We start from the raw sequence: 72,089 nt of genomic DNA on the forward strand, positions 1-72,089 counted from the left end.
GTAACCTAAGCTGCACTGAAACGGTGAGAGGCCCGTGGCTGACACTGGTAACGAATTGTGAGCGTACTCCCCCATAGAGAGTTGTTGGCTCCAGGAAGAAGGATTCTTGGAGACCAAACATCGCAACGTTCTCTCTAAATCTTGGATATAAAAGACGTGATCTAGGACAGTGACCGCTGTCTCCTTGGCTGTCGGTAATTTGGGCAAGGGAATGAAATGTGCCGCCTTCGAGAACCGGTCCACTACGGTCAAAACGACCATCATGTCATTAGAGGGCGGGAGGGCGGTAACAAAATCTAGTGCGATATGTGACCAGGGTCTCGAAGGGACAGACAGCGGTTGAAGAAGCCCATCAGGAGGCCAGTTAGACGACTTACCACTGGCGCAAACTGAGCAAGCCAAAACAAAATCGTGGACGTCACGAGCCATAAGTGGCCACCAGAATTGTTGTGTAACTAACCCCTTGGTTCGGCTTATCCCTGGATGACAAGCAACGTTAGAGCAGTGACCCCACTGAATAACTTCGGACTGTAACTCTTCCGGCACAAATAAACGATTCGGTGGGCGACCGGGCGGAGGCGTTACCCCTTCTAAGGCCGTCTTGACCTTCGATTCGACCTCCCAGTGCGGTGGGCGCAGTGGGAGAGGTGAGTTGATGAATCTGCTGGGTGAGCTCGGACACCTGTGTCACCAGCGCTTGGATCGCGCGTCCGGTGTTCACGATGCTCTCCTGCTGCTGATCCATGCGGTTGACGCTGTGGTGAATGAATTCAGACAGTGAAGTGGTGCTCGCTGCTTCCATGGTTGGTGAGAGCGTTCTGTAACGACTGGGTGAAGGAGTGGCAGGAAGCAAGTGCGAGATTAATGAGATTTAATGAAGACAATGAGACAATACAAAACTGAGACACAAATAAAGCTGGGAGGAATGCACAGTCCAAGATGGTGGTGAGGAATGACGAATCTGGAAGGCGGAGGTGAGTTGGCAGCAGGAGAGGGTGACACAGGAACTGCGGGGAAGCGAGCCGAAGGTAAGTGGTGTTGCTTGGTGGTGGGTTGCGTAGAGTGGACGGGGTTCCGGGGAGACATCCAATGCAGAAACACACAAGAAAGCAAGGCATAGGTTACAAACATGAAACAACGCTCTCACGAACACATGACACTAGACAAGCCAATATATAGGCATGAGTAATGAGTGACAGCTGTTGCTGATGACAATTAACGGAGACGCCCACAAACTAATCAGTGCTGACGCGTAACACACAGACTTCACCCACAAAGTGCAAAACCCAGAGATCACGGTATACCAACCGTGACATTAAGCTACAAACTCCATAATAATGCAAAATGTTTCCATCTAACATGTGTTTTGAGTGTTTTACTAGTAAATTTTTATTTGTAAATTGGGGAATTATTTGGGGAAGTTGTGGCCTAGTGGTTAGATAGTTTGACTCCTAACCTTAGGGTTGTGGGTTTGAATCTCGGGCCAGCAATGCCATGACTGAGGTGCCCTTGAGCAAGGCATCGAACCCCCAGCTGCTCCCCGGGCGCCGCAGCATTAATGGCTGCCCACTGCTCCGGAGTTGTGTTCACAGTGTGTGTGTGTGAGTGTGTGTGTGTGTTCACTGCTCTGTGTGTGTGCACTTCGGATGGGTTAAATGCAGAGCACGAATTCTGAGTAAGGGTCACCATACTTGGCTGAATGTCACGTCATTTTTACTTAAACAATGTTTTTTTCTCTCTCTTGCTTATTTAAGTTAGTCTTAAAACTAGCAAGCTAAGTCAGTATTAGGCTAAAGTACATCAGTACATGGCTGAAGGCATGAAACGCGGAGGAACAGACAAACCAATTCAATTCAAACTCAAACTCGAAAATTTACTTAATTCTGTTCAAGCTATTCCCAAACAAAAACCAGTTCAAAAGAGCCATTCATTTTAAAATTTTGACATCACTTGTAATGATTTAAAAAAGAAAAAAAAACACATAGTGATGGGCAAAACGGAGCTTTTCGAAACTTTAAAAGTGCGAATAGCTAATCATTTGATTGCGACCTCAGAGTGGGTTCGTGAATCATTTGATTTAGATTGGGTTTGCAAATCATTATTTAGATCGGGACAACGAAGAGCATGTCGTGAATCATTTATTTTCAATCAAAACATTGGAGCATGTTCGCGAATCATTATTCAGATCGGGACTTCGGAATAGGTTCGGGAATCATTTGATTCAGATCCTTACTCTGATTCAGATCAGATGATAAGATGATTCACTGTATCATCCAACACCATTAAATTTGATATGCATATGAACTACAATCTTAAATATTATAGCTACACTATGAGAATATGAGATATGAGAATGCACTCGTTTTTAAGAAATGTCAAAATATTATAATTTTTTTCTATTCTGCATTGTGCAGTTGGGTTGTTTTGATTAAATTATATTTACTAAAAAAAATTCAACTTACTAACACAAGAAAATAATAAAAAAAATGATAACACAATAAAAAAAAGATTTATGAAATTTTATAAAAACTGAGGTTTCTGTTTTTGCAAATGAACTCCCCATATATTATCATAATACAACAATATATTTGTGTTTATTGATCGTAATTTATTATGATTTTGCTCAAGTCGCCGGGTTGTTTTCCCACTCAAAATGATGTCATTTCCTTGAAGATGATGTCTTGATGAAGTAATTGGCTTGTCAGTTGAAAGGCTTTTACTAAAGACTAAACGGACTGATATACTGATGGCACAAAAAAATATTTTTACCAAAAAGTAGTAAATAAAATACTCACGTTGATAGGAACACATGATAATGGATTGTGTGGCTTTGCCTGGAAGAGGAATCAGAGGAGCATGTGGTCTTGAGATGCAGCAGGTGTGATGTTCAGAGAGATAGAGGTTCAGGACATGACATTAAAAGGGCTACTGAGCACACAAACAGAGCACAAACTAGAAATCTATTGGGTTTCTTAAGAGACACAAGGGATTTTAAGAGTAATTGGAGTATTGAGGAAGGTTAAAATTACTATTAGTTTTATTATATAGTAGAATAAGGATGAAGTGTGTGGATTTGTAAGCCTAGGTGAGAAGCTAGGAGGGAATTTGGTGAACTAGTCTGTAAACCTTTTATCAGATTCACACTCCGGAGCAGAAGGTGGCGGTAATGCACCAATAACGCTGGATGCCAACCGCCGTTAAACCTTAAAAAAAGGAGAAGACCAAAAAAATAGCGGTGGTTCTGGACGTGACCGCGTGTGGTCGCTGTCGGTCTCGTGCGTGGGCACAACCAGCGCGCGTGACGATAGAATGATAGAGAAGCTAAACGCGCTTCTGTACGGAGGGAATTATGAAATCACACCGTGTTCCGGCACTTTGTTAAGAAAACCAGTGTTCTCTTATCCCAATATATATTTTTGAAATAACCGAGTCAAAGGAAAAGACGCTTGAAATCAGCATCGAAAAATAAACAGGCCCCGGTTTGAATCAAATCCAGCGCAGCATGGACGGTAGATACAACTTTAATTTCGTTGTATTTCTCATGATTCAAGCAGGCATATAATGTGTTTGCCGTGCATTACGTTGCTTTGAAGTCAAACTGTTATTTGGGTAGCTGTTAGTGTCCTGCTTTGTCTGTGTATGTTGAATTTGATGATGTTGAATCAGAAACACGGTCCCACCTCTGTGTTATGATGCATGTGTAGATCATCATCAGATGTTTGCTGCTGCTGTGGGCAGATGTTTGGCACAGACTGCCGGACACAGTCCTGATCAACAGCTCTTCCTCAAATCCATGCAAACGTATTGGACACTTTTTATTTTCATGAAGATTTTATTAACTGTCTAAGTCTCTAGTCCTTCACAGGTGTGGTAGTTTATGACACATTTGGTGGTTGTGGCAACAGAGAGGGTTTTTTTCATGTGGTCTTCGTGTTGGACATACAGTCTGAATTTGTCTTCGGTTCCAGGAGATGGAGAGGGCCAGAGCCGTTGGTGTCTGTCCCAGGTCAAAGGAGCCGTAGATGATGATGTAGCTGAAGGTAAGACACATACCAGAGTTACTACTGTAAACTCAAATACCAGCTTTACTGCTGTAAATAAACACGAATACCAGAGTTACTGCTGTAAATAAACACGAATACCAGAGTTACTGCTGTAAATAAACACAAATACCAGAGTTACTGCTGTAAACACAAATACCAGAGTTACTACTGTAAATAAACACAAATACCAGAGTTACTACTGTAAATAAACGCAAATACCAGAGTTACTGCTGTAAATAAACGCAAATAGCAGAGTTACCGCTGTAAATAAACGCAAATAGCAGAGTTACCGCTGTAAATAAACGCAAATAGCAGAGTTACCGCTGTAAATAAACGCAAATAGCAGAGTTACCGCTGTAAATAAACGCAAATAGCAGAGTTACCGCTGTAAATAAACGCAAATAGCAGAGTTACCACTGTAAATAAACACAAATACCAGAGTTACTACTGTAAATAAACGCAAATACCAGAGTTACTGCTGTAAATAAACGCAAATAGCAGAGTTACCGCTGTAAATAAACGCAAATAGCAGAGTTACCGCTGTAAATAAACGCAAATACCAGTTACTGCTGTAAATAAATGCAAATAGCAGAGTTACCGCTGTAAATAAACGCAAATAGCAGAGTTACCGCTGTAAATAAACGCAAATAGCAGAGTTACCACTGTAAATAAACACAAATACCAGAGTTACTGCTGTAAATAAACACAAATACCAGAGTTACTGCTGTAAATAAACACAAATACCAGAGTTACTGCTGTAAATAAACACAAATACCAGAGTTAATACTGTAAACACAAATACCAGAGTTACTGCTGTAAGCACAAATACCAGAGTTACTGCTGTAAGCACAAATACCAGAGTTACTACTGTAAACACAAATACCAGAGTTACTACTGTAAATAAACACAAATACCAGAGTTAATACTGTAAACGCCAATAGCAGCGTTACTGCTGTAAACGCGAATACCAGAGTTACTGCTGTAAACGCCAATACCAGCGTTACTGCTGTAAACGCCAATACCAGCGTTACTCCTGTAAACGCCAATACCAGCGTTACTCCTGTAAACGCCAATACCAGCGTTACTCCTGTAAACGCCAATACCAGCGTTACTGCTGTAAACGCCAATATCAGCGTTACTGCTGTAAACGCCAATATCAGCGTTACTGCTGTAAACGCAAATAGCAGAGTTACTGCTGTAAACGCCAATACCAGCGTTACTGCTGTAAACGCCAATACCAGCGTTACTGCTGTAAACGCCAATACCAGCGTTACTGCTGTAAACGCCAATACCAGCGTTACTGCTGTAAACGCCAATACCAGCGTTACTGCTGTAAACGCCAATACCAGCGTTACTGCTGTAAACGCCAATACCAGCGTTACTGCTGTAAACGCCAATACCAGCGTTACTGCTGTAAACGCCAATACCAGCGTTACTGCTGTAAACGCCAATACCAGCGTTACTGCTGTAAACGCCAATACCAGCGTTACTGCTGTAAACGCCAATACCAGCGTTACTGCTGTAAACGCCAATACCAGCGTTACCGCTGTAAACGCCAATACCAGCGTTACCGCTGTAAACGCCAATACCAGCGTTACCGCTGTAAACGCCAATACCAGCGTTACCGCTGTAAACGCCAATACCAGCGTTACCGCTGTAAACGCCAATACCAGCGTTACCGCTGTAAACGCCAATACCAGCGTTACCGCTGTAAACGCCAATACCAGCGTTACCGCTGTAAACGCCAATACCAGCGTTACCGCTGTAAATAAACGCAAATAGCAGAGTTACCACTGTAAATAAACGCAAATAGCAGAGTTACCGCTGTAAATAAACGCAAATAGCAGAGTTACCGCTGTAAATAAACGCAAATACCAGAGTTAGTGCTGTAAATAAACACAAATATCAGAGTTGCAACTGTAAACGCAAATGCCAGTGTTCCTACAGTAAAACCATAAGAAGTTCCATCATAATGATCTTCAAAGTGTGTGAAATATTTGTCTTTTTTTTTTGTTTGTTTGTTTTGTAATTTATTTGTTTATAATCATATATACATTATTTAATGTAGTTTATAAAATATCTTAGTTACTACCGTAAAACTATTATAAATTGATAAAGGTTCTTCAAAATGTATAAAATCTGTAGTCATTTTAGCATCATTTTTTCCTGATTATTACTTATTTGTAACAAGTTAGTTATTATTTTTGCTTGTTTTTGGCTGCCATGTTTTCCACTTATCCGCTACTGTCTTTGCTCCTGAAGTTTATGATTTGGTTCTTCTTGCATGTAACGCAGGGCTGCACGATTACGATAAAAAACGTAATTGTTGATTATTCCTGTGAAATTGCATTTGTGATTATTATGATTATTACAATTTACATTGTTTATACCATTGTTTGATGCAACTGCATGCCATATTTTTATATGAAAATAAACAAGCTGAAAACATTCTTAACTGAAAAACCTTTATTGCGTTTCTATAGTATTATGCCTCAAATGTCAAATATACATCAGATTGGTTTCTTCTTTAAAATAAATAAATTAATGGTATTATAATGTTATACTAAAATTAAAATAATTGAAAAACCCTTAAGGTAACGTGTAGAAATTAAAAAATGCATCTTAAAGGGTTAGTTCACCCAATAATCAAAATTATGTCATTAATAACTTACCCTCATGTCGTTCCAAACCTGTGAGACCTCCGTTCATCTTCGGAACACAGTTTAAGATATTTTAGATTTAGTCCGAGAGCTCTCAGTCCCTCCATTGAAGCTGTGTGTACGGTATACTGTCCATGTCCAGAAAGGTAAGAAAAACATCATTAAAGTAGTCCATGTGACATCAGAGGGTCAGTTAGAATTTTTTGAAGCATTGAATATACATTTTGGTCCAAAAATAGCATCATAACTCAGAGGGAGTGTCAGCCACATTAAAAAAGTTAACAGCTTAAGTCATTTGTGAATTAATGGGATTGGAGACACGAACCATTTTTAACGATTCAGTTTGATTTGGTGAACTGGTTCAAGAAGATCCGGTTACATCGAATGATTCGTTCGCGAACCGGATATCACTACACTGCAGTGTTTTGAACTCTCTCACAACAGACACTGAAGAGAAGAAAATGCTAAATAAAGTCGTAGTTTTTGCTATTTTTGGACCAAAATGTATTTTCGATGCTTCAAAAAATTCTAACTGACCCTCTGATGTCACATGGACTACTTTGAAGATGTTTTTCTTACCTTTCTGGACATGGACAGTATACCGTACACACAGCTTCAATGGAGGGACTGAGAGCTCTCGGACTAAATCTAAAATATCTTAAACTGTGTTCTGAAGATAAAAGGAGGTCTCACGGGTTTGGAACGACATGAGGGTGAGTTATTAATGACATAATTGTGATTATTGGGTGAACTAACCCTTTAAGCACTCATAATAACACTTTAAATGATTAATTGTCGCTTTGAACAATACGTAATTGTGGCGTCCATGATTGTAATCGCGATCAGAAATTAGATTAATTGTGCAGCCCTAATGTATCAGTCATGGAAACATATATTAGCGAATTTAAAAATTGTGATTTACATTCCTGGAATATTTCTGAAAATTATAATTAAATTTTAAAATATTTATTGTTCTATAGTGAATTCGTATATGCTATTATATTGTTTGTGTATAATTTATCATAAAATGTTCTATCTGCTATAAAGTTCGCTTTTGAGTGCTATATTTATAAAACAATTTAGAAAGTATGCCTCATTTATATATACTGTATGTCTCTATGAGGTTAAATTTGCATGTGTTGTAAACATAAAGGATTTGTTTTCTGGCTTGAGTCAGAGCGTGGCACAGCCCAGCACCACGCTGCCGCCCGTCACAATAATACAACAGACAGAAAGAAAGAGAGAGATTGTTATTGTTAGGAAAGGCAGGGACGGGGGGGTTGTTGGCCGATACTGTGTGTGCAGATGCCCGAGATGCTTTTAATGCCAGGCTCCGCATGTTCCCACCCACATGCCCTCAAACACAAGCAGTCTCTTATCGTCTCAGAAGCTTTCATAGAAACAATATGCTCTCATAGTTGCTCTTTTCAATAATTCATTCTTGTGTGTGTTGCAGCTGACATCATCTCTGCGGTGGAGTTCAATCATTCCGGCGAGCTTTTGGCCACAGGAGATCGAGGTGGAAGAATCGTGATCTTCCAGCAAGAACAAGAGGTGAGGTGGATCAATGATGAAAGGCTGGAGTATAAATAAGCTTTGGGGCTTGAAATTGTTATTCGAAATGCAAAAGGATGCCATAAATACATACTGCACATATTCAAACCTAGCACCTCAAGGCGAAATGTTATTGGTTCCCACGTGTCATGTGATTGATTACAAAACACCAGGTTTGAATAGACAAATCTGAGAACATATTTTATGATTTCATACATCTTGCATGGGAATCCAAACGGACGTTTGGCAAAATGTAAATTTGTGATTTATAGTCCTGGAATATTTTTGGAAGACAGCAAAAACTTAAAATATTTAATTTTCTATGATGAAAATAATCAACATGGGCTTTTCTTTGCTTGAAATGGAGACCATAAACAAATATTCCAAATATTCAACGTTTGCACTTCAAGACATGTTATGCAAAACGTATTGGTTCTCATCTGTCTTTTGATCAATTACAACACGCTGGATTTAAATGCACATTTGAGAGCATTTTGTGTAGACTATTCTTTTAATAATACACATTCCAATGATGTTTTAGTATTATTATATTATTTTTATTAATATTATGAATTAGGTTTGATTACGATATGTTTAAATAGTTTACGTTTTAATAATTTTGTTATGTGCTTTTGTCATTTTCTATATGTTTTTTCTTTTTAATATTACTGTTTTTAGCTTTATTTGTATTTCAGTTTGTTATTTTTGTGCTTCAGCTTATTTCTGACTTAATTGCAAAAGCAACATTTCATTTAAGTTTATCATCTAACATTTAGATTTAATTTCAGCTTTGTATCAGTTAACAACATTGACAGATTGCCAGCATCATTGTAATGCAGGATGTTTAAAGGATCATGTGGCATCTCTGTGTCCTATCAGAGTAAGAGCCTGCCGCAGGGCCGCGCCGAGTATAACGTCTACAGCACGTTCCAGAGTCACGAGCCGGAGTTCGACTATCTGAAGAGTCTGGAAATAGAGGAAAAGATCAACAAGATCCGCTGGCTTCCTCAGAAAAATGCTGCACATTTCCTGTTGTCGACAAACGGTGAGCTAACAGATGAAATGCACAGATTAGTGTCAATTTAATATGATTTCTATATTATTAATATTTTGAATTAGCTTTCATTTGAATTTAAGTTTTATGCATCATTCAATTTTATCAGTTCCTTTTATATATATTTAGTAAGTTTCATACTTAAGCTTAAACGTATTTATATTTCTTTCCACAAGACAACATTTCACATTTTGATTACTTAATGATTTTTAGTAGTTTAGTTAATAAAAGCAACACTGGCACTGACTGTCATATTCACACATTTATACGTGTAGGTTGCTCTGTAATCAAATATGTTAATTATTCAATGCTCCGTTGTTTTCTTGCATGCAGATAAAACCATCAAGCTCTGGAAAATCAGTGAACGAGACAAGCGACCAGAGGGTTATAACCTCAAAGAAGAGGATGGCCGCTACAGGCATCCGTCATCCCTCACAACACTACGGGTGTGAACACACTCACACAAACATAATGAATTCTGTGAATGCATTAATAAGTCTGTAGGAGTAACAGGCTTTGCTCGGCGCAGGTTCCAGTGTTCCAGCCGATGGATCTGATGGTGGAGGCGAGTCCACGGCGGGTTTACGCCAACGCTCACACCTACCACATCAACTCCATCTCCGTCAACAGCGACAACGAGACGTATCTGTCTGCCGATGACCTCCGGATCAATCTGTGGCACCTGGACTTCACCGACCGAAGCTTCAGTATCCTGTTTGTCCATTTGTGTTTAGTCAAATACTGCTGTTCAAAAAGTTCAGGGTCCAAAGGATTTTGCTCACCAAGGCTGCATGTAGATTACAAAACATTCTGTGACTGTTTTCTATTTGAAAATTAATTTATTCCTATGATGCAAAGCTGAATTTTTGTTTAGCACCCAGTCTTCACCATCACATGATCCTTCAGAAATCATTCATATTTTCAGTGAAATAAGTCGCATCAGTGCATAGGTCACACTTTATTATTACATTCAGAAATGACATAAAATGTCAGTAAATAAAATGTTATAAATACTATAAACATGTATTTTAGGTTCCCCCCACTCAACAAATATTTTAATTTAACGATAGCATTAATAATATTTAAGAAATCTTTACATTTAACAGAACAGGGATGAAAAATAAGTATAATTTAAAATTAGAGTGTCATTCATTATATACAGCAAGTGTAAACAAATGTATTTAAAGTGAAACTCAGCATGTGGGAAATGTTTCAGATGATAAAAAATGCAACTTATAGAAAATAAACTACATGTACAAGGTTGTGCTGCTATATATTTTTATGAGAACCAGGATTTACACGTTTTTTTATTTTATTTCAAATCGAACTCTTTTGCAATAATACAAATGTCTTTAATGTCACTTAATGCATGCTTAATTTCTTAAATTAAAATCTTACCGACCCCAGTTTTTTGCAGTTATATTATATAACACGTGAATGTTTCATAGTGGTTAATAAAGCAATTGCTGGACTTCCTTTTAATTATATTCTTTTCTTTTTCCTCATAATGCACACTGGATCACAGTCTTGTAGTGTAACTGAAGTTTGCCCTTAACCGCTGACTCAGACATTGTTGATATCAAGCCGGTGAACATGGAGGAGCTGACGGAGGTGATCACGGCTTCAGAGTTTCACCCGCTCCAGTGCAACACGTTTGTGTACGGCAGCAGCAAGGGCTCTGTGCGTCTGTGTGACATGAGGGCGTCTGCACTGTGTGACCAGCACTCCAAATGTATGTTTCTGAAGTTTCACTGCTCGTTAGACACACACGATGACACAGGTTTCGGTTGATCTCAGCTGTAAACCTCTCAGGAAGACTTTTGTTGTCGTATAACTCATTTATCATATGTTTCTGTGTAGTGTTTGAGGAACCCGAGGACCCCAGCACACGCTCCTTCTTCTCTGAAATCATCTCATCCATCTCAGACGTCAAGTTCAGTCACAGCGGCCGATACATGATGACCAGAGATTATCTGACCCTGAAGATCTGGGACCTGCACATGGAGAGTCGACCGGTGGAAACCTACCAGGTGCTGTTTCGGTCTCTGAGGCAGAAAATATAGTAATCCATCTGGCCTCGGTGTGCCAAAGCTAAACATTTTTAAAGGATTAGTTCACCTAAAAATGAAAACTGTCATGATTTACTCAGCCTCTTTGTTGCTCTAATTTGTGTGACTGACTTCTGGGACACAAAAGGAGAAATGATGAATATTCTGGTTGTTTTACCCATGCAATTACAGTTAATCTAGACTGAGGCTTATAAAAAGTGCTTGTGATTCGATAGGTTGATCCAGTCAGAGTTGATTCATTCGCGAATCATGCTGATCTGGGTTTCAACTTCAGCTCACTGCAGCGGTGAACACCTTTCTGGAGAGGAAGTTTGTCTATAACTGAAATTGAAGCTATTTTATGAATTCAGTCATTTTCAGAAAAACTGCGATTTTCCTTGTCCTTGTTGGTAACCTTTAACACTCTTTCCCCTGGTTTCACAGACCAGGCTTAAACCTAGTCCCAGACTAAAATTTAAGTTTGGGCTGTTTCAACTGAAAGAAACTTGCACTGATTGATCTTAAAATATGTCAGTGCCCTTGTTTTGTGTCAAGATGCACACCAGTACTGTTTTTTCTAAGGCACGTTATAAAAATTACTTAAGTGTCCTTATTGATCTATGGCAGGGGTTGGCAACCTACGGCACGCGTGCCAACAGTGGCACGCAGAGGGATAATCGCTGGCACGCAAGCAATAAGGAAAACTGTATAATGACGAACAGTTTGATGTAATAACTTCTCATAGTCACACAGCCTGTTAGGAGCTACAAATACTATTAAAGTGTGAGAATTAACTTGCATGGATGCACGTGCAAACACTGCACATACTCAGTGGTATCCAACGTGGTGCCCGCGGGCACCTGGTAGCCCGCGTGGAGTCTCTGAGTCGCCCGCCGAGCACGTTCTATAAATAGCCTGAATTGTAAACTTTTTAATTTTTTTTATGATAATGGCATAAAATGAGAAAATAACTATTGGTGACATTTCATATACCATTAAAACATAATAAAATAATTCAATAATTCAAAAAAAAAATAGAATCGGCACGTCTCTCTATCTCTCTCTTTCTGCGTCTCGTGCGCGCACCTCTCTCTCTCTCTCTCGCTCTTCATCTCGCGCGCGCGGCGCGCACCTCTCTGTCTCTCTCTCTCGCTCTGCGTCTCGTGCGCGCACCTCTCTTGTTCTCTCTGCGTATCGCGCGGCAGAGGAGCAGCGTTTTAATTTAGTTAAACACAGATATTATGTTGCTTTTCTAATTTTACATGCAAGTATGTAAAGTATATCATTCAGTCACTATTTCATATTTATGCCGTTGTTCTTTCTCCCTTTCCCCCCGTGATTTTGTCTATATCGCGAATATAAGACGACCCCCCATTTTTTAGGACAAAAAAAGCCTATTTTTTAGGACAGAAAAACTACGGTAATTATATATTCAATAGTCATATTTAACAATAATAGTAATATTGTTAAATATGACTATTGAATATATAATTACCGTAGTTTTTTTGTCCTAAAAATATAGGCTTTTTGTTGTTATACAACAACAAACTGTAATATTATATTACAGTTTGTTGTTGTATTTTTCAAAACTTGAAACTGTGTGTGCGTGTGTGTGTGCCTATATCAAACAAGTAGCCCTCAAGACTATTTTATCCCTTCAGGGAGCCCTCACTCACAAAAAGGTTGGAGACCCCTGTACTAGGTGCTTCAGATCAAAGCCTCGGTCTAACAGCACTCGTCAATGTCAAAATGACTGAGATGGCCAATCAGATCAAAGTAGGCGGGGTTTACTGTTCACAGAAGCAGAGCGCGAAGCGTCAGTTTAACGTTAAAGAGAGTGAGGTAAGATGAAGCTGCAAATCAATTAACATTAGTCAACTTTTAATAATACGTTTTACCATAGAAATGTTAAATGACCTAAAGCTATATCCAGTGATGAAAATTTTTCTGAAATATGGCCATTTTGAGAGAAAGAAAGTGGGGGGGGGGGGGTAAATTGTCTCTCTCTGCAGACAATGAAGCGATTTTGCCCCTTTGTTGTTGAGAAATATAATGTAGCGATTCAGTATCGATTAATAAAAGTAGCGTGACAACACTCATAGGTTTATGAGCTTCTGAATGCTACTTTTTGCACAGCACGATCTCAGATCTCTGTGTGCGAGTGGTGTGTGTTGTGTGTGTGTCTGTGTGTGCACGTTCATCAATTAAAGCAGTGCATTAACGTTGATTAAACGTTAAAAAACTTTTTTTATCGTATAATAAAAAATTGTGTATGTACCGTTTAAATACAGAATTATATCGGGGTGTGGGGGGGGGCTGTGCACATTTGGCACAGTGGTTAACCATAAAAATAAAAAATGGCACGTCATGCCGAAAAGGTTGCTGATCCCTGATCTATGGTTTAATCCTTGTTTAGTTTAAGCTCTGTCTGTGAAACCAGGCCTTTATAACTTGTAGTTATGTGAAAGAAACATCCAGAAGATTCTTTAAAGTTTCTCTCTTCCCTTTGAAGAAAGTAAGTCAAAGAGTTTTGGAACAACAGGAGGGTTAAAGAAATGATCATTTTCATTTTGTGTGAACCAATCCTATGAACCAGGGGTCTCCAAACTCGCCTAAACCCATCAACACACCTTCCTAGAAGTTTCTAGCATGCCTAGTAAGATCTTGATTATATGGTTCATGTGTGTGATTAGGGCTTGAGCTGAACTCTCCAGGACCGAGTTCATAGAATTGATTCACACGAAATGAAAAGGATAATTTTGGAGACCCCCCTACTATAAACAGAATAACAATTTAGCAACATCGACCACTAGGTGGTGTCAGGAATTTATTTCTTGACCATCTCTATAAAGGTATTTTGCATTGCATGATAATGTTGCTTTTCCATATTTCAGTTGCAAAAGCCATCAGAATTTGACTGAATTATGAAAAGTTGGATGTGATGCACTGCATTAATGAAATATTGCAATTACCGTGATTATAATTACCGGTAATTGTAAACTTAATTACGGCACTTTGGAATCTGAAATGATTGTATGCCAATAGAATTAATGCCAAAACTAATACATGACGACTTCACCGTTGACACATTTTTATGTCCTTGGCTTATTAACTATCCTGTATTAGTAAGAAATTAGGATTGGTGATTAATTATGATTAGATAATTATTATAATTATTATTTATTATATTATAATAATATTTAAAAACAAATAGCTAACTATACCTTAATGTATGAATGGTAGTGTAATACAATATCTGTGACTGTAATAATATCTGAAATGGAATGAATGAAACTAAACTTGATTTTTTTTTCATGAAATCTACTAATTTCTCTAAACACATTTGAAGATTAAAATTGTTTATAATTTTTGCTTGTATTTAGTGGGGAAAAAATAGTCTAAAAAAATGGCTACTTTTTTAGTGTTTTACTGTAAAAATATATTTACAATTAGGGGTGCACCGGATGACCGGCCATAAATCGGAACTGGCCAGTTTTTGCTTAAAATACGCAATCGGCCGGTTTTTGGTCTTTTTTTCGGCCGATTTTTCCGGAAGTGCGCCCGCGTGCACAGACTACATTGTAATCATTCGTTATCATTGAGCCAGAATTACCCAGACAGATTTGAAAAGCCAGAAGTAAACGTCAGTCCTGTATATAGGATGATTATTTTAAATTTACCTTATGTAATGATTAAAAACTTCCTCGTCATCGGCAAGAAGGAGGCGGGAACCGGCGGACAATCAAACAACATTTTAATAATACAAAATAAACACAAAACAGCGCACCACCCCCTCACGGACGACCGGTGTGCGCAAATAAAATCACAAAACACAACTAAAAGCCCAGGCCTGGTCCTCTCTCGTCCTTCACTGTCGTCGCTCCAGTTTTATATCCTTCCATCTCCTCCGTGGGACTCGAGACCGGCGGTGGGCCGCAGGTGCCACTGATTTGCCCAATCACTGCCGGCCTCACTCGTGTTCCCACGTCCCTCTGCCCCGCCCCACTCGCCACACCTTACAAATACATTGACTTAATTTGATTTAAAAATCACCTGCTGTAGCACACTGAAAAAAGAATTTTCATTCATCCAATTTAGGATAATGATTCACATCTATATTTTTTAACTTGAGCAAATAGTTATTTATTTTTCATTGGCTCAAGTACAAAAATATAGATGTGAATCATTGCCCTATTTTTATTTATTTTTTAATTGGATGAATGAAACACTGCATCTTTGTTTTATTCAAACCAACATTATTTGATTTTAACATTTTGGAATAATTTATTTATATAGCATAGCCTACTTTTTTATTCTCACTGGTAAAACTTTTTATTTTATTTAAAACCAAATGTAAAAACTAAAATACTGAATGCTGATTAAGAAACCTCTTATTGAATGTGTGTTGATTGTGTTGTTTGGATTGTAGAACTATGCAGTTATTGCCTTTAATTTCACACGGTTACAGTTAATCTCTTCATTTAAGGCCAGGTCTATGTAGTTTCAACCCAATTCAAAAACAAAAGCTAAATGCTGATGTCTGTACCATCTATGTTTGTATTAAATGTAGGTTACTGGCGTTAATTTCAGATGGTTATGGTTATTGTTTTCAATAGGCAAACGCCCGTTTGGCCTATTAAATACCAAATATCTTGTTTATGCACACTTTCCTTTCTTGTTTGTTGCTAAAAAAAAAAAAATCGGAAATCGGAATCGGCCATGAAAAATCATGATAGTGCATCCCTTTTTTTTTCAATATTTAACTGTTTTGGCTATGAAGAAAGAGTCAAAGACGTTTCACAGGAACTAGAAGCAATTTTTTATTCATTAAATTGATGCTTCTCTGTCTACTTATGACATTAGTTCATGACATTAGGCTCTGATTACCCAGAATGCCCTGATTAAACATTAAGAATCTGGGATATTCATAAACTAGCTTTCCCTGTTGTGTGACATTAGTGTGATTTCTCTCTCTCTCTCTCTCTCTCTCTCTCTCTCTCTCATCAGGTTCATGGTTATCTCAGGAGTAAACTGTGCTCTCTCTACGAGAACGACTGCATCTTTGATAAGTTTGAGTGCTGCTGGAGGAGCGACGACAGGTGAGGAGACGTGACTCACGTTCAGTTGTAGTGTGAGAAGTAATCATGATGTTTCTGTTCAGCTAACGGACTCCCGCCCATCCTGCTAATGACGAAAGCCTCTCTGGGCTCGTTTCAGTTCATGATAAAAGCACATACAAAGCAGACCTCCAGTAGGCTTGAGCTGTGTGTGTGTCTGTCTGACCGAAGCTTTCATCTGTGACTAACAGAGCGCTTCTATTTACTGACACACGACACTGTTTCAGGAACTTGCTCATTTTCAGCAAGATGATACATTCAATGTTGCGGTGTTGTTTTTTTGAAAGAAATGAATACTTCAAAGCGACCGTCAAAACCTTTGTAATGTCATTATATTTCTATTTAAAAGAAATGCTGTTCCTTGGAATTTTCTATACATCAGAGAATCCTGAAAACCTTTGATTCAAAAAAAAAAAAATGAAGCAGCATAACTGTTTGCAGCATTGATGATATTCAGAAATGTTTTGATTATTGATTTCTGAAGGATCATGTGACACTGAAGACTGGAGGAATGATGCTGAAAATTCAGCTTTGATCTCAGAAATAAATTATATTTTACAATAAAACAGTTAATTTTTTTTTTATATATATATTTTTTCCACTATTAATGCAATTACGGAATTTATTATCAAATAAATGCAGGTTTGAGGAACAGAAAATATATATTTTTCAAAAACATTAAAAAAAACAAATTGATAAAATTAACTTTTCATTTTGCACAAAATCCATTCAGAATTCATTCAATACAATTGACAACAAAATTTATATACATATATACATACACACACACACACACACACAGTATATTCCTAAATATATTTATATTTACCTCTGTTTATTTAGTGAAAAGCAGTGTAAAAAATAAGACTAGATAAATGTTTATTTTTTTATTTTAACTAGACTTTTACACTAATGCAGCAGTGGCTTTTAGGCTGAAATTATAGTTTGTTTTTTCCTGAAAAAAGTCAAAGCAAATACATAAACTATATATCAATTAGTGTTATCGTTTGTTTTTATTAATATTTTCAATTAGCATTTTGGGTGTTATTTTTATATTTTCTGTTTTAATTTTAAAGTATTAGTAATTCTGTTGTGCATTGTCGCTTACATTAGTTTTGTGTCCTTAAATGTCTAAATAGTTATACTTAAGTTGAAATAAGTTTCAGTTATTAAAAAAAAAAATTAAGCTAAAACTAAATGGAAAAGGGAAATGGTGAAATAACTTTTATATTTAATTTAAAAAAAATAATTTTATGTAATGAATTATATAATGGTTTATTTAATTATTTTATATTTTATACATATATTTAAATCTCAGCCCTACATTTCAACATTTTGGTAATAACATTTAGCTTTACTTTTTTCCTTTATAATGAAGGAAGAAAATATTCATCTTTGCCTCATTATCTCATAATCTTTCATCTCTCCGTTCACAGTGAGGTCATGACGGGCTCCTATAACAACTTCTTCCGAATGTTCAATCGTGACGCCCAGAGGGACGTGACCCTGGAGGCCTCATGGGAGAACGGCTCGCCAGGCTGCCCGCTCAAGACCTGGCGCGTGTCCACGGGGAGCCGGCGCAAGAGGAACGAGATCGGCGTCGACTGCCTGGACTTCAGCAGAAAGATCCTCTACACCTCCTGGCATCCGCAGGATAACATCGTCGCACTGGCGACAGTCAATAACCTTTACATATTCCAGGAGAAACCGAATTAGCGATTTCAAACTGCTTCGTCCCCATTCCTAGCTCCAAGAGTCAGGCGGGATACAGGCCGAGCACAACGTCTCTCCTGAAACTCATAGTCCTAATATTAACCACTGTAGTACAAAAATACCATTGGTTTATTCTATTACGTTAACTGATACACTGTAGGTCGGTGGAAGGGATTTCTATTTGTATTACTGTATTTGTTTTTTATTTTGCACCTTGTCTGTTTTAGCTTTAATCGAAAACATCTCTGATTGCTGGGTTATCAACATGCAACCAAACGGACTTGCAAGCAAACCGCAGAATCTTATTTAATGAGTTTCTGGAGTCATAATTAATCAATTCGACTGGTCACGCACTGATCGCTCCCTTCTGAACTCAGGCCTGGTGCAACGGGATGTTTCCTCCACCAAACACTCAGTCTGACGCCTGACATTCATCCACAAGTGCAATTGACTTATAGCAGGGTTCCCAAATAGCTCCATTATTCCCTACATTAAATCTCTAATGGGTACAACTAATCGTGGCATTAATTTTATGCAATATCTTAGTCTTTGAGGAAAGGGAGACTTTTTAATCAGTGTCTTTTAATTGTTTTATAGAGAGACACACAAGTGTTTTAAGTCATAAGTAAATGTTTGTGCATTTGTGCATGTTTTATGATTTTCAGCATCTTTTGATGTGTCATTTTATTTGCAGCGTTTTAATACAGAATGGCTCCTATGAGGTGAAGAATGCTCTAGATATTTTTATATGAATTTTCGGGAAAATTTTAAATTATGTCCTTGACAGTATTCAGTGTGTTTATGCTGTTGATTGGTGCAGAATGGAAATCAGAGTGTTTACATGGAAATCAGGCCTGCTGTATATGAACAAACCCTAAAGTATGTTCCCTTTATCTTGATAGTTATAAAACGCAAAATGTAAAATAAAACTTAATTTTAAGACTGGAAGCTAAACTTCTTGGGGTCATTTATTTTTCCATTCAGAGGTCATTAAAGGAAAATCCAATTAAATGGCACTATTATATACCAGTTAATATAAAACTATACAGAGCGGAATCACTCATCTTCAAACATTTGCCCCACATTTACGTTAGCTGGAGCAAATAGGACACCCTGAAATGAATCTGTGCCTCTGCTATTTTAGGAGTTGGTGATTTGTGAACCGAAGTAACGGGTTTTTAGGTTGTTATAATGGCAGTGCATGTAAACATTGGATGCTGTCTATCTTTACATCCACAACTTAAACGTGTAATGATTATATAATGTGTGTATATGTATGTAAACGGAAAGACCAGATAGATTAATAGATGGATAAATCTGTCTGTTGATAACTGTCAATATATACAGGTGCATCTCAACAAATTAGAATGTCGTTGAAAAGTTCATTTCAGTAATTCAACTCAAATTGTAAAACTTGTGTATTAAATAAATTCAATGCACACAGACTGAAGTAGTTTAAGTCTTTGGTTCTTTTAATTGTGATGATTTTGTCTCACATTTAACAAAACCCACCAAACTCAACAAATTAGAATATGGTGACATGCCAATCAGCTAATCAACTCAAAACACCTGCAAAGGATTCCTGAGCCTTCAAAATGGTCTCTCAGTTTGGTTCACTAGACTACACAATCATGGGGAAGACTGCTGATCTGACAGTTGTCCAGAAGACAATCACTGACACCCTTCACAACCCGGCCCAAAGCAATCGGCGCGCGGAAACTCGACAACAGTCTGTCTGCGCCATCTTTGTGTACTGTTGATTCAAACACTGTCAGGTATTTTGTCTTCTGAGGGTGGTTCAACCTCAATAAACAAATTAAGAAATGGATAAAAGAAAAACAGGTTTTATTCCAAGATAGCATGGAATAGATTGTATAATATGCTGTTATAACAGCATATTATATAATCTATTCCATGCTATCTTGGAATAAAACCTGTTTTTCTTTTATCCATTTCTTAATTTGTTTATTGAGGTTGAATGCATTTATTACTTAATAATCTTAATTTATGCAGTAATTAATCTTACTGCACAAATAATAATACCACATCTAAATGAAAATACACCATTACAAATGTAACTTCTGTATTCAAAATCTTAAAAGTTTGTAAGCATTAACTTTAACGTTATCAACATTTTAAGGATCATTTGAGTCAGTTCGGGAGTTCGGAGTATGGAGCATGAATCATTTGAACCAGTTTGGGAGTTCGGAGCAGGATCGCAAATCATTTGTCAGTTCGGGAGTTCGGAGCGGGATCGCGAATCATTTGAGTCAGTTCGGGAGTTCGTAGAGTGTTTTTTTTTATTTTTTTTTTTTATTAAACAATACAAGCATTAAAACATTAATACAGTACACTTAAAATAATAAAGACAAAAAACAAAAACAACAATACACACAGATTTGTTTGTTATGCCAGGGTAACAACAAGAAAAACGAGGTAATAAAACTACATCTTAAGAAGACACAAAGGACGAATATAAAGAGACTGTTTTCATAGCTTTCAAATTAACAGAACTTCGGATAGTTTCCACATACTTGTCCAAGTCCAATTTGAATAAAGAAAAAAGAGGTTTAGAGCCAGTAAACTTTTGTTTATGAATGTGAAATTTAGCTAACAGGAAACATAAATTAATTATGTAATATTTTCCAGTATTCTCTTTTGAATAGTCAAACAATCCAAAGAAAGCATCATGAAAACAAAAAGAGAAGTCAGGGAGTTCGTAGAGTGTTCGTGAATCATTTGAATCAGTTTGGGGATCGCAAATCATTTGAATCATTTCGGGAGTTCGGGGCGGCTTCGCGGATCATTAGAATCAGTCCGGGAGTTCGGGGCGGGATCGCGCATCATTTGAATCAGTTCGGGAGTTCGTAGCGGGATCGCGAATCATTTGAGTCAGTTTGGGGATCGCGAATCATTTGAGTCAGTTCGGGAGTTCAAAGCGGGTTCGCGAATCATTTGAGTCAGTTCAGGAGTTCAAAGCGGGTTCGCGAATTATTTGAATCAGTTCGGGAGTTCGGAGCGGGATCGCAAATTATTTGAATCAGTTCGGGAGTTCGTAGCGGGTTCGCGAATCATTTGAGTCAGTTTGGGGATCGCGAATCATTTGAATCAGTTCGGAGCGTGAATCATTTGAGTCAGTTCGGGAGTTTAATTACAAATACAAAATGTTGCAGAATAATGTAATATATGAATGAATAATAGCCTAAAGAACCTTTGTGCCAAAAGGGTTCTTTCTTGTCATTATAGAACCTTTTTAGCATAAAAGGTTCTTTGGAGTTGAGTAAAGAACCCTATGGTTCTATATAGAACCCCAATTAACCCTTTTTTGTAAAAGTGTGTTGTGGAGATTGAAAATGTTTCTTTTTTGAGATCCCAGGAGCCCAAATTCAGACCCAGAAAAATAAAACCCACAGAACGGGAGGGAGAGGAAGAGTAGATATAAGTCATGATCTGCAAGATTAACCACAATCTGATGTGATCCGACCAGCTCAGAGAAAACCAGTGTTGAGCTGCTGCAAGAGCTTTTCAAGCACAGCAGCTGTGGTCAAAGAGTTCTCGTGTGTTCTGATTGGTGGATGATGATCATGATGAGTGGATAAAGACTAGAGCAATCAAATAGTGAGAGAGTGATCTGCTCACCTGGTTATGTTCGTGGACAGGGACGGACTGGGAATAAAAAACGGCCCTGGACTTTGACTAAACCCGGCCCAAAGCAATCGGCGCGCGGAAACTAGACAACAGTCTGTCTGCGCCATTTTTGTGTACTGTTGATTTAAACACTCAACTTAAACACTCTCTGTACTGTCAGGTATTTTGTCTTCTTCTCAGGGTGGATTGACAAAAAAAAAAAAAATACTCTAGGATGTGACTATCTGACTTGGGGCGCTTAAAAGTAATTTAAAGTTGAGCTGGAGTGAGTGTCTTTCTCTACTCTTGGTCTAAGCTCAACCTGAATAAAATAATTATGAAATGGATAAAAAAAAAGGTTTTATTCCAAGATAGCATGGAATAGATTATATAATATGCTGTTATAACAGCATATTATACAGTCTATTACATGCTGTCTTAAAATAAATGTATTACTTAATAATCTTAATTTATGCATTAATTAATCTTACTGCACAAATAATAATACCACATCTAAATGAAAATACACCATTACAAATGTAACTTCTGTATTCAAAATCTTCAAAGTTTGTAAGAATTAACTTTAACGTTACCAACATTTTTAAAAGTAAAAGCACAAAATATTTCTTAATATTAGCTACTGCATGTGGCATTTTACAGCTAAAATGTTGAAGTTTAGCGGTTTTAACTACTGTAATCATTAAAAATGTAGCAACCTGAATATCACTTCCTAACATCATCCCTAGCAAGTAACTCTTTCTCCTCTCATGTTCCATACTTACTGTATTTTCCGGACTATAAGTCACACTTTTTTTTCATAGTTTGGCTGGTCCTGCGACTTATAGTCAGGTGCGACTTTTTTATCAAAATTAATTTGACATGAACCGAGAGAAATTAACCAGGAGAAAACATTACCGTCTACAGGAGCGAGAGGGCGCCCTCTCGCGGCTGTAGACGGTAATGTTTTCTCTTGGTTCTAAATAAATGCTACTTACAAATGTTTTTTACCTCGTAATGACGTATTTTTGGACTGATTCGACTTATACTAAGGTGCGACTTATAGTCTGAATGAGGTGATGACTGGTGGGTGGTGGGCCGGCCATTCTGTGATTCTCCAGATCACACAGATGGCCAGTCCGCCCCTGCAACCAACCGAAAGAACAGCAGCCTTATGAGAGCAAGTTTTGTATTTAATTTAGAAACCAAGGTCCTACAGTCTAGAAGAAGGATGGAGAAGCTCATAGTCCAAGTTACTTGAAGTCGAGTGTTAAGTTTCCACAGTCTGTGATTTGGGGTTCTATGTCATCTGCCAGTGTTGGTCCATTGTGTTTTTTGAAATGCAAAAAAGTCACTGCATCCGTTTATCAAGAAATTTTGGAGCACTTCATGCTTCCTTCTGCTGACCAGCTATTTGAAGATGCTGATTTCATTTTCCAGCAGGATTTGGCACCTGCCCACACTGCCAAAAGCACCAAAAGTTGGTGAAATGACCATGGTGTTGGTCTGCTTGACTGGCCAGCAAACTCACCAGACTTGAACCCCTGAGAGAATCTGTGAGGTATTGTCAAGAGGAAAATGAGAAGCAAGACCAAAAAATGCAGATGAGCTGAAGGCGACTGTCAAAGAAACTTGGGCTTCCATACCACCTCGGCAGTGCCACAAACTGATCACCTCCATGCCACTCTGAACTGAGGCAGTAATTAAAGCAAAAGGAGCTCCTACCAAGTATTGAGTACATGTACAGTAAATTAACATACTTTCCAGAAGGCCAACAATTCACTAAATATGTTTTTTTTTTTTGGTCTTATGAATTAATAAATACTAATTTGTTGAGTTTGGTGGGTTTTGTTAAATGTGAGCCAAAATCATCACAATAATATAACCAAATACTTAAACTACTCCAGTCTGTGTGCATTGAATTTATTTAATACACGAGTTCCACAATTTTTGTTGAATTACTGAAATAAATGAACCTTTTCACGACATTATAATTTGACATCCATCGGTTTATAGCCTACCTCTGCTTGTGTATACTGTGAACACATACGATAACTTTTTTGTGCATTTCTGTAAAGCAACTTTCATTTCTTTAGTAGGCATTATTAAAATTAATGTTCTGAATGTGATGACGTCGCGCCTGCGCTCAGTGGTCGAAGATGCAAGTGCGCGTGCACGAGGAGCGGGGGGCGTGCGGTGTTGACGGACTGAAGAGGCATTATGTCCGACACAGCCGCTGCGCAGCTGAACAACAATGAAAAACCGGGACTCAACGGTAAACCTCCGTCTGTATTTCTGCAGGGAAAACTCAAGAGGGATCCTAACGTCGCTTTAAAACTTCTTGTGTGGGTTGTAGTTTTCTCTGGAGCTGTAAAACGCTGTTATGCAACATCTATTGTATTACTGAGCTGAATGGCTGGAGTTTCCTTATCGCTTGTAGAGGAGAGGCGAAAGGGCGGAGCGTAAGAGGGCGTCGTAACGATGGAGCGAATGAGAGTGAATGAGAGCGGGAGTCGGGGTGGTGTTGCTTGGCAACCCAGAATGATTGACGGGACGTAAGCCAATTGTTAGTAATAGATTAAGTTCGAGCGCCGTGGAGGCGGGGCTACGATTATATCAAAACAAGGCGAAGGGGGATCGGAGAAAAATGGAGGCAGGGGGCGTGTAAATAACATAGACAGTAAAACGTAAATAAATAAAGAAGCTGAATATTGCGATTTAAATCAGCTGGGTTGTGCCTTTAATATTTTACTGTATATTTTGTGTTCCATTCTGTTTTAGTTGTTTAGTAGCGGGGTTATTTCAGTTTCCAGTAACTTACATTCCAATATTTTCATGCCCCCCTTTATGTGTTAAAATATTGAACAAATTATCTAAATATATATATACACATATAATAAAAAACGAAATAATACAATTTCATTCTTATATATATAAGAATGAAATTGTATTATTTAGTTTCATTTATCACAATGCCACAATTAAGTCAACACAGAGGTTCATTTTAAATTCATTAAGTACTTTGTCCATGGCCTGTCCCTGAAAGCAATTTATTATGAAATTTTCCAGGGTTTTTCTTTTTCTTTCTTTCTATATTTTCTGATCTGTGTATCCAAACAAGCTTTTTTTAAATATTGTTTTTGCTGGGAACATTTTATCAAGCTTTACTTTACAATTATTTTTAAGGACAATTAAGGCCTATATTTGTACAGTTTTGCTGAATGTATGAGTTGCACACTACTTTACTTAAGATTTGAGCACTTGCATGCCACAACCTTCATTTATGTAGCAGATATCGCTGAATCACTTTGATTTGTGATGTGGGAACAATGAGCTATTAGTGCTTGTGTTTAATAATCATTAATGCAACATTTAAACCGTTTATTTGCATTATGCGTCAGCTCTCTGGTAGCACTTAGCTTGTAAAACTTGATCATTTAATATTTTAGAACTTAAAAAAATCTTTAACCGGTCAGATCATTTGACTCCAAACTTCAGCACATTTCTTTATTTTCATATTCCTTTTGTGCCTAAAGTGCAAATTCACAAGTGAAGTGCAAACCATATTTCCTTCTGTTTTTTGTACTTTGTTTTTTATATATAACACAGTTTTGTAGTGCATGTAATTGCATCATCTAGAATCAAAAATTAACTAATATTATTTAGCTTATTCAGACAGAATTTGTTCTGGGTTTGTGTAGCAGCTGTTGGTAACAATATTTCCCTGCTGTCTGTGTGGTTCTGGTTGCACTAGTTGTAAATTGATGTTATAAAGTAATTTAAGGTCTATTATGTAATTTATAACGGCTCTCTAAATCGGTCTCAAATCTGTCAAGAAGCCCCCAAAAACATGTCAAGTGATATAAAAATGCTTTTATGCTTTCCTAATACATGCTCATGATCTTGTTGTGCAAAATTCACCAATGCACATTATTCAAAAATCAAGCCATCTTATTTTTCTTCTTGATATAAATATCTTGTCATAAAGAGACATTTTTCACCATAATCAATTCTCAACAAGCAATCATTCTTCATGAATATTCTGAGGCACTTGGGAATTCCACCCATTACGGAAGATGCAAATTAATCTGTAAATTAATCTGTTTAATGGGCAACAAGATGCATTAAGAGCTGGCGGATGAAAACTTTTGGAATGGAAGATCAAATAAATTGTACTTAATTTGTGTTCCAGGAAACATACAAGTATCTTCTGTTGCTTACGAAGGGCAGAACTAAATGGGAAAAAAAAAAATATTTCAACAAAATAAGAAAAATTTGGCCATCTTCATCATGTTCAAAGTTTTCACCTCCCAGCTCTTAATGCATCTTGTTTTCTTCTGGAGCATCAGTGAATGTGTGAACCTTTTTTAATAGCTGTGTTTGAGTGCCTCAATTGTCCTCAGTGTGAAAAGATGTATCTCAAAATCATACAGTCACTGCTGGAAAGGGTTCAAATATGCAAATATGCTGGAAAACTGAAGAATCTGCAGGACCTTAAAGATTTTTCTGAAGAACAGTTCTCAGTTTAACTGTTCAGAACAAACAAGGGACTCATGCACAACCATCACAAAACAGAAATACAGTCGTGGATCATCAGGTAACAGCACACAGTATTAAGAACTAAGGGTTCCCAAACTTTTGAATGGGGTTATTTTAATTTCAGCAATTTTTTTGTCTTGTTGACTAAATATAATATAATATATAAACATATTTTATGTACAATATCTGACTCAATACTGAGGACAATACTAAATAAAAAATAGCATGCATTTATGATTTTTTTTTTAATTATTCACATTTTCACAGATTCTGCAAGGGGTGCCCAAACTTTTGAGCCCCACTGTATTTGCAATCTCAAAATTTGTACTTTTTCTTTTCTTTTGTTTTCTTTTTTCAGAATTGCTAGATATGGACTCAGAATTATGTATTTTTTCTCGTAATTCTGAGTTTACATCCACCAACTCTTTTTTTTTTTTTCTCAGAATTGTGACATATAAACTTGAAGTTGCAATCGCAAGACATAAACTCTGCAATTCTTTATTTTTTCTCGCACTTGTGAGTTTATATCTCGCAATTCAGACTTCTTTTCTCAGAAATGAGAAATATAAACTCCAATTATGAGATAAAAAGTCACACTTCTTTTACGGGTTTATATCTCAGAATTCTGACTTTATAACTCGCAATTACAAGTTTATTTCAAGCAATTCTGTGGAAAAAATAACAGGATTGCAAGATATAAAGAGGATTGCAAGAAATCAAGTCAGAATTTGGAGATAAAAAGTCATAATTAGGCCTTTATTTTTTATTCAGTGGCAGAAACAAGCTTTCATACCAAATAAAACTAAATTTTTATATTTTGTTTCAGCATGTGAGTGGTACTTGCCTATGCATAACTTGTCTATACGTTGTCAAGGTGTTGCTGTGAAGCTGTTAGGGTGTTCTGAGTGGTTACTAGGTGGTTAATCTAGTTGCCAGATTTGTCTGGGTTCAATGCAAGTCCGAAGTCTTCTCCATTTTGTGTTGTTGTGATGCAGCGTGACAACAAATGCTCACAGATGAAGAGCTGCTGGAATGCATTCTGCAATGGCAATTTGCCCGTATCTGTGGGCAAATACAAAAGTTCAGTGTTGTGGGCTGCTGAAGGATTTTGCCATAATAAGATGTGCTGATTTAAGCAGGACGCTGGTTTATTAGTGCTACTTGATTATGACAAATGTTGTTGATTACTTCCCTTGATATTGCAATGACGACAGTCAACAGTGGATGTTTGTTCTCACAAGTCGGTCTCAAATTACCTTTTAAGCAAAGAGTGTGTTTTTTGGCTGTCCTTAACTTAACATTCGGGTGCTCTGTATTCTGTGCTGATGTCAATCCCACAATCCCCTGAGTGAGTCTGCCTTAAGAAAGAATTGAAAACGCTCACTCAGCTCCATAACCGGTTGACACGAACGCTAAGAGACTCTCAAAAAAACTCATTTACAGTGGATTCCGTTGAATTAAAAATAAATAAATAAAGACAGGCCCCTTGAAACCATTGATGCATTAGTCTTGTGAAGCAAGAGCCGATGCTAAACACTTTTTGGGGGTTTTCAGGGTCCTGGGTGGAGCTGGAGATGAATGGAAACACTCAGCAGCAGACCCCCAGCTTGCCCTCGCTGCTGGGGAACGGGAACCAAGGCGAGTCCCAGGCCTCACAGGCCCTGGAGGCCGTGCAGGAGGAAGAGGAGGTTCTAACAGGAGGACTGGAACACGTGCCTTCCTCCTCCTCTATCCATAATGGAGACATGGAGAAAATCCTACTGGACGCCCAGCACGAGTCCAGCCCCAGCAGCTCGTCCTGTCACAGGTACGAGACTTACACATGCCGCTAAACTTTCTTTTATTCTCAGAAACTCCGCCCTCCAAACCAGAACACTCAAAATGATTGACAGGAGGAGAGTGTTTCTGATTGGCTAAAAACGAATGGGCTACTCCCCAAAACAGGGTTATTATAGATAAGTTAAAACATTTTTGTTACTTGAAATAAAAATATATGTTTAAAGAAAAATTATTTAAGCTAGATTCCAAGGCAACATTTCTGATTTAGTTTTTTTGTTGTTCAACGTGATGCACTAAAATAACCAAAACTGAAACAAAATGTATAAAACTATATAGACATGGAAAGAAAAAGGGAACAAAACTTAAAAAAAAAAAATACAAAAACACAATAAAATTACTAAACCTTTCCCAAAAATTAAAAATGGAAAATATTAAAATACATTCTAATTTAAACTATTAATAAAAACTGCATCTCAGTGATACAATGATTCACTGCCCCATATTTCAGTGTTATTTTAGTATTATTAATATACTATTAAAGTATTTATTTACTCATATCTTTTATTTTAATATTTTCAGTTTTTAATCTTATTAATCTTATCATATGCTTTTGTCATTTAAAATAAATGTTCATTTTTTCTAATTATATTTTATCTAGTTTCTATTTAGGTTTATTTTGTACTTCTCTTTACTTTTAGTAATTTTAGTACATAAGTATAAACTTATTATTTTATTTAGCTGCCAATGCAACATTTATCATTTTCATTTAAATTTAATTTAAAGTTTTTAATTTAAAGGAGCTATGTGGAGGTTTTTACTTAAAAAAAATCTTTAAGATACAGTTTTCATTTGTACATGTGTGAGCCAACCATGACGTAAAAAAAAGAATGACACCTCGACTGTCCACCATGGTTAAAGTCCACATGAAATCAAAATTGACTATATTTACTTTGTTCGCCTGAATTGATCGTTTTGTGCTGAACAATTCATCCATGCGAGTCAATCCACACCAAAAAAATTTTTGGCTTCATAATCTTTAATCAAAATCTGAAAATGCCCCTCCCCTCTGCATTGGAGGACCTTCACTGATGACGTAGGCTTGAGGAATAAGGTGTCTGCTTAATCCGTAACCACGCCCCTCCAACTGACAGTACACAGGCTGCCTGTGTGTTTGCGAGCATTGACAGCGCGTGAAAGGAGAGATGGCGAGGAGGTGCATTTTTGGTTGTGGAACTCACGGAACACTTTCCCTTTCCCTAAAATTCCCTCGTTACGGTCCAGATGGCTCGATTTTTTACATTTCGAGGAAGGAGGTTTAACAGAGTGGTCACGGATGTGCTCGAAGCACTTCACGCGCCGAGTGAACAACCGATTGTAAACTTGCGTTTAGATCTGCCTCCTTTTTTTGAATTAAACACCTACTTATCTAGATCCAATCAAGGTGCTAGTTGGAAAATAAGCCACGCCCACTATTTTCCTCATTTATTTTTCCGTTTCTCTCGGAAATACGTCACAACACTGGAGAAAAGTCGTTTGCAACTTCCGTTTCATGGGGACTTTAACTATCAGCCTGTAGGCTCAATTGTGTGTGGAGGAGTCGGGCCCGAATTGGCGCGAAAATTCACAAAATGTGACGTCATGCGCGTTCTCGTCTACTTGGGCTTACAACCGTACGGCACGCCAGCCATTATAGTAAGCAGCGGCAATAGTGTTTTCAAATGGACTCTGCGGATGGAAAGAAGCGACCAGCCTCCAGCACAATTCAGACACCCACGTACACTCCTCGTAAGTTAAAAAAAAAATTAAAAAAAAAAAAAAAGCGTGCACACAGAGAACGAGCATGAGACTGGCTGCAGTTCCTCTAACTGCCACTGGTGTCAGTAACGGTTAGAAATTTCAGAACCTACACAATGCTCCTTTAATGTTTAGAATTTTTTTATTTCAGCTTTGTTCCAAATGACCAAAAACAGTTTGTAATCGTTTTATTTTTAGTAAAAAATAACAACTCTGCCCTCAAGATATTTTAGTGACATCAGACAGATAGTAATGGCATTTTATGTGTAGTATTAAAATAATCTGTTATCCATTTTTTTTTCTTTTTGTCCTTGACATCCACTTACTTGTATAACACTTACCAGTGTGTAATGCATCAAAAAGTTTCATATTTTTATGAAACAAGTTTTATGTATTTTAACAATTTTCATGACACTTTTGTGGTGCATGTATCCTCAGTTCATTAAATACGTTCCTTATTACCTGGAATACTGAATATGATAGTAAATTCATAGATTCAAATTCACTTGATCCAGAGAGAGGAGGCAGTCTGTGGGCGACACTGGTGTATTCAGCATGACGTTTAGTCCCAGAGGTGTCCTTTGATTTAGCACTTCTATTCTCTCTCTCTCAATAAAGTTTAATTCACTCTTTACATGATTCAGGCTTCTGTTGTTCTCTTGTTTAATGTTATCTGTATTTAACATTTCCCTGATGTGTTTACAGCCCACCACGACCACACAGTCCTGACCAGGATGAGGGGCAGATCATGTTTGATGTGGAGATGCCCAGCGAGAGAGACAGTCAGGTAAGAGCAGCACACAGTATATGAATCTACAATAATCTACTGTCATTATTGAACTAATATCTATCATTGATGATACTGTTATTTAATATACACACTTTAAAAAGTGCCCTTTATCAAACATGCCGGGGGGGGGGGGGGGGTTAATCTCCTTCAGTCAGAAGATGATAGTCTGGAGAAGGACACAGAGGATGATATCCTCATGAATAAAGAGGAGAGTTGGGTGGCAGACTGGTCCAGTCGACCAGAGAACATCCCCCCAAAGTAAGAACCTATACCAAAATAAAACCATTTAGTAAGTATGCTTCCAAATGACAAATGTATCAATTCCTAAACAAATCCAATATACTTAATTCATAAAATATTCGGTTCTCTTTGAAACTGAAATATAATTTTATTTTTATTTTATTATAAAATAGATTTCTTTAAAAATATTTCATGCATCTTATTTTATAATATACTGTATATATATATATATATATATATATATATAATTGTATTCATTTTTTATTTGTATTCAAATATTTATTTGTAACATTATTTATTAAACTGTATTACTTTTTTTTTTTTTTTTTACAAATTTATTACAAATTTTATTTATTAAAAAAAATATATTATTTTTTTCAAAGTCTGTTTTATTTGATCCGAAAAATACTCGCGTTTTATTTTATTTTATTTTATTTTAAACCCTCATTGAAATACCAAACTCACAACAGAACAGTTTTTTGATACGAAGGTCAGTGAGATATAAGTATGATCCTCTTTGACTGTTCGCAGGGAATTCCACTTCCGGCACCCAAAGCGTTCTGGGTCGGTGTCTCTGAGCATGAGAAAGACAGGTGCTATGAAGAAAGGTGGTGTGTTCTCCGCTGAGTTCCTCAAAGTGTTCATGCCCTCGCTGCTGCTCACCCACATCCTGGCTCTGGGACTGGGGTGAGTGTCAACACACACACACACATAAACGCACACATAAACACTTATCTCTGCCTATCACTATCTAATCAAGAGGCTACTGTATTTCTTTTTTGTTGTGTATTTAATATTTTAATGCCCACTACATGTTGAGTTAAATTGGACAAAATTATTTGTAAATAATTGTATTCTTACGGATACTGACATTATTTTTTCACTGGTGGGTTTTCACTGCAAAAACTTTTGAGAAAATCTGCTGCAAAGCCAGTTATTTTGGACATCAATAATCTGAAAAAAAAAGACTGTTTCACCAAATAATATAGTTAATTGATCCAGCATTTAGAGTTGGCCCTAAATGTATAGCCTACACACTTCCAAATGACAACAAAGTTTAAATTTTTTTGAATATTTAGATTGTGGAAATTAAGTACAGTATCCAAATATTAGGTACCTTAATAGTAAATAAGGTTTTTTTTTTTTTTTACAAAAAGTCCAAAGTAACGAGTAGAATAAAAGAAAAATGCACGACTAATTTGTTTGGAGATTTTTCCATCTACGGATTTTTCCTGGACCTTCTTTTCTCTGTAAATAAGACACAATAACTACTTAAGAAGTCCGATGTCTGTATGCACAGAGGCACAGATCCCTAAACAAGACTAAATCTGCAGATGAAACTTTTTTTGTAGAAGCATGATTTAAATTTGAACAATGTCCTCACGACTACACCATGCTATGTACGAGAAGCTGCAAAAGAATGTACAAAATGTACATTGGAATGTACAAAACATGGTGACATAAATTTTTAAGTAAATATAATAAGCGATACATTGCGTCACCAAAGATTGAGGTCATGTACATATACAGGCCTAACTAAATCTAAACAATGTATGTTTTTTTAGGGTCTACATCGGGAAGAGGTTGACTACACCCTCCACCAGCTCATTTTAAACCTGAACAGACCCCAGTGCCTGGATGCCCCATCATGAGCAATGGTGGCACAGCAGTGGCCAATCATGTGATGATCCCTCGCTCTCTCTTTCCCTCATTCTCTCCCCCTTTCTGTCTTTCTCTTTATTGTGTCTTTGAGCCCACAGTCCTGATTTCCCATCACACCCTCTGCTGGGAGACATTATGCTTGTTGACCTTTCTTTGGCTGTGTCGCAATTTCTTGCCCTCTAACGCTGTGGCTTACTAACATGTTTTAGATGTTTTTATTTGAACATGTAGTGAATTATTCACTGACGTTTATTTTTCATGACACACTATTACATGAGATAGAGCCCCAGTACAACCACAGCCATATTACCCTTTTATTTTTTGCATGACGCACTTCATATGCAACTAATAGAGAGTCTAGATATGGCGGGGAATCTTGGGAATATATTAACTCTTAATAAGAAATTAAGTTTGTTCAAAAATGAGGGTCGTGATATTTTTTTCTAGAGAAGATATTCTAGAGAGATGATTTTGCTCACTATGCTGCGCAATTGAATTCATTCATGTCCCTTAGTGAAAGACAGCATCAAAAATGCATGTTAGTCAGAGGAGAACGAGGACTGTTTAAAGACAGACCAAGTCATTCTTTACATATGATAGTGCACTTGCTGCATTGCGTTGGACTGTTACGATATACTGCGTAGAATGTAAACCTTTAGAGGTTCCTCTCGGTTCTGTTTTAGGCCATTTTTTGTTTGCTCTTCTGTAAAGATCCAATACGACAGGCACAAAACTGAAGCATCACTTTATAGCTGCTTCATAGTAGTATTAAAATATATAAGTAATTCACAAATTTACATTAACAATACATGTTTTTTTAATCGAAAGACCTTAAGCTAAAGAGATCAGCATGGACGTACATCTGTTTAAGAGCCAAACTGGCCGGGTTAGTTTGTGAATTACTAGTGAAGGTTAGCGCACACAAACTCACATGCTCTGGCTTGCCTTGATGCATATCCTGCTTGCAGCAGTTTTTGACTGTGTATCTTAGTGCCAAAGGGTTTCCACTGCCAACCCAACATGAGTCGCTTGCTCTTCACTTAGACTCATTAATGATCCTCTCATTCACTCTGTTTTGACAACACCTTACAAAGGCCTTTGGTTTTACTGTGAACAGCCTGTGGATGTTAGGCATAGTGTTGATATAGTTGTGTATTATACGCTGTTGTGCGTACTTTTGTCTAACAGATCCACACTCCTTCTACATATTTATATGCAATGTGGTGTAGTTTTACAGATAAAATGGCTTTAACAGGTTAGGAAATTTGTCACGAACATGTCCAGGTCATATTTCATCCCATCTGAGTGATTATATTTTCATTTATAAAGAATTAAGCCAAGTTTAAAACCATTAAAACATCTGAGGCATTATTTTCATAACAATAAAGCACAGTTTTTCATTACCATGATTTAAAAAAGTTATTTATATTTAAACATATTTATACATCATGGTTAAGTTGGTTGCACTGTCCTTGAATTTATATAGCTTTTGATTTAAAATAAAATAAATCAAATTAAATCAGTAATTTTCAAATTGTAAAATACAATTGTTTAAAAAAAACATGCAAAACTATTTGTAGTTTACAAAACTCAAGTATTTTAAGAAATTATATGTAATTGTATTTATTATTATTATTTTATTTTTGGGTAAAAGAAAACCTGGATAATTCACCCGCACAGTATCGAGTAACACTTCTACTAACCAAACTGTTTCATACAAAAAACTAACAGTTAAATAATAGTCCAGCGCTACCCAAACCGGTTAACAGGTCACCCTTTGCATTAAGGCCGTCTGTGTCATTGTGCCACACTTTGCTTTTTTTCCTCTGTTTTCATGCTTTCTTTCTCTCTCAGAGGGGGAGTGGAAATACAAGAGGCCAATTAAGTGTCGCTTCAACCGTGCCTCGACTTTTACTTGCACCTTTTCTGAGCCCCATTGCATGTGTGTGTTCAGAGAATTTACATCAGGACGTGACGGAGATGAAGTGTTCCCCTGTGTGGGGCAGAATGAGAACTGTGAATGGAATAGATGTAGCTCTTGTCAGAAAAGTTAAACTAGGCCTGCCTGGTCTGTGTCAGGTAGGATCACCAAACGAGATGTTTTACGCACATTGATGTTTTTCTTCTCTGTCATATCTCTTTTTGTTGTTTTAAAAATAAATTTTTGCTTTAATCATGAGTGTGGATACTGGAGGGCGGGGCCCTTGTGATTGACAGCTCCACCATGTGTTTCGTTTGAATTCCAGTAGCGACTGGAGTGATGAAGCAATGAACATGTAGTTTCTTGTATTTCGCTGGTATTGGAGGAAAAGTGAACTCATATTAAAATACAACCTGACATTCATCATTTCCTTTGTTGTCATTCCATTGTTGAACGTTCCTCATGTGTTTGCTTTCTCCATGTGACAAGTTAGGAAGTTATATGGAAACTATTATCTTAGTTTGACTACCCTATTATATTTATCACTTAAATGTTTTGCATTAATATGCACGTAGAACCGAACAAATGTAGATTAAAACTATGGTACAGTTAGATTTGGAGATTAATGGCAAGGATTCACAAACTTTTTTTGTCAGTTAAACCCTTTGGCCTAAATATTTGATTTTAAGTTAATATTTCAATAATTTAACAGCACATTTGCATGTTTACCGTACTTTAATGTTTATAAATGTTCACAGGAAATGCAGGTAAACAAAATATTTCATCATTTATTTATTTATTTTTATTATTTTAACATAAATTTGACATTTTATGTTTTGTTAATTTTTAGTATTTAATCAATTCACAAAGCCCCTGCAGTTTCAGCAAAAAAATAAAAGAAAACCCTGCTGTTTGGCTTAAAATTGAGATTGCTTTAGTAAACCAACAGTTGTTGACAGTCCAAATCCTAACCCAAATACGCTTAAAATGATAGAGAAATTATTCTAAATGCTCCCATTTTTCCTTAAACTGTGACTTTTCCCGTATGTTATTCCAGGATTTCTACAGTTAAAACATTGTGCTAATAAAGTCAAGGTCGTGGGTTCGATTGCCAGGGAATGCATGAACTAATAAAATGTACACCATAAAAGCATCTGCCAAATACATAAATGTAAATGACCAACAAGTGTTGGTTCAGTGATCCTGATCCCGCCAAACTCAGTTTTCAATCTCTCAGCATCTTAATGTTCATAGTTTTGGAGTGCACTTTGCTTAAACCCTTTTGTAATGCAACCCATTCGCATGTAGATCAACAAATGTGACTTCAAACGGAAAATATGGGCTGTATCTTTGTGATACTTTGACGAATTGGAATGAAACTTGCTATGCATATGCAAGACCAGTTTGGTGACTATGATAAACAATTCTTCAAGTTGCATGCCTTTCCGGCAATTTAACTGATTTGAACAGAATTTCTTTTTACTGTTCCTCTACTAAATTTGTCCATTTCAAGCCTCAAGAAAGTCACTAAATTAATTCTTATTTTATATGTAAGAGGAAACATGGCCATAGTTTTACTCTTTGCCCCCCTTGGTTATTCTTCTATTTATTGGCGTATAGCAGCTGATGATCTCACACACTTTAAAAAATGGCTTACTTCCACTTTGCAAAATAAGGTGGATATAATTTCTACACTGCCCTAGTAATTAATTGGGTTACAGTTCCATGTTCCTGTCAAATGCTATAGTACGGTGCCCGTAAATTGACTTGTTCGGTTTACTTAGTTTTGTCATGGCCACGACAAAATAACTTGTGGGAACGTGATGATATGTCATGGCCATGAGATATTAATTTGTGGGAATGTCATATTATGTTGTGGCCACAAGATCATTTTGTCTAGGTAACGACATCCTTATGTCGTGGCCTCGAGATGCTAACAACATCCATTTCTCGTGGCCACGACTTCTTATGTTTTTCTCGTGGCCACGAGTTTAATATGTAAACAAACCTGCATGACCATAGTAACCCAGGATTATCAGAGATGGATTCATTAAAATTTTATTTTGAAATAAGTAATTATTATATTAACCATATGCTTTGGCTACCGGGCAGTATTACATGCGATCGTCAGTATTCAAATGAAGTTTATCATAAATAAATATTACATAAAGTGCATAATAAAAATATGAAAACTTTTTTATCCATCCTACAGTCTTGTAAATCCATTAACTGATAGTCTTTCCCACGTAATATGTGTGCATTATTATTATTAGCCTATTATTATTGGTTATATTTTTTTTATTTAGTTTATAATCATTTTTTTGCTTCAATTTTGATCTCTTTACTTAACATTCTGAATACTTTTGTAAACAATAGCGTACAGTAAATGCTCGACATTAACATAAAATGTCATAAATGCATAAACTGTTTGCATACATTTTATATGTATAAATAATATAATAATGTCTTAATGCAACATAAAATATTAATGATTCCATCTCTGATAATCCTGGGTTGCTATGGTCACGCAGGTTTGTTTACGCATTAAACTCGTGGCCACAAGAAAAAAACATGTCGTTGCCTCAACATAGCATCTCGTGGCCACGACATAATATGACGTTCCCACAAATTAATATCTCGTGGCCATGACATATTATCACGTTCCCACGAGTTATTATGTCGTGGCCATGACAAAACTAAGTAAACCAGTCAAGTCACCTCACGGGCACCGTACTATAGAGATTTAAAATTTAAAATCTATTCTGGGCCTTTGAACACTTTTCCTTTTTCCAACACTAGGGGCGCTCTGACCAAACAAATTCACTCAACCTAACAATGGATGTGCTGTTATTGTTTGTCCCTCTCATTCCCAATTATGTATCATGTCATTCTTAATTAATCTATGGCAAAACCATTCTAGCATTTCCATTAATCTTCAATTAATATGTATCCATAATGTACAACCATAATGCGAGTTCTCAAGGTGCACATGTGTGTGTTTGATGGAATAACTCTCATAAAGGCTGCGGACTTGTGAATGCATGTTATTGTTGAACACTGTGAATGTGGGGTTTTATGTTTTTTATTTGGTAAAATGTCTCTACAGGCAGGCAAGCATGTGACCTGTGCTCTGATGGTGGTCTCTCCTGTCCTGATGCATGTTACAGATACAGAAAACCGCTTGTGCAGGATACGCTTTTATTCTGTTATGTGCAAACTTCAAATATAGAAAACTAACAAATGCTTCAGTAACAGATAAAAGCATAATGTTGTTTTGTTTAAAGGGAAAGCGCACCCAAAAATTAGATATCTGATGCTTGTGATGTTCAGACCTGTTTGACTGTCTTCTTCAGTCTTCACAAAGCTGATTACTATTATAATAAAATTATAGAAGTATTAAAAATATATATATTTAAAAATGGATTCTGACTTAAATTTGGGTCTGTTCCTCACATGAAGGATTGTATGACTTCAGAAGATATTCAGAAGTTGTGTATGCACTACTTTTGTCCTTTTCTGAGCTTGCCAGTAAACCTCAAATCTAATTTTGGGTGCACTGTCCCTTTAAAAGCTCACTCAAACTGATCGAGTGTTTGAAGATGATTTGTGATGTTCATATTTAATTTCATAATGGAACCATGGGTACTTCAAGCAGATTTCTCTCTGTTCAAAGAATGTGAAACTGTTTGTATTCAGTCTTATTTTTTATTTTACATTAATGATCCATTATTGTCTTATTAGTATGATTCTTTTATGCCACTGCCAAAAGAAAAACCTCTTCCCCTGCGTTTCCTTCACTTGCCTTAATTACTACATGCTGAACTTTTATTTGGATGGTGTTTTGAAATACAACCAGCTTTGGTTTTGGTTCTAACCCACTGTGTATAACTGTTTTCACAAAATAGATTTAGCAACATTTAGATCATAGCGTAAACCTGTATCTGTTGATCTGTGGAAGTCTTTTTTTAGTGATTACAGTGATCTCTTCTTCATGTGGACTTCTGTTTAAATCTCATTTATAGATGGACACAAAGCTGTTAGCTTTCTTTTGCCAAAGCATTTTTAGCTGGCCTTTGTAGAATTTGAACTGGTTCGCAAAACTTGTGTATATCATGTCTAGTGTTTTGTTTGCATTAAAGGTAAATACATGATGAAGGGATTTTTATGTTGTTTCTGAGTGTGTTTATATTGCCATTTAAATTGCAGTTGAATTTGATCCACTACGAGAGCGTTTTGAGTTTATTTTATTCAAACTTTGTTTAATATGGATATTCTTTAACGAAATACTCGTTTGTTGTCTGATTGGTAATTTTAGAACACTGCATAATATATATATATACACACAGTACAGACCAAAAGTTTGGACACACCTTCTCATTCAAAGAGTTTTCTTTATTTTCATGACTATGAAAATTGTAGAGTCACACTGAAGGCATCAAGGGCTATTTGACCAAGAAGGAGAGTGATGGGGTGCTGCGCCAGATGACCTGGCCTCCACAGTCACCGGACCTGAACCCAATCGAGATGGTTTAGGGGTGAACTGGACCGCAGACAGAAGGCAAAAGGGCCAACAAGTGCTAAGCATCTCTCGGGGAACTCCTTCAAGACTGTTGGAAGACCATTTCAGGTGACTACCTCTTGAAGCTCATCAAGAGAATGCCAAGAGTGTGCAAAGCAGTAATCAAAGCAAAAGGTGGCTACTTTGAAGAACCTACAATATGACATATTTTCAGTTGTTTCACACTTTTTTTGTTATGTATATAATTCCATATATAATTCCACATGTGTTAATTCATAGTTTTGATGCCTTCAGTGTGAATCTACAATTTTCATAGTCATGAAAATAAAGAAAAATCTTTGACCAAACTTTTGGTCTGTACTGTATATATATATATATATATATATATATATAATTATTATTTTTATTTATTAGTTTTCAGTGTGAACACACTCCTTGCACTATTTATGCTACAAAACGTCATATTTGTTCCTACTTATACATATTTCTACTCTAAAATGTTTTAATGTTTAATGTTTCAAGTGAAATGGCCTAATGTCACGTGACCTCACCACAAAATAATAATTAAAAAAGTAATGAAATGTTAGAAAATTTATTTGTTTTGTATTTGTAGTCTAAAGTTTTCCTTGAAATTCTAATCATATAACAAGTAAATGGGGGAAAAAGTAAATATTTACAATGATTTTTGGAATCAAATATTCCTATATTATTTATTAACTGGAATTGAAACTAGAGTTGCATACTGAAACTATATAAAAAGTGTAGATAGTAAACATAGTGCAGGGATATTATAGGCCTGGTCAGTGATAATTAGCACATTACTGCCTCCTAATGGCTGAAAGGCCAAACTGGTGTTAAAAATGAAAGCCTGAAGTGGCAGTAAAACAACCATCCATCAAGAGTCACGGATGAGCACAATGATTTTAGATCTTAGCAACTCTAGGAAGAGCAAATGAGCGTTTATTCTTTTACTCGCAGTGTAAAACATGCTGTAGTTTAGTTTGTGTAGTTGCATGCTGGAACTGGTTTCAGCTTCCAAAGCAGCTCAATGGATGTTTCTTTTCACAATCACATTGTCTTTGTTATGCCATTCAACAATGTGAGATGCTCCCTAAGCTAATTTTTCCTTTGTGCAGGAAATTGGTCACATTAATAAAGAACGATTAGCCATGCACAGAGAACCGGACCATGAAATACCAAATTATCTCACAAGAATGTGATTCCATTGTGTTCTTCATTTATGGGAGACAGGCGTAGAGGACCAGCCTACCCAGTAACCCACTGCAACCATAGAAACTCAGTGGGAGGAGTCTGTGGGCTTCCATTCACGTCATTGGCTGCTGGCAGATGTTCTGAGGTTGCATGCTGAAGTGGAGGGGTTGTTTCTAGATTTACATGTGTGTGCACAAGACTATAAGATAAATCTAATGCTAATTAATTATTTGTCAGCTTATTCCCATTATATTATAGTTTCCCCTATAATGTTTAAGTATGAAAATCTCTTAAAAAAAGAGAGAGAAAAAGAGAAATGCTTTTGCATTTTTAAAAGTGCCTCTTCTTTGATAAGGCCTGGCACATTTTAGCGACACTAAAATGTGAGTTGAGATTCCAAAATATATTTACACTGACGCTTAAGTCATAAGTAAAATGTAATAAAGGCACAATAAATGATATAATCTTCATCAGTAATATAAATAAATTGCATGAATTGTTCTAAATTAATATATTATATTGTTATATTGTTTCAGTAAAGTTTTCTGGAAACATCAGCCACTTAATAAAGAAAGAAAGAAAGAAAGAAAGAAAGAAAGAAAGAAAGAAAGAAAGAAAGAAAGAAAGAAAGAAAGAAAGAAAGAAAGAAAGAAAGAAGACTAGCTGCTTGCCTAATCATAATGAAAAACAATAAATCAACACAAAAGATTTCCTAAAAGCTGTGATTTTATTTAAGAGAGAGAAAAAAATTATTAAAGATAGATTAATAAATTAAAAAATAACTTTATTATTATTATTATTATTATTATTATTATTATTAAGGATAATCCAGGCCAGGAGTCATTTCTAAGTTTGCAGAAATGTTGAAATGTTGAAATTTGATTTTTAATTGAACTGAATGAAATAATAAAATATATCTGGTCTAATCATAATGAATAAAGCAGCAATATTAAAACTTGCCAAATTTTGTTTTACTTTATTTCTGATTTAATTAAAATGAATTATTTTAACAGCAAAAATATGTGTACGTTGTTATACAAATTGCATATTAGCCTATTCAAAAGACAGACCTAAAGAATACTATCAACAGTAATGTGTGTGTGTGTGTGTGTGTGTGTGTGTGTGTGTGTGTGTGTGTGTGTGTGTGTGTGTGTGTGTGTGTGTGTGTGTGGATCAGGGTGGGGTGTTGCGCATGCACGGTGGCTTTGGCCGTGTAAATCTCCATCAGTGTCCTGCCGCTGCGCCGGAGCGAGAGAGAGGAGCCCGTCACCTGAAACACAGGGCGAATTTCATCATCCACCTTTAGAATCTCTTCAGGGTTGTCTGGAAACCTTCCTCCATCGCGTCCGGTTTGTTTCGTGCCGACGGAGGCGGGTGTCATTGAGCCGCGGGGCGTCGCTTCTCCAAACGCGCATCGGGAACCATTACGATCTCCAGCCGTCAGCAGAGATGTCCGGATACCAGGGCAAGAAGAACATCCCTCGCATCACTGTGAGTATACAGATCAGGATGAAAGATGGGCTGAAAACTCGGGCGATTAAAGCGGGAAAGAATATGAGGAGATGAAATGACAGAATCCAGAGATTAATATGATGGTATTTCAATGCTGAAATGATCAAGTTACATTCAGTTTGGTTTGTAGTGGTCCAGTTATGTCAACACCATTCCATCAGATGTTGGATTACTGTCACCTCTGTTTCTGTGGATATGTGCTCAGTCACACTTTCAAATGTGTTCCTTTGTGGGTCACTTTATTTGTTAGTTTGTGAAAAGCTATCGAGCATGCTTGTATGCATTGTAATACAGGTATCAATTAAACAGTATATAATACATTATTCCAGGTCATAACCATAACCTGCCCACATTTTGACTTTAATTCTAATTTTGTTGTTAAAATGTGTCTTAGACTGCTGCTTGTTATGTTCTAAATGAATGGAGCATACTGGTGGTTTGCATGTACCGATGATGTGAATGATTTCAGTGCATTTTCTTTCATTTAAAAAAAACTGTATGGAGAGCTGTTAAACATGCATGCATTATTTTAAAATCCTAAGATTATACCGTAATGCATAGCTTTAAATAAAATATTTCATTTTATCTCCAGTGAATATGAAGCAATACCTCTTTGCAGTTCCTTGGAATTCTTTGTTTTGGTTTTGCATGCACTGGAAACATTCACTATAAGTGCGTTCATTTAAAACAACTTAATGGAAAGCTGTTAAACATGCATGCATGATTTTAGGAATATACCATAATGTAAAGGATGCCTTAAATAAAAAAGTCCTATCCATTTTTGCAAGATATATTACTCGAATATAAAGTAATGCATCATTTCATTTCTTTGGAAATCCTTATTCGCCCATCATAAGTAGGTCTTTTTATTTCATTTTATTTAATTAATAACACGCTTTTAAGTATGCATGTATTATCTTAAGATCCTAGGAATATACCATATGCATAGCCTCAAATAAAGACAAGATATGTAGCTTATCTCCAATGAATATGAAGCATTACATCATTGAAGTTCTTTGGAAATCATTGTAAATTGTGGTTTTGCATGCACTGAAATTTTTTATTGAAAAACTAGCTTGCGGAAAGCATGCATGCATCCTTTGGAATATATCATAGCCTCAAATAAAATGGGATCAAATCAAACCAAACATTATTCGCTATTCCAACAGAACCAGTTTCAGATTTAGTAGCAGAAATGTATTTTACTAGATACATTTCCAATGTATGATGGTTGTGCATGAATCGACAACATTCTCCTTCAAAAGTGTATTTCATTAATGTAAAAAGCAGCTTTAGTTTAGCTGCCAGTACAATGGCCTCTGCACCCACCCCCACTGTGAGCCAGAGCTGGTTTGATAGTCATGCTAAATGCAGAGAACCGTCTCCAGAGGAAATGAATGAAAAAGCTTCTTTTGGAAAGTAGGTCAGTGAATGTAAAGTGTATGTCATGTTATGTGGTGATACATGACTGTAATATGTCTTCAGTCCACCAGTGACCTTTATAGTCCAAAGACAGCATGCACTGCATCGATATTCAATGAGATTGTTTTAGAGGCAATGCTGATCAGTTAGCGGAGGCCTGTAGGGACGGGCAGGTCTGGGACAGGAGGGAGAAAGATGAAAACTCTGCCTTTGCCATTAGATTTTGCCTGTAGCTCTTGGATGTCAGCTAAGCTACAGCCATGTTAAGGGACGGTGATAAGACTGCCAGTGGGTGGCAAACATTGATACTGTTCTGCACACTCAAAGACTTAAAGGTATAGTTCACGTTATGTCATTATTGTAAACCTTTATGCTGTGGAACACAGGCGAGTGTTTGAATGTTTTGTATACAATGATATTTCTTTGTGACATTGTCTGTCAAGCACCAAAATGAACAAAAACCCACATTTAGTTGCGCAAATGTGGCGCCAGTTAAAATATGTGGAAATGAGATTGTATGGAAAAGAGCTGCATGAAGATTCTTAAAATTTAGTTCGGGTCCTTATAAAGAAACGCCTATGGGGAAAAGCATGTTAAATATTAGAAGAGTTATTTTTACAGATGGATGAAGTTAACATGAAATGGCATTTGCAACCTGCTGGACTTCCATGGCGTGATATCTTGTGAGTGAAGGAAGGCATTCAATAAGAAAAACATGTTGGAAAATATGAAAAACATATGTTTTTCATCATTTTTCTTCTTTAGAATAATGTGCACTAATGTATAACTTTATATATGAAATATTAGCTGGAACAATCACATATATAACATAAAAAAAAAATACGTAAAAAATAAGTTTGCATATTTTATTGTATGATATAGCAAGAATATGGAGCTCATACTCGAGGAGGAAATAACATGTACATTTTATTCAGAAGCCCAAACTGAGGTTAATATGCAATTTGGTGCAGATGCAGATATTTATATGAACAAAAAGTAAGATAATATTCTGATAACAGTGTAGCAGCAAATCATAACATTTTATAAATATCTGTTGTCACTCTATACCTACCTATAATGTCTTAATAAGATGATATTCGATAAATGCTTAGATAATTGATAGATGCTTAGGCAAGGGGATGGACAGGCATTTTTAGAAACTTTTAAACAGACAACAGAAGGCATGTTTGTGTACAAGAGGTTTTTCAGCAAAGTTTTGGTCATTTAGAGCCCTTAGGAGTTTGTGTATCAGATATGATACAATATGCTGTATAGTGTTAAGAAAGCACATAAGGTAAATTTTGATGCCATGCTGAAAATTTGACTTCTGTGTATTATTAAGTCTGTCTCTTTCGTTTTAGCATTGTCTGACAGTGTCACATCGCCACCACTCGTGACAAACATGGCCTGAGCACTCGATCCTTTCTTTCTGAAACACACACATACACCCCCATGGCCCACTTTCTATCCATGTTTTCTGCCGAAATCACATTCCAGCAGCCCAGACCATGTCCTGCTTCGCCTGACTTCATCGTCTGCAGCGTATCGAATGTCTGAGAGGTTCGCTAGTTTTATGTTATTCTCTCATGATCTCATTATTTTGACAAAAATGCATTCGTTCATTCCTTTGACCCCTGTGTGATTAGTGATCGCAATGAGATGTGTGTCACTAACCCATTATGATAGATGCAGCTCAGTTCTCAGTTATTATTAATTTATGTTTTGGCTTCTCTCATGCACTGCAAATAAATGATTTTCTTAAAGTATTTTTTCTTAAAATTAGATGTTGTAACCGCATTGACAGATATTTTTCTTGATTTTAGCAAAAAACTAACAGAATTTTGATACATCTTTCAGAAAACAAGACTTCATCTTAAGAAGCCATTTTGAATTTCAATTAAATGTATCTTGATTCTAAGTAAGAAAAAAAAATTTTTTCAGTGTAAACATTCTCAGATCAAAGTACATTTGAGAAGCAAATTTTTTTTTATTAAATTTTCAAAATTAAGCTAGCTTATTTAATAAAAATAAACTTAAATCAAAAGGCAGCCAAGATTATTTTTCTTACTCTGCTGACAGATATTTTTCTTTAAGCATAAAAAAAAAATTAAAAATTAATTAAAATCAGTATCTTAAGCCATTTTGCTTCTCAAGTAAATGTATCTTGATTTAAGAATGTTTAGATATTTGTACTAGAAAACTAAAAAACTGAGAAAAATATTTTTTTGTAGTGTATATATTCCTTACAAAAAGTCAATTGCTGGCATGGAGTAATTTGGGTCATTTGGACTTTCAGGAATTTAATGAGGCATGTTTGAGTTTATATTGAGACCTTTGATTCATTGCAGAGATCTTGTTTAGTCAAGTCTGAGATGTTAAGGGTATCTCTTCTGAAAACCCAAGAACGAATGTGAGATTTATTTATTTATTTATTTATTTTTTAGAAACAAGAAATTTAAACAGTTTGCTCTCCATTTAATCTCATAGAAATCAAGAAAAGAGCACCTTCTTGATATTTTATTTTGAATGACTAAAATAATGTGGCATTTTATCACCTGTAAGTGTTGCACTGACGTGTGCTTCAGAAGTGTGGTTAGAAAAAACACTGAGGCAAATTACAGAGTAATAGCATGTAATGCTACATCTTCCTGAGAACGATGTCAATCAGAAAGACTTAACATTTCCAGCAAGTGCAGTTGAGCTCATGTTCGGGAATACAGAAACTCAGACCTCTGAGAACTAGTCCTACTGTTATACTGAAAAACAATTGATGTAGAAACCATTTTCATTCAGATATTGCTAGTAAATTTTACAAATAATTACAAAAATCTAATAATCATTATGCACTCTATTCCGAGTCTTCTGAAGCCATACAATAGCTTAATGTGAGGAACATATGAGCATTTAAGGCCTTACATTAAAGTTCACGTAAATACTTTTTTCCATTGCGGCTGTCAGTCATTCTCCATTCTGCATTCAAACCAGCATTCAGCGTTTATTGTTGTTTCTAAATCATGTTACTGGCTACCAAAACATGGGAGTAGAAAGGACTATGACTTTTACTGCAAAGCATTGCATGCTGTGACTCCGTGTTGCTTCAAGAGCATCATTTTGTGCACCTGAATTAATGTTATATATGCATTCATGCATTTATGCTATTCATGTGAAGATTTGAGATACAAAACCTGGTCAGGCACAGAAACACTTCCACTACTGCTAGACGTGATTGTACCTTCAAGAATTTAAGCGTGTTTGACCCACTTACTGGAGCACAGATCTCTTAGTTCTCAGTGCACATGACTTTTGGAAAGGTGATTTTTCTTGTGCATGCAAGATGGGAGTGCATTCTGTCCAAGGGCCATTATAACAATCAATTGGACTATAGCTTGAGTTAGTGTGTATGTCTTTAGGATAAAAGCATGCATCAGATTTGCTGTAAGTAGGTCACAGGGATTTGTTCTGGTATGGATGGTCTCTTATTAGCAGCTCTTCACGCTCCTTGACGTGCACACTACATGTGCAGCTGAGGAAAAAGTCAATTATTAAGTGCTGCATTTGTCTCTTTAATCTAAACAGAGCCACACTAGGTGCTCTTAGCTGTTGGAAATACATTTAACCATAAAAAAAAGCTTTCGTTCAACATTTCAAGAACAAACACTGTAAAGCTTGATCTAGAGGAGGGACTTTTTGCTGTTGCGTAATGACTCATTAAACACCTACACAGGCTTTACAATGGATTAAAGGAATATTCCAGGTTCACTACAAGTTCAGCTCTACAACATACTGGTGATTACTATAGAAAGATATTTAAACTGTTTTGCAGTTTGAATAATACAGTGAGAGTAAGCGGTGCCAGCAACCAGAGTATTTATATATTCAAATACTGTATGAAGCTCTTATTTTTTGTTAAAGCACTGACATTTACTCTTACATACATAACATGTATTATTTGAGCTTTTGAATCCGTCTAAATCTATGGTTTTGGTGGGACTGTTCTGCCAGATGGGTGTCAGAATATTTAGTTTTCTGGTTGTTTTTTGTCCTCAAACAACATGAATGTGAACATCGGCAAGTTTGTGTTCCTCTGTGGACTCAAAACATCAGGCTGGCAAACTACCAGCTCAAACAACAAAGTTACGTTACTTTCCTTTTTGATATTCTTGTGCAGATCTCATGCAAAAATGAATTTATCAGGATTATGTTTCACTTCATCTTGACAAAGAAATTTTAAAGTTAGCAAGGTATATCACACCAGTCTTATGCGAACTAGAGGCCATTTTTCATATTGCATTTGCCTTATGATAAATGTGATTTTTTTTTTTTTAGAGATGTTGAAATATTTTGAGTTATAGTTGAAGGCATTGTATATATGTTGTCCTGTCATGATAATTGCATGATCTGATTCTTTTCCAACCCATATGAAAGTGAGAGAAGTGAAAGTCATGACTTCTGCCAAGTATGGTGACCCATACTCGGAATTAGTGCTCTGCATTTAACCCATCCAAGTGCACACACACAGAGCAGAGTAGGGAACACACACACACACACACACACAGTGAACTCACACTTGGAGCAGTGGGCAGCTTTTTTTTATTTTGGGGAAAATTGTGGCCTAGTGGTTCGAGAGTTTGACTTCTAACCCTAAGGTTGTGGGTTTGAGTCTCGGGCCAGCAATACCACGACTGAGGTGCCACCAAACCCCCAGCTGCTCTCTGGGCATCGCAACATAAATTGCTTCCCACTGCTCCGAGTGTGTGTTCACAGTGTGTGTGTGTTCACTGCTGTGTGTGTGTGTGTGTGTGTGTGTGTGTGTGTGTGTGTGTGTGTGTGTGTGTGTGTGTGTGTGTGTGTGTGTGTGTGTGTGTGTGTGCACTTTGGATGGGTTAAATGCAGAGCACGAATTCTGAGCAAGTCAGAACTCTAAGTAGAGCAGTCTCAGTACTATGATACGGTCTAAATGACTGGAAATCCTCACATATACCATTTTTCTCTAAGAAGGAATATAATTGTGTGGTTACCACCTTTTCTAGTATCTTGGACAGAAAAGGGAGATTCGAGATTGGTCTATATTTAACTAGTTCTTTGGGGTCAAGTTGTGGTTTTTTGATGAGAGGCTTAATAACAGCCAGTTTGAAGGTTTTGGGGACATATCCCAATGACAATGAGGAATTAATAATAGTAATTAATTAATTAATAATTCTTCCATACTTGGAACAAGAAGTAGAATTTACAATTTTGGCTATATGAAGTTTGCACAAAACTAAATAATGATCTGAGATATCACCACTTGGCTACATAATTTCAACACTATCAACATCAATTCCATGTGACAGTATTAAATCTAGAGTATGATTTCGACAATGAGTAGGTCCTGAAACGTGTTGTCTAACCCCAATAGAGTTCAGAATGTCTATAAATGCTGATCCCAGTGCATCTTTTTCATTATCAACATGGATATTAAAATCACCAACTATTAAAACTTTATCTGTAGCCAGAACTAACTCGGATATAAAATCACCAAACTCTTTAATAAAGTCTGTATGGTGCCCTGGTGAAAAAAAATTGTTTTACAAGTTTTACTTTTCATATTTGCACATATAATTATGCACATGTTTCCTTATGCCAATAATGTACTCAGTTACTTTCAAAATTGTGCCACAAATACAGTCAATAGAGCTTAAATAGCTATTATTTGTGTGGTCGAAATTCACAACCAATTTATATTCTCAACTAAATGTCTGTTTGTACCAAAATTATCTACTTTACTAATTGAAAGCAAATAACTTCATATTTCACCTAATTAAAGCTTTGATTCTTTCTAGGAAAGCTGCAGAGTTTAGAGCCACTCGTGATATGTTATATTTTGGACACAGTGCTTATCCAGATCAGATTCGGGGTCATAATGAAGGCCGATTAGCATCCAGGACTGTAACTATCCATTTGATAAGATTTGAGATATTGTCTGCTTACTTTAATCCTCAAATTGGTCAGTATTTGTGAAATTGCATTATATTAAAGAACTGCTGAGTAAGCCAATAGCTCAGCAGTAAAGCTGATGTAAAGGTCTGTTGTTATGAGTCTTCAGAATATGCCAGCGCTTGTCTGGACTCAGCATTAGTAATCAAACAACCAACAATAATACAGAGCACATGTCCATCACAGATGAATAAAAAGAGTTCATCTTGATCTCTGACACTGATCTCAAGCTCAGTCTAAACATCACAAATAACCCACATGATCGCTTAAGCTCGAGAGCCACAGTCCTTCACTATGACTAAGACAGTTAAGATTGTTTGGATGTTTGAGAGCTATTTTCAGCTGACAGCATGAGTGAGCATCGGCTGTGATGATGATGATGATGATGATGAATGTGGTCTGGAGCTGCAGTGTGTTTCATAGTAAAGCAATGAACAGAGATGAAGATGAATGGGCCCTGATTTCTGTTTCGATTTTTAAGTCATTCTTTCCTAAGCCATACAGAATGTACTCCTTTAGGGGTTTAAATTGATACAGATTATGTTAGCTAGTGGTTGGTTAAAACTTAGTTCAGTTGCCTGGGGGATCTTTTTAATGTGTGTTCATGAGGTTTTAGTCAATTTACTTAGTAATTTAGTAATTTACTCTCTTTTTCACACATACAGTACAGACCAAAAGTTTGGACACACCTTCTCATTCAAAGAGTTTTCTTTATTTTCATGACTATGAAAATTGTAGATTCACACTGAAGGCATCAAAACTATGAATTAACACATGTGGAATTATATATGGAATTATATACATAACAAAAAAATAACAAATTTTTTTACAAAAAAGTTTGAAGCCAACAAAAACAAAAATTTTACAAAATCTTTTAACAAAAAAGTGTGAAACAACTGAAAATATGTCATATTGTAGGTTCTTCAAAGTAGCCACCTTTTGCTTTGATTACTGCTTTGCACACTCTTGGCATTCTCTTGATGAGCTTCAAGAGGTAGTCACCTGAAATGGTCTTCCAACAGTCTTGAAGGCGTTCCCCGAGAGATGCTTAGCACTTGTTGGCCCTTTTGCCTTCTGTCTGCGGTCCAGCTCACCCCTAAACCATCTCGATTGGGTTCAGGTCCGGTGACTGTGGAGGCCAGGTCATCTGGCGCAGCACCCCATCACTCTCCTTCTTGGTCAAATAGCCCTTGATGCCTTCAGTGTGACTCTACAATTTTCATAGTCATGAAAATAAAGAAAACTCTTTGAATGAGAAGGTGTGTCCAAACTTTTTTGGTCTGTACTGTATATATATATATATATATATATATATATATATATATATATATATACAGTAAAGTCTTAGGCCACTAGTATTTTCAGCAACAAAAAATGGTTTTAAGTCAGTTATTTCTATTTTTTGCTGTAGTGTGTAAGTAATGAATATTAGTTTACATTTCCAAACATTATTTTTTCCCCATTAATTGTAATAACCCAGTGAGATTTTTGTTTGCACAAGGAGTCTGACAGCAGAGATCTGATCTGATCATCATCCCGTCCGTCTGAAATAACATGAAGAAACAGAACAAACTGAGACAGACTCCGCTATCACGACAGTGTTATGACATCAGATACTTTTTTACCGCAGTAAGGTGAAACTGAATGTGCACCATATTTCTGTGCAGTTCTGTGCACTGCGTGTCTGAACAGGAGGGACGCATGTGGGCTGCAGTCGATGGCGGCGTCCTGAAATGATGTTTGGGCTTATGATGGCATGTCAGAATTGATTTAGTACGATAAGAATCACTGTTTCTCTAATGTGCCTCAGTGATCTTTATGCTTCAGCTCTGATTGAACTTGATGTCCAGTGCTTGCCGGTCATGTTTTAGTGTGCTGTGTGGTTTATAACAGGATTCTGACCGTGCAGTTTGTCCCCAGTCTACAGCTGCATCTCATTTACAGTTTCCTACAGTGGCCTTGGCATGCCTAGACATTTATCCAATCAAATCAAATCACTTTGTTTTTCAGCATTGCTCATGTCAACACTTATTACAAGGTTTTTGGAACACTTTATTTTCATTGTATTTTTCTGCATACAATGAAATTGTAGGACCACTGCTGATTTTGGTGTCATAATTGCATTTAAATGCAAAAATGACTCACTTACTGATCTAACTTACTAATATTTCAGATGAATAACAATTATTTATATTAATATATGGATACATGTACATTTTTAACAACATTTTAAACAATTCTATATATATTTATTTTCTTTTTTTTTTTTGAACGCTTAGAAAATTAATTTTGTGTGTAGAGAATAAGATGTAGCTTTAAAAAGTGAAATGTTACTATGAAATATCCACATGCATTTTTTTTTCATATTGTACAAGTGTTTCTGTGCTTAAACTGATAGCTTGTGATACCTATCGAGTTAGTCAAACTACTGTATAAATGGATGTATTCAGGCACTGGGAATAAATGCATTTTTGTTTAACTCTCTTGTCTCTCTCTCTCTCTCTCTCTCTCTCTCTCTCACACACACACACACACACACACACAGAGTGACCGACTTCTAATTAAAGGAGCAAAGATAGTGAATGATGATCAGTCTTTTCATGCCGATATCTATATGGAGGATGGAGTCATCAAGCAAGTGTTTTTTTTTTATTATTTGATGTCATTATTTTTCTATGTTGTCTTATTTTTATAAGTAACCACCGACAGTAGAGATGACCTTTGTGAAACTTTTTTGTCTGTCTCCAGGCAAATTGGTGAAAACCTCATAGTTCCTGGTGGCGTGAAGACCATCGACGCCCACGGCAGGATGCTGATACCCGGTGGCATCGACGTTCACACACGCTTCCAGATGCCTGACCGAGGAATGATAGCAGCTGATGACTTCTACCAGGGCACACGAGCTGCTCTCGCTGGTGGCACCACTATGATCAGTATGTCTAAATCCTGGTCAATTTATTTTCTATCTATCTATCTATCTATCTATCTATCTATCTATCTATCTATCTATCTATCTATCTATCTATCTATCTATCTATCTAATCATATATAAGCTATTTAAAGTTATCAGAATATTAACATTATGAATTACAATTTCATGATTTTTGTATAGTTAACAGGATTCATTTCTATGATTTTTCGGCAGTAATTTGCTTCTAAATAAAAAATTGTACATGATGTTTAATGCATCCAGTTCCTTTGGAAAGAGAACAAAATGGTTCACATCAAATATGTTTTTGGTGATAGTCAAATTGAAAAGCATAAAACAATGTTATTGGAACTCAAAATGAAAACTGAAAATACAAAAATTCAAAGTTTTCATAAATACTGTAATTGTATATGAATATAATACTAAAATGATACTGACCCCAAGACGTTCTCTGTGATAGTTTAGCTTAAAAACTGCAAGACAAATGACGTGTTTACCCTGGACCACAAAACCAGTCTTGAGGTCTATTTTTAGCAATAGCCAAAAAAAAATCATTGTATGGGTCAAAATTATCCATTTTTCTTTTATGTCAAAAATCTTTAGGATATTATGTAAAGATCATTTTCCATGAAGGTATTTTGTAAATTTCCTACCATAACTTAATCAAAACTTCATTTTTGATTTGTAATATGCATTGCCAAGAGCTCATTTGGACAACTTTTTTTGCATCCTCAGATTCCAGATTTTATAATAGTTGTATGTTGGCTTATTTAGATGATGTATAAATCTCAATTTCCAAAAATTGACACGTAAGACTGGTTTTGTGGTCCAGGGTCAGATATATATTGAAATATCTTCAATGCAAGTATTTAGCTTCACTAAACAGTGATTTGTATGTGTGTGTTTTCAGTGGATCATGTGGTCCTAGAGCCGGGCGTCAGTCTGATCGCTGCCTTTAACCAGTGGAGGGAGTGGGCCGACCACAAGTCCTGCTGCGATTACGCTCTTCATGTGGACATCACAGAGTGGCACAAGGGCATGCAGGACGAGCTCGAGGCGCTGGTCAAAGATCACGGTATGTTCTTCTGGAGTTTACACACTTTTGCATGTGTGCAACAAAAATGAAAGCTTAGGTTAGATCAGTTGATCTGTGCATTTGTGGTAATATTAATTGACAGAAGATCATTTTAACTTCTTTGACAGATTTTCCTTTGAAAAATACACGTATCAACATTATGTGTTAACATGAGATTTGAGTGATAATAAATGCTCATGTGAAAAATCTAAATAATGCAGTTACATCAGTGATTATTAACTACTTTATCCACCTATAACAGTGTTCTCATGTGAAAAGGGATCATTTAGGCAGTTGAATTTAAAAACATTTCATGAAAGTCTTTTTGTACATTACATTCGTCTTTGAGAATAAATATAGGAAACAAATATAATGAATAATTTAGAATAGACAAAGAGTAAAATAGTTTAGATAAAATAAATCTAAATAAATGATAAATAAAATATATATTTATGTAAAAAAGTTTATTAAACTATAACATAACCTAATATTATATTTTCATATAAACATTACATGAAAATCATAAAATAATGAATTTTTACAACAAAAAATAGTTAATTTGTTATCAAATAAAATAAATAATATATAAAAAATAACTATTTTCACATGAAAATTAATGATTTAAACAATTTATGTCTTAAATTGCACACATTCTCAAAGGATCTATAAATATACTATGAATAACTCAGAATAAGCAAAAAGAAAAACAAGTAAAATGTCAAATGCAGTGCAATACTGAACTGTGTCGGGATATAACATCACAATGCAGCAGTGTTCATTTTGACAGCAAATTTTGATTTAGTTATAGTCTTTTGACTAAAATGCCATTTAGTTTTAGTCATATTTTAGTCATCTGAATTGTTTTAGTTTTAGTCAACTAAATGTACAGTAGATTAAGTCAACTAAAATGGAATGGGTTTAGTTACAGTGCAATACATTTATGAAGCAATCTTTCTAAACTCATTATATATTCCTGGAGAAATCATCTGTTAACACTATCAAATTAACACTGCAGTGCAGCAGTTATATCAATGAAGTTTATACACCTAGAACAGTATTCCCACATGAAAGTGATGGTTTTGGCACTTTATGGTTCAAAATACACACATTTTCAAGAAAAGAATAATCACATGCGCTTTTAAAAGCATTATATTTCTGCTTTTAAGCTCTCAGAGTCCATAACCCCTTTACTTCAGCCTTGCTTGTTCCAGCAGCTCCTGCTGTCTATATGCACGTCCATGTCTGATGTTTTGCATCCTGTTTTTAATTTTTTCTCCCAGGTGTTAACTCTTTCTTGGTCTACTTGGCCTACAAAGACATTTTCCAGCTAAATGACTCCCAGGTATGGATGATTTCTCATACATATTCTTTTAATTATCCTGATAAAGATGGATTGGATACTAAATCAGCAGAGATTTTTGTGTTTTTGGTATGTTGAGAGAGCAGTCCTGATGAGTTCTCCATGATTTGAACGTGCATGGCTGATGTTCACCGGGGAACAGTGCTGTTCGCTCTGATGTTCACCACATTTCCTGTTGCTTTAGATCCAGAACAGATGATAAAACAAACTGCACTGCATAAACACAGAAAACACACCCAGTGCTGTTCCTCTTGTCTGTTGTAGATGTATGAGGTGTTCAGTGTGATCAGGGACCTGGGAGCCATCGCCCAGGTGCACGCAGAGAACGGGGACATCATTGCTGAGGTGAACTTTGTTTGTTTTTAGGTTTTTTTTTATGAATTTCATATTAATCTAAAAAAATTAAAAATTATATCTAATATAAATAATCATTAGAATAAATAGGAAATTAATAAAAATTCTTAAGTATATAAATAAATATAAATAACTGATGTTAGGATTTTATGTGTGTTTGTGTGTATATATATTTATATTTATATATATATATATATATATATATATATATATATATATATATATATATATATATATATATAATGTTTGTGTGTGTGTGTGTGTTTGTGTGTGTATGTGTGTTTGTGTGTGTGTATGAATACTATTACAAGTTAAATCATTTTTCAGTTTATATATATATTTTATAGTTAATGTTGATATATTTCATTTTAGATTTAATAATTATTTCTATCATTTATTAAATTTTTCAGAAATCATTCTAATATGCTAAAAATATTATATTGCATTTTTTTACATTATTTATTTATTTTTTGTTTATTTCCTTCATTTTTGAAACAGTAAATGAAGGCTTGGTGAACACGAGATATCTTTTAAAAACATGAAAAAAAATTATTTATACACACACACACACACACACACACACACACACACACACACACATATATATATATATATATATATATATATATATATATATATATATATATAATGCAAGTGACAAAAAAGTATAAATAACAAAGTATTTGTTGTTTTGCTTTTATACTGATTTAAATGTAAAATCATAAAAAAAAAGTCGAAGTAAAGTAGAGAATAAATGTAGAGTAAAATGTCTCCATTACAGTTATTATAATCTGGGGTCAAATGTGCTTAATTGTCATCACAGTAATTTTTCAATGCAAAAAAAACTCTTAAAAATTGAAACTATAAACCTCTTTTGCTCTCTTTTGTTTATAGGAGCAGAAAAGGATTCTGGGTTTGGGTATCACTGGTCCAGAGGGACATGTCCTGAGCCACCCAGAGGAGGTAAAACGCTTTACATGCACATCAAACTACGCCAAACTGACCATCACAACACATTCACACTGCAAAATTACAGCTGTGCATCACATGGAAGGGCTTTTAGCACATCATCGGCCTTCCAAGTACATCGAGACTCAAGAACGCTTCCAAAATAACCTACAAAACACATGTATGGTTTATTTCCCTTTAGGGATCAAGGGATTTCAGACTTTCCACTTTCCCACTGTTTTTGCTGCCAGACTCATTGATCATTGGTATTGCAGGCACATCAGCCTTCCAGAAACCTTTAGCCGCACAAAAAGTGCAGTCAGCGTTCAGGAGGTGCTGAGAGGCACTTTACAGCGGCTGCGTCTGTAATTTCAGCTGAAGGTCAGTGAGTGTCGGCCGTTGTTTTATAGGTGGAGGCCGAGGCCGTCAACCGGGCTGTGACCGTCGCCAATCAGATCAACTGCCCGCTCTACATCACCAAACTGATGAGCAAGAGCGCTGCTGATGTCATCGCACAGGCCAGGAAAAAAGGTACATCAGATGTTTGACATCCCACTAAATCACCCAGAGAGGCTTGGAGAATGGCCCATGGGTTTTATTCTCAAATTGTCAACACACTCCTACTGTAACTCGAGGACATGTGATACTGACTACACTGAAAAAAAGTTTTTACATAATATTTCGTCTTGATTTCTACAAATATCTAAACATTAATAAATCAAATTATATTTACTAGAGAAGCAAAATGACTTAAGATATAATATATGTGTGATATATAATATATATCTGGGGGGAAAAAAAGCTAAATGAATTGAGTTTATGCTTAAAACAAGAGAAAATATCTGTCGGTAGGTTAAAAAAAATAATCTTGTTTTCACTTTTAATTAAGTTTCTTAATAGATTTTTTTTAAAACAAGACTTTATCTTCATAATTTTTTTTGTCTAGTAACTGTATCTTGATTTAATGTATTTTTAAATCTAAAATGTAATGGAAAACAAGACAAAAATACTACATGAACGTAACAAAATCCTTTTTGCAGTGAAATTACTATTATGGAAATGGTGTGTTATTAAGCTAGGCTAACACTTAGCGTGGGTAAAGCTATAGGACTTGTCAAGGGAAATGCATTTTGATCAATACTGAAAAATGATTTAAAATTAACTATTTTACCACAAATTTGTGTTTGATCTGTTTTTTTCTGCTTATTGGCACAAAAAGCGTAAGCTGAGCACTATGATAACGTCACCCTGCTTAAAAAAAACAGAGGTGCTAACAGTGTCCTCTACAAATACCATTACAAGAGTGATTTACATTTTCCCATGATTTTTATATATATTGCATAAGTTGCAATTGATTGAAATGCGTGTATTGAAATATTTAACATTCTACCATAGATAAAACTGCTGGATTATGAGTTTTGTGAGGGAGGAACCTTTGAGTGCCTTTATGAAATCATACTGTTTATGATTACTACTAGTGGTTTTTTAAGTTGAAATTGTGTATAATGCATAAGAGTGACTGTAAATTATGTATTTTAGGTATGGGATGTTGAGTTTTGATATGGGCTTGTTTTAGGTTATTTTTGATTGCGAAGCGTGTTTTGGGCCATATTCCATTAGGACGTAGTGGTTTGAACATGTCACCAATAGAATTACCAGCAGAGACTCACGGGAAACCATTACAGTTTCCATTAAAACCAATACAATCCCCATTGTAACCAATACAAAGTCCATGAGGGTGGGTATTGTTTTTTTTGTTTTGTTTTATTTAGCAGGGACTCTGTTGGTGTTTTTATCACTCTGCCTTATAAAAAGTCCGGTAAAAATGTCTAAATATGCTTAAAACAAGATTAATTTACTCGTTTTTATACATTGTACTTAAAAAATATGTGTACGTATATTTAGTCTTTTTACACTAATTGACATTTTCTTCATTGTATTCAAGATTTTATCTCTTTTTTTTTTTTTTTTAGTTCAGTGGGCTGGTTTTAAAGGCGTCTTGATCACATCTTAACCTATTTGGTTTTAGAAGATGTTATACAGCTAAATGAAGTAGCTCTCAAATCTAGTCTTGAAACAGCTCTTAAAACCGGTCTAGTGACTCTGACCCAGTGTCTGTTTCTCCACAGGTACCGTGGTGTACGGGGAACCTATCACAGCCAGTTTGGGGACAGATGGCACTCACTACTGGAGCAAGAACTGGGCCAAAGCTGCAGCCTACATCACATCTCCACCCCTCAGCCCCGACCCCACCACCCCGGACTATCTCAACTCCCTGCTGGCCTGGTGTGTGTCCGCAGCTGCTCTAGCAGTGCATTATGGGATATAGAGTACTGGGGCTATTTGGACTACAGTGAGTGTGTGCAGAGAAGGGTTTAGCTTTCAAACACTTACTGTATGTCATCTGTTACACTGATTGAAAAGGGAAGACTAGTTATGGGTGATCACTAGTGGGCGCCATTACACAAAAAAAAGAGCTTTTCTCTCTACTTATTCTAATGATAAACTAAGATACTCTACAAATGACAATTAAAGAATTCCCTTAATGAGTTGAAATTATACAAACACATACTGTGGAAGAAATTCTTGGGGTTATTATAGTTCAGTAAAACTTAAATCTTAACAAAGAAAATTGTTTCTTGAAATAAATGTTAACTGATGAGATAGATTAATAAAAAAATATATAGTTATGAAAATGACAAACACAGACACACACACACACAAGTCAGAATGACTAAAATTAAGATGAAAGAAATTTTAAAACAAATTCAAAGTATTGATACAATATAAATATTATCTTAATGATACTAAAATAACACCATGGTAAAATGATGGTATCCAATGGTAATACCATGGTGTTTTTTTAATAAACAAATATAATAAGATGCATATGAAAGAAAAGGAAAATCGTAACTTGTAAATGATCACATTTTCTTTTTTTAATATTCTTGATCAACTCTCTTTAATTTAAAATATTTAAGTGGTGTTCATTTATTTTTTAAGTATACATATTTAATTTAGTCTCAGTGATAAAATTGCATGTAAAATAATTTAAACAAATAATTAGCTGTATGTATTTTTAATCAACTTTTTGCCTTTTCAAATTCATTTTAAATGTTTATGTGGTATTACAAATACATTTTTAAAAGTATAAATATTTAATTTAGTCTCACAATTCATATGCAGCCATAAAATGCCATGTATAATAATTATCAAATAATAGCTAAATATGTTTAGATGTAGTTTAGAGAGTTTAGATGGAGTAGTCACACTACTTTCCAAAAGCATTTTGTCAGCTATCAATATACTGTGTTACTGAATGATTGGTATATGCTACACATGCTTTTCATGTTTGTTTGTTTGTTTGTTTGTTTTTAAGAATACTATGGTATTTACACTGCCAAAAAACACACGAAAAACACATTATATTGCTTCTGTATGTGCAAAAGCAATACTGTTTGTAAGTGTTTGGTGTTGTTTCCTGTGCAGTGGTGATCTGCAGGTGACTGGCAGTGCTCACTGCACCTTCAACACTTCCCAGAGGGCCGTGGGCAAAGATAACTTCACCCTCATCCCAGAGGGAACTAACGGTACTGAGGAGAGAATGTCCATCATCTGGGACAAGTGTGTGGTGAGAGATCATTCATCTGCTTTATCTGTCTATTAATATTATTACAGATCCAGATTAAATGAGACGTGAGGAGTTTATGCATTTCTTATTTTTTATGAACTGGTTTATTTGTATTGTTATATAAATAGTATTATTTATTTTCTTATAAATAGTACATTATATTATAATAAATGTATAAAAAAAATATATTTAGATTTTATAAATAATTATTTTAATTTTATATATATATATATATATATATAGTTAATTAATCAAACAATTAATATAATTTATCACTAATAATATAAATATATTTTCAATGATTTATTATTATTACTTCAATTAAAATTAAATTATTATTCAAATAAAAAAGATAATAGTACATGTTGTTATTATTATAACTGCAAAATACTTTTTCATTGTATTTTTTGAAGTAATCTGTTTTAGGGCTGTAGAAAATTTTTATTTTGATGAACGATAAATCTATAAATTTTTTTTTTACATTGAATCTATTTATTATTTTCTGATATGTCCATTAATCCTTAGCAATAACCTTAGATAACCTTCCAATAAATAATAACCATACTTCATTGACAACATTTCATTGAACCATTTTCACCTAAAATACTCACTTTACAAATAAAAAAATCCCAACATTTTAAAAATAAAATGCCAAGAAATAAAGGCATCTGTTTCATAAGCTATACCAAATACCGTATCATTCACTTTTACTGAATCATTGCCTGAAAAAGTTCTGACGCTGTCCTTAAGATGAATGTTCTGCTTCACAGGTGACAGGTAAGATGGATGAAAACCAGTTTGTGGCCGTGACGAGCACCAACGCTGCCAAGATCTTTAACCTGTACCCACGGAAGGGCCGCATCGCTGTGGGCTCTGATGCCGACCTGGTGCTCTGGGACCCCGACGCCACCAAAATCATCTCTGCTAAGAGCCACCACCTGGTGAGAAGAGTTTAATCATGTAATCGTGTTTGCTAGCTGAGAAGGAAGCTCTGGGGTCTGAATGTTAGATTAGGGCCTCACAGGCTGTATGTGCATCTGGATGCACTTTAACTGGACCATGATGTGGGTGGGTTAAACCATTAGGTCTGGACCAGCTCTGACTCCCATCATCCTCTGCTCTGAGCTGTTTCGGTATTCTGCTGACTCACTCGCTCTGTCTGCTCCTGTTTGTCAGTAAGGCTGATGCTGCGATCTGTGCTGAATGAATTAGACCGGAATGAGACACAGATGCGGTCAATATAGAAAGAGTCAATTATCTGAGGGCTGTGAACTCTGGGATATGTTAATGTACATTACCATTCAACAGTCAGAGAAATTAGTACTTTTATTCAGTAAGTATGCATAAAAAGACAATTTTACCAAAATACCTCTATTTCAAACAAATGCTATTCTTTTGAGTTTTTTATTCATTAAAAAAATCCACAATAAATAGTATCACAGTTTCCACAAAAAATATGAAGAGTTTTCAACATTGATAATAATCAGAAATGTTCCTTGAGCAGCAAAACAGAATGATTTCTGAAGATCATGTGACACCGAAGACTGGGTAATGATGCTGAAAATACAACTGTGCTAAAAAAAAAAATTTAATTTTTTTTTTTTTTAATTTACTAAAAAAAAAATTTTATGGTAAGTGGTTGCATTCAATTTATTTTAGCTACATTTAAATAAATTTGATTTGAAGTGAAGCTTCTCAAACTAAATTATTTTTAGTAAATTCAATGAATCATTTTTTTCAGTAAATGCAGCCTTGGTGAGCATGAAAGACTTCTTTCAAAACATTAAAAAATCTTACCGACCCCAAACCTTGGATCAGTAGTGAATCGGGTTATTTATTTTTCTTAATGTTTTAGGTTTTTTACTATTTAATTACTCTGTGCTACAGATTGTTTTGAAAGTATAGAGCAGTGATCCTCAAATCTGGCCTACGAGATCCACTTTCCTGCAGAGTTTAGCTCAAACCCTAATCAAACACACCTGAGCATGCTAATCAATATCTTCAGGATCATTAGAAAATCACAGGTATGTGAGTATGATCAGAGGTTGGAGCTAAACTCTGCAGTGCATTGGCCCTCCATGATATAGAGCCTCAAATGCTCAGCTATAGACAGACTTTAAAGCAGTGTACTGGTTAAAGATGAGAGCTCTTGCCTCATTCTGTCCTTCTCAGGCAGTGGAGTACAACATCTTTGAGGGGATCGAGGTGCGTGGAGCTCCTCTGGTGGTGATCAGCCAGGGCAAGATCGTCCTGGAGGACGGGAACCTCCACACCACTGAGGGCTCTGGACGCTACATCAGCCGTAAACCCTTCCCAGACTACGTCTACAAGAGGATAAAGGCCCGAAGCAGGGTATATGCACATACATAGATGCATATACTGTACACACAAAAGACTCGCAGTTTAAATAGTCATAAATGATTAGAAATTTGTCAAATGATGGCATCTTTCATCGCAGCTTGCTGAGCTGTGTGGAGTCCCGCGAGGTCTGTATGACGGCCCGGTGTGTGAGGTCACTGTGACACCTAAGGTCATGACCCCTGTCACCTCCGGAAAGACTTCTCCAGTAAAACACGTTCCTCAACCGGTTCGCAACCTGCATCAGTCTGGATTCAGTCTATCTGGTGCGTATACAACTAAATATCCTATTCTTATTTGTGAAACAAACATATATCATTTGCTACTAATGAACTTTTCAGAATGGCACATTGCCATTCTATTTTGGCATTATGCAATATATATATAATATATATATACTAGGGTTTTAATGGTACACAAAAATGATAGTTTTGAAGTCATGGTTCAGTACGTTTTTGGTATAGCAGTGGGGATAAACTATAAAACTGCTTTTTTTTTGTTTTCTTTTTTTATTAACAAATTGTGACTCTGTCTTAAATGAAATCCAGTTAAAATTAAACATTTCTTAAGGAGCTTATTGCGATTATTGGGGGAGGCACAAATGCAATTGAAACTGCATAGACAAAAAAAAAGGATCTTGGGATTTATTCGATTAAATTAAGATATTTAAAACTAAGAGTTCTATAAATGAAATTCTGCATGTGCAGTGGTTAAAAAACACTGTATTTGTTCAGTACACTTGTGTACCCAACTGAAAACCATATTTATGCAGTATTAACTTAATTAGTACTCGCATAAAATATGTACAAATCTCGGTTATGTGTTTGTTGACCCATATTATCGCGAAGTTGGACATATAAGTACGTCCATTGGCCACCTTTTTTCCTCATGGCTACAGTATACTCACATGTTACGATATGTACTATACAGCAAATCTCAACTGCTTGATTGTTTGATTGATTGATCAGTTTTTTATTCTTGCATACTTTTTCACGTAATACTTTTATAATATATAGAGCATAAGCCCACTCTGTTTTTGCCAACTGTTTTATTTTCATTTGCTTTCATCATTTCACAGGGGCTCAAATTGACGACAACATTCCTCGTCGTACCACTCAGCGCATTGTTGCGCCCCCAGGTGGCAGGGCCAATATTACCAGCCTGGGATAAAATAATTTACTCATTACAGAGATAAAAGGATGGTATGGGATGGGGGTTAAAGAAACTTGGGCTTTTCCTCCGGGATCCGTCCAGACGTCTGGACTACGTCCCAACAAGCACACCTCTACTTCCTCCTACACTTCTGTCCATTCATCCACCCCTAACACCCATCCTTTTAACTCTAGCATCCTGTTTTTGGGTGCAACTTTCTTAGATGAATAAGTTTCAGGATGACTTGGCATTGGTACTGTAATATCAGATATGTTGTGCTATTTCACTTGACTACGTTCAGCACAGAATACTGCTAATTCTTCAGTATGTATACCGCGCATAGTGAGGGGTTTCAGTATGCATAGAACGACCTACTACATGCAAAATGTGCATTATGCAACAGAGCATACTGTACTGTGTACTGTATCACAAAATACAATGCAACCTTTCATTTCTCATGTGAGGAATGAACTGGAAATAATGTATTTTTCTTATTTGTTATTTGGTCAGAATTTTTAAATTAGGATTTTTTTTTTTTTTACATGCAATTGGATTAAAACGCTAAATTACTGTATTTATTAATGCCTTGATAAATGTGACTTAAACATGCAATGCATGCTTTAAAAAAACAAACCCTGTTGTTTCTGGCCAAGTGGTCCTGAAACTTATTCGGCTAACCAAGTAAATTGCGGTCCAAGGACAGGAACTACCCAGCTAACAAAAATATGTTCTAAGAACGTTTTGTGAATGTTTGCATTTAGTTATTGTTCTCTGAATATTAAAAATGGACCGTTTAAAAATAAAAAGAACACAAACATTTTGTTAATGTTTCGGGTGTAAACGAGCGAGTTTAAAGTAACGGTTAAAAAAATGTTAGACAAATGTGGAACTGAAATGTTTTAGAAAAACGTTCCAGGAATTATGTATAAATAAAGTTTTTTGGGTTAAGGATTAAGAACATTATTAAAGACCACTTTGAATGAATGCTTTGTTCGAGACAAGAAACTTGCCAGAACGTTCTGATTACGTTGTGTTAGCTAGGTAGTATGATCCAACATTTTAATGTTATTATTTGTTTGCATTCTGGATAGAACAGCACACAACTTCTGCCTGTATGGTTTCGTGTTTAACGTGCTGTCTCCATGTCGGTTTGTTGTTTTTTCCTTGTAGGAAGAGTTGATGAGTTATTTATTGTTTAGGATTCAAACCACATTTACATTTTACATTTTGCAAAAAGTGTCAACTCTTCCACAAATGCCTGATTTGTTACAAGTTTTTAGAATGTTGTTTTATATTGAACTTGATAGTTGGATTATTTTTTTTATTTGTATTTTTTTTCTATGCATGTTATGATTTCGGTTTCAGGTCAGTGTTTCAACGCTTCCTGAAAGTCCCTCACATTTGTCTTCCTCACATTTTTGCACTCTGTTATTTTCTCTCAGTATTATTTAACTGCCTTTTTGGAGATGTTTAAAGCAAAAAAATAAATAAATTTAACTGGTGTTTTTGACCGTGGTGCGCAGTCCTGTAGGGTTTTGATGTGATTTGAATTCACTCATTTTTTTCTATAAATTTCAAACTGTCCATTCCTACTTTGTCCCACAGTTTTCATGCAGGGGGTCTCACCAGAAACAATACAATACAGTTGAGAAAATAAAGGAAAACTCTCTGTGTGCACAGCAGATCGAGAGGGAGGTGCTCTTTTCTAAATTATTCTTATTCTAAATTAAACTTTAGGTCACAATGTTTTTCTTGCGTTGCAGTTCTGCTTTGTTTTTATAAATTGCCTTGCCTGCCTCGTCACCAAGTGATATAGATCTTGATTCATGTCTGTGAGTGTTGTTATGACAAGCTGAACGTTTCTCATGGAAGATATGTACACAATTCATCATTCTTAATGTCTTTGATTGTTGCAATAAAATACAGTTGTGAACAAAAGCCAGTACAGCTTGTTCAATGTCAAAACACATTACTCACAAACCCATCTGTTTTATGTATTTGCCCTTTTTTTTAATGATGTCCTGTGGTAATCCGATGCTATTGTGATATATAGTGATCCCATCAGTATTTAGACACTTTTAATTTATAGTTTGCCCAAAAATAAAATGGTCCCCACTGACTCTTATGTATGTATGCATGCATGTGTAACATCCAACTTTTTCCAAGGAGCACCATCATGATGGATTCTAACTTTAGTTTGGATGCTCTCATGTTCCAGTCTCCATAGAAATCCATGTTAAAATGGAGCAAAACGGTTGAAGTGATTAATTAAACTGACATTTTTTGAATAACTTAATATAAACACATGCGAAGGGTTAAGCTGTAAACACCAGAGACCGGAAATCTTAAGTTTTTCCATTTTGAGGCAGACAAGTTTTCCATGTTCAGGAAAAAGGTGGATAGTATGGGGGGGGGGGGGGGGGTGCTTCGGAGGTCAATGGGGACTAGCAACTGTTTGATTACCTACATTCTTCAAAATATCTTCTTTTATGTTCAAAAAAAGAAAGAAACTCAAACAGGTTTGGAACAACTTGAGTAAATTTTTGGGGTGAAGTATCCCTTTAAATCACACTTGTCTGAATGCCATTGAATTAGATCCAGTGGGATGTTGACTTCATTTTTGCTTAATGTCTTTGACAAAGCTGGTGATTTGGTGATTTTAGTTACCTTATGTAAGCCTAGTTCATTACATTACCTAAATATTTTCCTCTGATGAAAAGTAAATGAATTCAAAATAATTTAGATGATTTCCTTTTTTTATACACACACCAACAAAAATTTGTAGTACTAAATGTATTTTTTAAGTATAAGACAATAATTAACAATACAAGCCTACTGCTTTTACTAAATCCAAGCCACCTTTCACACACACATAAACCATGGCTGCAGTCAAGGGAATCCCAAGTCATTTTAATAGCTGAACTGTTTGCAATTTATGTGAAAAATTGTAAAGATATCAGGCCTTTTAGTGTTTTAGGGAATCCGCTATTAATAAGTCAACTAGCAGATGATACCACCCTGTTTCTTGGTGAAGAAGAGGAGATTCCACGTGCCGTTAATCTGGTGTCTCATTGGTTTCTCAATAGCTTCTTGTCTGCAATTGACACTTCATAATCACACTGGATCTCAATCGTTTAATATTTCATTAAAAAAAGGTAAATTGTTATTACTTAAGACTCTAAAATTAGAGAAAAAAATATTTGGTTGATAATATGAAACAAAAAGTACAAACATTTTAATTAGATGGTTACAAAGAGATATCTGTATATTTGGCAGAATTCTCATACCGAAATCCGAAGTACTTTCCAGGTTGATTTAACCAGCATTTTCTTTGAGTATCTGATAGGTGGACACATGACATTTATCAAACTCAGTATACATTTATTTGGAAAAACAAGCAGCATTATATAAGAAAGTCAGATGTAGTGAAGTGAGTCATCGAGGGAGGGTTGAACATAATTGATTTCGATGATATGAATGGTACCCTTAAGCAGAGGTGGCTCCAAGACTTCCTTATAGCAATAAACATTCTGTTCGGTTTAGCTTCTCTTCTAAAATCAAAAAAATTAGCCATCAAACTTAAACAAAAACACAACTTTTCCCCACATAGTTGTTCTTTGAGTAATAATCGTGTATCCTTATTAAAAGGAAATTTGCTGTTTTTGAGGGCTGGATGGACAAAGGTATCTTGTCCATTGTGCACATTATGAATGGGGATGGTAACTTCCTTAGTTATGATTAATTTGTGAAAAATACAATATTACTTGTACTCAGGAATAATATGTGTCTTTGGTGAAAGCTGTTCCTTGCTGGTTTGGTTCAGTTTATTAAAGGTGTGATACCAAGATTAGGTAATCTAATCATCTCTGGGAGCAGAGCGGAAAGAATAAGGATTTAAACACACTGATCTTCCCTTTTAAAGTAAAGAAGAGACCCCTTGTTTCGGATTCTCCTGAAGATAAAGTGGTTCGAATAAGAACAAGATTTATCCACTTCTACCAAAAGTATAGATTTTTTTATTATTTACGTAATGTAATGAGTTAATTTGGCTTGCAATCAGTGCACCTCATTACACAGAGTCATTGGAACATCTGTTTTAGCTATGCAAATTATCTTTAAAAGATTCTGGGACGACCTCTATGCTACCTGACTTTGATTTTAAAACTGTAAAATATTGTCTTTTTCTTGGAATTGTGATGGTGAATTTTGGGTTAACAATATTGTGTTTTTGTCATTCATAAATAAACCCCACTTTTCCAGATAGATTTAATTGTCTTCTTCAAATCCTTAAAACTCATGTGTCATAAAAATAAAAATAAAATAAACTGTGTAATCTTTTAAATTTATTTTTTGATGATTAAGGGTCCTTGTATAGTATTTTATTTCTGTATTTATTTATATATATTTCTTTCTTAAAGTTCTGATTATGTTTATTTTGTTTATATGTATGTCTTTGTTGCGCTGCTATTGGACTTCTTGGAAATGTATTAAGAGTTTTATTATTGCTGTTTACTTGGTATTTTGTATGTTCTTTCAAGTAATAAAAAACAAAAACAGCATGGCTGCAGTTCACGTAGGTGCTTACGTCATATGAGAGAACGCGTGAGCGCGCACGTGCCATTTACCTGACTTTGACTCAGGTAGTACTGTTGTAAATAATGTGTAAGTTTCATATACAGACCGAACGTTTCACTTCATAAGACCTTAATATATTTTCAGGAACATTATATATATTGTCATTTTTTGCGTTTTTGGATCTGCCTTTTTTTTTTTACCCTCGACTTTTATGAATCATCAAAAACCGTGGTTTGGTTTCAGCTGAATCTTTTGTAGGCTACTGTTCCTGCTTAGAAGGAAAACTACATGCTGGATGTCCTGAGGGTGAGTAAATAAACAGCTAATTATTATTTTTTTCTTCTGACAATGCTGTGTCAATGCATTGAGAATGTTTTGCTCTGTAGCGCATTTTGGATATTTCCTTTACACAGAAAATTCATACTAGAGTATTGGCTTCATACTGCAGAAATGAAGTAGTATGCTGTTTCGAACAGCCAGTGTTCAAACTCTGTTATGCTCACATTAGAACAGTAGGAGGTGTTGTAGGTCAGAGAAAAAGACACATCTGGACCTGTGGCTCATTATAATGTATTTGAAGAAATAAAGAAAAAAAAAATCTAATTATGAGTCGATTGAAAGTCAAGGTTGTGCAGTATCATAGTACTAAATGATTGCCATATTCAAAAACCAGGGCTTCTTCAAAATTACCATGGTACTATATCATTGTAAATCTCTAAAGACATATATGTTTTATATATATATATATATATACACATTCAAAAAGGCATGTTTCTTTTCATTATTGCATGCCATGTTAGACAAGTTACCTTGTCTTAAAGAAAACATGGTAACTTTCTGTTCATGTGTGCTCATATTAAGCTAGTTTTACTGAGGGAGAGCATGAGGCGATTTCATCCTCCCACATGAGAGGGCTTCTGAAAAGGGATGCAAATGTACAAAAGCTCCCATTTAAAGTTCCTGTCGGATGATGTTAAGCAGGCGCTGTCTTCCCCCACGGCACCAGGACTACACTAATGACCCTGACAAGTTTTTCAGTTCTCCTTCGCTGTCTTGTGGCAAGAGCCCATTATAGATCATCACATGACTGGCTATTGTCTGATCTTCCGTATACATAATACATTTTTTAGCAGTGGAGCTGTACGACAGTGCCGTATTTGCCTCCAGTATTGATTTTTAAACAGCCATTTTTGCCTTTAATGAGCACAGTTTGCTCCTGAACCAGTCAGACAACACAGCATGTTGTTTGTTACTGAATTGCAGTTAATTGAGGTAAATACTGAATCTGAACCAAATTGGCTGTTCATTATGAAATCAAATCAACATGAAATACAAAATAGCACTAAATAATTAACTATGTTCTGTACTGCTATTTTAGTATCATTGAGATGCTGTTCTATTTTATCTTGAATTAGTTCTTTTAAATATTTTTAGTAATTTTGTTGTTTTTATTAATTGTAGTTTTTATTTAGGCCTTTATAAAATCCTTTTGAATTTTTCTGGACTCAATTTTAATGGTTAAATGAAACATAGTAGATAAAATAAATCTTAGCAGTCAATCAGTGTGTCTAATTAATTGAAATCACAAATTTCACATAGTTTAGAAATGTTGTGTTTTACTAATAATCAAATGAAGACAAAATATTAATAAAGGCAAACAAAGTGCTTGACAACGGAGTTTTACTCTTAAAATGAAAACGAAAGAAAATTCGATTATTTGATTTGATTTGATTATTCTGTGTGAAAATATAGAGCTTTATACAGTAAAATATGTCATTCTTATGACAGGATACTGTGATTCCGTCTGCATTTCCTGTATGACTTGACGTTTTCAGTATGGAGGTAAATGTTGCTCTGGGGTCTAAACACACGATCCTTTGTGCGAGGGTTGGATTTTTAAGCAGACATTTTCATGTTGACATGTTTCTGTGGGCGATGGCTTTCTCATGTGCACTATGTTTGGAGCGGCTCTCAAGCAGGCCTGAATGAAGCGTATCTCAGTCCTGTGAGAACGCTGTGTTACTCAGACCCAGGAAATGTGCAACCTTGGTGTGTCAGGCCAGTGACAAATTCAAGACGGACTTGTATGAAAAAAATACCCTTCAGATATGCACAAGAATTAATGTCAGACAAAAATAAACCTTTAGGCCTGGTTTCACAGACAATCATAGTTCAATTAGGACATTAATAAACATGTCTTATAAAAAACATTACTGTGTCAATGTCAAGTTTATTTCAGTTAAAACAGCTCAGAGATGCATTTTAGTCTGGGACTAATTTTAAGCATTGTCTGTGAAATCAAGGGGTAATCTTTTATTATTATTCAATGCAAAACACATGTGATGATAATTAAATTTCATTTGCATGTCAACATATATTGTACAAAGTTGCTGTTTCGCAAACTAATGGATCTTAAAGATTTTTAATATTAAGACTTCACAAGACTTGATACAGTGTGGAATCTGGATTGTATAGACTACTTTTATTGTCTTTGATCTGTTTTTGATCTCTTTTGACTTTTATTCAATGCAAAGAAATTATTGTCAGTTTAATAAAAAAATCTGTTATTTAACCAGTTTTTTTCCCTATACTACACTATACTAGAATTGCCTAGAATTTGCCATGGGGCAAAAGAGCCACAGTACTTGTGTGGCCAACATTCTTGAGCTGCCCCGCTGCAAAAAATAAAAAATTACACCTGCAACAGTCTTTTTCCATGGTCCCTTGCTGTTTTCTTTTCTAATAAATATATATGATATGATAACAGCTACGACAGAGTTGTCTAGCTGGATGCGAAATAAGTTCTGCCTATTTTTCCCATGTTTTCTATTTCACAGTCCTGTCACCGTCGTGTTGTGGGCAACGACACACAAGGTAACTGAAACAATGTGGTTTAAATCAAGGTGATCAAAGGGGGTCCAAGCACAATGATATGTATAGATGATGCAGTTACACAATGGACGTGTATCTTTGCAAGTAAATTATGAGTCCTTATGTGAGCAATATTATATGCACAACATGAAAATAGATATCATAGTGTCCCTTCTACACTTTTTCAGTAATGTGTGATAACTTGATAAATATATTGGCAAAACTATTAAAATATGATCAAATTTAATGGTATTTAGGAGATGATCGTTTTTGCATAATTACTATATTGGGTTTTATGAAAGTTTATAAAAAATAATGAATAGTTATTCTTTTTTTTTATTTATGATAATAAATAACCCCTGTAATAATCAGATATGTTGGTTTAGCTTGTCAGTTTGAAGGAATTTGTATTATTTACTTGTATTTTTAACCGATTTAAAAGTGAAACTAAGCCAGACTTCTCCCTTCTCTCCCGGGAATTGCTCCAGTACACTCTTAGAAAAAAGGGTTCATTGAGGGTTCTTTACTCAACTCCAAAGAGCCTTTTATGCTAAAATGGTTCTATAAAGACAAGAAAGAACACTTTTGGCACAAAGGTTCTTTAGGCTATTATTCATTCATTTATTATATTATTCTGCAACATTTTGCATTTGTAATTAAATTGTTTTTAGTAACTTAATATTACATTTTAATCATCCTGATTTTTGGAGAAAAACTGAAATGGCACTCTTCGTGTGATATTGATTAACTAAATAAAATTATATAAATATATAAATTTTTTAACCCCAATATCTTGAATTTTGTGATCATTCACATGCATTCATAAATGTATTTGAATACACCGAATAATGCAGTGAAAGAACGCACTCAAAATGCACACGCGCACTAGTATGACTTCATTATGTAACTTTACATTATCCTAGATGCCTGCACTTTTTAAAATGATTCGCGATCCCCAAACTAACTCAAATGATTCGCGAACCCGCTCCGAACTCCCGAACTGATTCAAATGATTCGCGATCCCCAAACTGACTCAAATGATTCACGATCCCGCTCCGAGCTCCCGAACAGACTCAAATGATTCGCGAACCCGCTCCGAACTCCCGAACTGACTAAAAGGATGCATGCTCCGAACTCCCAAACTGACTCAAATGATTCGCGAAACCGCTTTGAAGTCCCGAACTGACTCAAATGATTCGCAAACCCGCTCCGAACTCCCGAACTGATTAAAAATGATTCACGCTCCGAGCTCCTAAGCTGACTCAAATGATTCGTTTGAGTCAAAATGATTTGCAAACCCGCTTTGAACCATAGACATGTATAGAAAGGCTAGATAGCTTACCGGCGCTGAGAGCCAATGGGACCCGACGACGTCACACGGCGGCCATCTTAGGACAGGACCGCTCGTCCAGTTATAACATTAAAGTCTATTGTGCATGTTGTGCTGAAATAACTATATTTTGCTCAATTTTCAACCGATTTTCAAACGGCTTGGTGTGTCATAAACTTCAGGGATGCGGCTATTTAACTGCATACTTGTGAAAAATTATAGCCACGGAGTTTATTAAGAAAATAGTATATTAAGTAGACTAGACAGGTAAAGTACTAGGTATACCCATACACACACACAGTAATGATGTCAATATTTATAAGGTAC

The 72,089-nt window shown here is 35.8% G+C and overlaps 4 protein-coding genes across 5 annotated transcripts in view; all 4 read left to right on the top strand.

Moving 5' to 3' along the window:
- The first annotated feature begins 3,233 nt into the window (after positions 1-3,233).
- Positions 3,234-19,137, top strand: ppp2r2aa (protein phosphatase 2, regulatory subunit B, alpha a). Its single transcript, XM_059523331.1, has 10 exons — positions 3,234-3,509; positions 3,969-4,040; positions 8,160-8,257; positions 9,137-9,302; positions 9,645-9,757; positions 9,841-10,018; positions 10,879-11,043; positions 11,172-11,341; positions 16,367-16,458; positions 17,913-19,137. Exons 1-10 carry the CDS (start codon positions 3,503-3,505, stop codon positions 18,190-18,192), a joined length of 1,341 nt encoding a protein of 446 aa, XP_059379314.1. The 5' UTR covers positions 3,234-3,502; the 3' UTR covers positions 18,193-19,137.
- A 4,846-nt stretch (positions 19,138-23,983) lies between these two features.
- On the top strand, positions 23,984-34,961 carry bnip3la (BCL2 interacting protein 3 like a). The gene is made up of 6 exons (XM_059523334.1): positions 23,984-24,088; positions 27,907-28,159; positions 30,631-30,712; positions 30,867-30,973; positions 31,487-31,642; positions 32,521-34,961. Exons 1-6 carry the CDS (start codon positions 24,034-24,036, stop codon positions 32,567-32,569), a joined length of 702 nt encoding a protein of 233 aa, XP_059379317.1. The 5' UTR covers positions 23,984-24,033; the 3' UTR covers positions 32,570-34,961.
- Positions 34,962-41,466: 6,505 nt separating this feature from the next.
- LOC132114941 (dihydropyrimidinase-related protein 2-like) lies at positions 41,467-64,924 on the top strand. Of its 2 annotated transcripts, XR_009425381.1 has the most exons (15): positions 41,467-41,760; positions 51,725-51,813; positions 51,928-52,112; positions 53,019-53,183; positions 54,464-54,525; positions 54,808-54,888; positions 55,792-55,860; positions 56,256-56,376; positions 57,975-58,131; positions 59,335-59,476; positions 60,247-60,417; positions 61,649-61,828; positions 61,935-62,100; positions 62,913-64,630; positions 64,750-64,924. XR_009425381.1 is itself a non-coding variant. In XM_059523335.1 (14 exons), the coding sequence occupies exons 1-14, from the start codon at positions 41,719-41,721 to the stop codon at positions 63,002-63,004; spliced, it is 1,722 nt and encodes a 573-aa protein (XP_059379318.1). In that variant the 5' UTR covers positions 41,467-41,718; the 3' UTR covers positions 63,005-64,924. The 2 variants fall into 2 exon arrangements, 1 of the variants encoding a protein (XP_059379318.1); XM_059523335.1 differs by having other exon boundaries at positions 62,913-64,924.
- Positions 64,925-67,785: 2,861 nt separating this feature from the next.
- LOC132114943 (transmembrane protein 230-like) overlaps positions 67,786-72,089 on the top strand; it is a 59,930-nt gene continuing 55,626 nt past the window's right edge. Inside the window, exon 1 of the mRNA XM_059523338.1 lies at positions 67,786-67,867. The gene's annotated coding sequence lies outside the window, so the exon portion shown is untranslated. The remainder of the gene's footprint in view (positions 67,868-72,089) is intronic.

Source organism: Carassius carassius, chromosome 34 (assembly GCF_963082965.1).
Source record: "Carassius carassius chromosome 34, fCarCar2.1, whole genome shotgun sequence".
Lineage (NCBI taxonomy): Eukaryota > Metazoa > Chordata > Actinopteri > Cypriniformes > Cyprinidae > Carassius > Carassius carassius.

What these genes read in the sequence shown, in the direction of transcription:
- LOC132114941 (XM_059523335.1), top strand. Translation starts at nt 41,719, where the DNA reads ATGTCCGGATACCAGGGCAAGAAGAACATCCCTCGCATCACT. An exon ending in ATGGAGGATGGAGTCATCAA is followed by an intron (nt 51,814 to 51,927) that starts GCAAGTGTTTTT and finishes GTCTGTCTCCAG; the next exon opens with GCAAATTGGTGAAAACCTCA. An exon ending in GGCGCTGGTCAAAGATCACG is followed by an intron (nt 53,184 to 54,463) that starts GTATGTTCTTCT and finishes TTTTTCTCCCAG; the next exon opens with GTGTTAACTCTTTCTTGGTC.
- bnip3la (XM_059523334.1), top strand. Translation starts at nt 24,034, where the DNA reads ATGTCCGACACAGCCGCTGCGCAGCTGAACAACAATGAAAAACCGGGA. An exon ending in AGCAGCTCGTCCTGTCACAG is followed by an intron (nt 28,160 to 30,630) that starts GTACGAGACTTA and finishes ATGTGTTTACAG; the next exon opens with CCCACCACGACCACACAGTC. An exon ending in CCAGCGAGAGAGACAGTCAG is followed by an intron (nt 30,713 to 30,866) that starts GTAAGAGCAGCA and finishes AATCTCCTTCAG; the next exon opens with TCAGAAGATGATAGTCTGGA.
- ppp2r2aa (XM_059523331.1), top strand. An exon ending in TCTTCCAGCAAGAACAAGAG is followed by an intron (nt 8,258 to 9,136) that starts GTGAGGTGGATC and finishes GTGTCCTATCAG; the next exon opens with AGTAAGAGCCTGCCGCAGGG. An exon ending in TGCTGGAGGAGCGACGACAG is followed by an intron (nt 16,459 to 17,912) that starts GTGAGGAGACGT and finishes CTCCGTTCACAG; the next exon opens with TGAGGTCATGACGGGCTCCT.